General features: G+C 41.9%; 1 protein-coding gene across 1 annotated transcript; it reads left to right on the plus strand.

Moving 5' to 3' along the window:
• The first annotated feature begins 10,155 nt into the window (after nt 1-10,155).
• On the plus strand, nt 10,156-24,052 carry tbl2 (transducin beta like 2). The gene is made up of 7 exons (XM_072243224.1): nt 10,156-10,442; nt 12,439-12,569; nt 17,383-17,567; nt 17,920-18,071; nt 18,570-18,696; nt 18,984-19,136; nt 22,788-24,052. The coding sequence occupies exons 1-7, from the start codon at nt 10,325-10,327 to the stop codon at nt 23,242-23,244; spliced, it is 1,323 nt and encodes a 440-aa protein (XP_072099325.1). The 5' UTR covers nt 10,156-10,324; the 3' UTR covers nt 23,245-24,052.
• The last annotated feature ends 31,583 nt before the right edge of the window (nt 24,053-55,635 follow it).

Raw genomic sequence — 55,635 nt, forward strand, 5'->3', positions numbered from 1 at the left:
AACAGGCTATAATTTCTCTCTGTACCATTCATTGTTGTTTTGTTACATAATCCTAATTTAGTCTAAAGCTATCCTGACATGAAAACTCTTCAACATTTCCTGAATGGTAGGATCTGTGAATGCCACTCAACTGCAAAATGACATGACTTATTAGGTGCCATGGGTAGTAATGACTGTTCCTCAGTGCTAACAAGGTTTAAAGTAAATGTTGGACACCTGGAGAGCCCTCTTATGTTGACGTTCCTTCATTGCTCAAATTTGAACAGATCCGCACATGAAAGGACTCTAACTGAAATATTGCCGGTCCATTCCCCTCCCCACTACTGCCTGACCCGTTGAGTAGCTCCAGCAATTTTTCTATATTCCAGATTCCAACATCTGCAATTTCTTACGTTCACATTTATAAGCTCTTTACTATGCAATTCAAGTAACTATTCTTTATCACTCAATACCCAATGGCTTGGTCTCTACAGCTATGAATTCCACAGATTCACCACCTTCCGGTTAAAAAAAATTTCTCCTCATCTCTGTTGTAAAGCGACATTCTTCTATTCTGAGGCTGTGCCCGCTGGTCCCAGACTTCCCCATTGTAGGAAACATCCTTTCCACACCCACTCTATCTAGGCCTTTCAATATTTGATAGGATTCAATGAGATCCTACTGAAGAGAAGATGGCGGCACGACGCAGCGCGCTGCGGCCACTCCGGAATGAATGTCTGTTATTTGTTAAGTAGGAGGCCGTGCACAATCCTGATTTGATGGAGATGGACGTGAGAAGCACGGAGGAACATCTGTAGAAACTTCTGAAATGCAGGCTTCGCTGCTGCTGCTACTGTGCGATCGAGAATCTCCAGAGGGAAAGGCCCCGAATCCTTGGCTTTGCCTGTTCCTTTGTGGCCAGGGCTGGGGTCGAAGCACTCGGCAGAGATGGTGCTCAATGCTCAGTGTTGGAGGGCTGGTCGGAGGCTCTAAGTTTTTGGATGGACTCAAGAGTCGGCTGTGGTCGGGTGCTTCCAGGGTGCTGCATCGGCAAGTTTGCGGCGCTGGAGGTTCATGGCAGGGAGAGTTTTTCTTCCTTCTACTGTCTGCGTGAGATGATGGGGCTATTGGGACTTTGAGACTTTTTTTTACCATGCCCATGGTCTGCTCTTTATCAAATTATGGTATTGCTTTGCACTGTTGTAACTATATGTCATAATTATGTGGTTTTTGTCAGTTTTAGTCTTGGTCTGTCTTGTGTTTCTGTGATATCATACTGGAGGAACATTGTATGATTTCTTCATGCATGCATTACTAAATGACAATAAACGAGAACTGAGTGTCCCTATAATCTAATCTAATCTAATCCCTCCTCATTCTTCTAAATTCCACTGAGTACAGACCCAGAGCCATTAACAGTCCAAAATTGCTCACAACACTCCAGGTGTGGTCTTACCACTTATAAAGTCTCAGCATTACATCCTTACTTTTATATTCTAATCCTATCAAAATTAATGCTAATATTGTATTTGCTTTCCTTACCACCAGCTCAAATTGCAAGTTAATCTTCAGGGAATCCTGTACTAGGACTCCTAATTCCCTTTGCCTTTCTGATTATTGAACCTTCTCCCCATTTAGAAAATAGCTACCTTCATTCCTTTACCAAAATGCATGACCTTACACTTCCCTACACTGTATTCCATCAGCCACTTCTTTGCCCATTCTCCCAATCTGTCCAAGTCCTTTTGCAGACTCCCTGCTTCCTCAACACTACCTGCCCCTTCACCTATCTTTGTATTGTCTGCAAACTTTGCCACAAAGCCATCAATTCCACCAGCCAAATCATTGACATATAGTATGAGAAGAAGTGGTCCCAACACCAACCCCTGCAGAATACCACTAGTCATCAGCTGAGAAGGTCCCCTCTATTTCCACTCTTTGCCTTCTGCCAGTCAGCCAATCTTCTATCTATGCTAGTATCTTTCTTGTGATAGACTTGGCATTTGTCTTGTTTAACAGCCTCATGTGCAGCAGCTTGTCAAAGGCCTTCTGAAAATCAAATTAAGCAACATCCCCTGATTCTCCTTTGTCTAACCTGCCTGTTATTTCCTCAAAGGATTCCACAAGCTTTGTCAGGCAAGATTTCCTCTTAAGGAATGCTGACTTTGGTCTATTTTATCATGTGTCTTCAAGTGCCCTAAAAGCTCACCCTTAATAATGGACTCCAACATCTTACAAATCACTGAGCTTTGGCCTATAATTTCCTGTCTTTTGCCTCCTCCCTTCTTGAAGAGTGGAGTGACATTTTCCAATCCTCTGAAGCCATTCCAGAATCTAATGGTTCTTGAAATATCACTATTAATCCCTCCACAACTTCATCAGTTACCTTTTTCAGAACCCTGGGGTATAGTCCATCTGGTCCAGGTGACTCATCTACCTTCAGACTTTTCAGTTTCCCAAGCATCTCCTCCTTAGTAACAGCAACTACATTCTCCTCTGTCCCCTGACACTCTTGAATTTCTGGCATACTGCGGGTGTCTTCCACAATGAAAACTGATATAAAATACCTACAGAGTTCATCCACTCTTTCTTTGTTCCCCATTACTACCTCTTCAATGTCATTTCCCAGCAGCCTGATGTCCACTCTCACCTCTCTTTTTACTATATGGGGAAAAAAACTTGTGGTATCCTCTTTTATGTATTGGCTAGCTTGTCATCATATTTCATCTTTTCTCCCCTTATTGCTCTTGTAGTTTCCTCTGTTCATTTTTAAAAGCCTCCCAATCCTATAGCTTTCCACTTTTCTGCCATATTGTATGCACTCTTTTCCTTTTATTCTGTCTTTAATTTTCCTTGTCAGCCATGGTTGCCTCATCGCCTCCTTAGAATACTTCTTCTTTGGCTTGTATCTATTCTGCACCTTCCAAATTGCTCCCAGAAATTCTGATCAGTTTTTTCTGCTGTCATTCCTGCTCGTGTCCCCTTCTGATCAGCTTTGGCCAGATCCTCGCTCATGCCTCTGTAGTTCCCTTAATCCACTGTAATACTGATATATCTGATTTTAGCTTGTCACTCTCAAACTACAGGGTAAATTTTTATCATATTATGATCACTGTCTCCTAAGGGTTCCTTTACCTTAAGCACCCCAATCAAATTTGGTTCATTACTCAACACTTAATCCAGAATTACCCTTTACCCAAACAACAGGAATTCTGCAGATGCTGGAAATTCAAGCAACACACATCAAAGTTGCTGGTTAACGCAGCAGGCCAGGCAGCATCTCCAGGAAGATGTGCAGTCGATGTTTCAGGCTGAGACCCGTCGTCAGGACTAACTGAAGGACTTCAGTTAGTCCTGATGAAGGGTCTTGGCCTGAAACGTCGACTGCGCCTCTTCCTAGAGATGCTGCCTGGCCTGCTGCGTTCACCAGCAACCTTGATGTATGTTGCTTACCCTTTACCCAGTGGGTTCAGCCACAAGATGGTCTAAAAAATCATTGTGTGGGATTTCTACAAATTCCTTCTCCTGGAATCCATCACCAACCTGATTTTCCCAATCTACCTGCGTATTGATATCCGCCATCACTATTGTAACATTGTCCTATTTCCATGCCTTTTCTATCTCCCATTGTAGCTTCTATCCCACGTCCTGGCTGCTATTTGGAGGCCTGCATATAAGTCCTATCGGGACCTTTTTATCCTTGCAGTTTCTTAACTCTGCTCACAAGGATTCTACATCTTCTGATCATGTCATCTTTTGCTGAGGAGTTGACTTAATATTTTACCAAAAGAGCCACCCTGTGCCTACTTGCCTGTCCTTCTGGTTCAACGTGTATTCTTGGATGTTGAGCTCCCAACTGTAATGTTCTTCAGCCACAACTCAGTGAAGCCCACAATGTCATACCTGCAAACCCTCACTGTGCTACAAGATCATCTACTTTATTCTGTATATTGCATGCATTCTAATATAACTCCTTCAGTCCTGTAGTTAACACCCCATGCTAACTAATTTTGCCTCCATGTTACCAGAATTTAAATTCTTCTCCCTTTCTAAACAATACACTGCATCTACTTGTATACCAACTGCCCCATTCTCTGCACTATCACTCCAATTCCCATCCCCCTGTCAAATTAGTTTAAACCCTCCCCGGTAGCTATTCTAAACCAGCCCACAAGGATATTGGTCCCTGAGTTTAGGTGCAACCTGTCTTTTTTGTGCAGGTCATACCTTGCCCAGAAAAGATCCCAGTGATCCAGAAATCAGAAACCCTGCTCCCTACATCAATTCTTCAGCAACACATTCATCTGCCAACTCATCTTGTTCTTACCCTCACTGGCGTATGGCACAGGCAACAATCCAGAGATCAGCACCCTCGATGTCTTGCTTTTCATCTTCCTACCTAGCTCCCTATAGTCTCTCTCTGGGACCTCATCTCTTTTCCTATGTTGTTCAGACCGATATGTACCATGACTTAAGGCTACTCACCCTCCCCTTTTAGAATACTGTAGACCTGATCTGATCCTGGCACCTGGGAGCACTGTTCCCTTTAAATTGCGTGGATGTGCAGCTGCATAGTAACTGAAATGCTTCTGCACACACATCACCATTTTTGCTATGCAGCTGGAATTGGCCGCAGTTAGAAAAGTTCACAAAATGTGAAATGTTTTCTTTTTTTCTATGATATTTCATTATCCCCTTCAATTACTAAATAAAATCAAAAGTATGTGATTTTTCAATTTTCATTCTAAATATTAATAGTATGGATATTACAAAAAAATCATCTAAAGTGCCATGCAGTTTTCAAGCATGTAAAAATTTCCTGCCAAAAAAAAAATTGAGGGAACGTTGCCTGGGAGGCAATTTGCTATCTGGGTTTCTCTTCATGCACACAAAATCTCTTCTCTGCTCCTCTGAATTTGGAATCCCCTATCACTACAGTCATAGAGGTCAAGGTTACAGTCTCCTCCTTGCACCATTCATTGTGGCATGAGTCACATGATCCTAAGAGACACTGATGCAGTCTATGTCTAAACTGGAATTACAGTTCTTCCAAATATCCGAAAATAATGAGGCTTGTCATTCCTAATCAGTTCTGAAATGGCTTGGCTCGTTACACAGCACCAGTCGTAAGACTTAAATGTAGTAAAGGAGACACAAAATACTGCATGTGCTGGAATCTGGAGGGAAAAAAACAATTTGCAGTGGGAATAAAAGCCTATGTGAATGTTGTCAGCCTTGTACTTGCATGCTCACTGAATGTTCAAGAGCATTTTCAACGATGCGCAGGATTGTTATTCAAGTTATTCCTTGGACAGTATTTTTAAGGAAGGGGAAAAAGAAAATAACGTGTTATAATCTTAAAGAACAAGGGTTTTTCTGTTGGATTCCCACGCTGAAGAAAGATTGGATGTTGAGAATCCATTTTGTGTCCTTGGGTTCTGCATGGTAGATTAGAACATAGACAGTACAAACAGCAGCAGGCTATTCAACCTACAGTGTTTGTGCGACTACAATGCTCATTTCATCTGCCTGTACACGGTCCATGTTTCCTCTATGCTCATAGGTCTGTTTAAATGCCTCTTTGACATTGATATTGCCTCTTCTTCTACTTCTTTCTCCAGCAGTCTGTTCCACCACTCTCACTCTGTTTAAAAAAAACTGTCCTGACAAGTCCACTTTTAAGTTCCTCCTCCTCACTTTTAATCTATGCCCTTGAGTATTTGTCGTTCCCACCCTGGAAAAAGACGCTAACCTCCCACCTTATTTATGCTTCTCACAATTTGCTATACTCCTATCAGGTGACTCTGCACCATCTGACACTCCAGAGAGAACAATCTAAGAATGTCTATCTTTTCCTGATATCAAGTCCTCTCCAGTCCGGGCAACATCCTGGTACACCTCTTCTGCACACTCTCTAAATGCCAGAAATGCACATGATAATTAAAAGGTGGCCTAACTAATTATGTCAAATGGCTCAGAATATAATTTCAAATAGTCCGTCCCAAGATGGTCCCATCATCAACCAATGGGTGGCAATGTTATTGACACATTGGCACCTATGAGCTAATCACAAACAAAAGAAAATCTGTAGATGTTGGAAATCCAAGCAGCACACACAAAGTACTGGAGTAACTCATTAGAGTATAGAATAATGAGAGGGGATCTTATAGAAACATTTTGAATGTTGAAAGGGTTGGACAGAGTAGATGTGGAAAGGTTGTTTCCCTTGGTGGGTGAGTCCAGGACAAGAGGCCATAGTCTTAGAATTAGAGGGTACCCAGTTAAAACAGAGATGAGGAGAAATTTTTTAGCCAGAGGGTTGTGGATTTATGGAATTCGTTGCCACATACAGCTGTGGAGGACCGATCATTGAGGATGTTCAAGGAGGAGATTGACAGGTATCTAATTAGTCAGGGTATCAAGGGATATAGGGAAAAAGCCCGAAATTGGAACTAGATGGGTGAATAGTTTAGCTCATGGGGGAGCTGCAGAGCAGACTCGATGGGCCGAATGGCCTACTTCTGCTCCTTTGTCTTGTGATCTTGTGAACTCAGCAGGCCAGGCAGCACAGTATTGTACTGTACTTTTTTCCATAGATGCTGCCTGGCCTGCTGAGTTCCTCCAGCATTTTGTTGTGTTTCTACGATCTAAATTGCTTCTTATTATTTATAATTCACTGAAGGTGGACTTAACTTACAACATTAATACAGGGAATAGAAATAGGCTGAAGGGTGGTACTGGTTTATTCTTGTTAGTGGTTCCTATTAACCTTAAGTGCTCTGTCCCTTGACATTCTAGTGTTTGCTCCACGCTGCCCTCCAGTGTTCACTCAGTGAAATAACAAGCTAGGCCAAAAAAACTCGGGGACTCGGGCTGTATTTGTTCTCTTTGTTAACTGTATGTTTTGCTTCTGAAATCGTGACCACGCACGCTATTTGTGTTATGTGCAGTGTGCTGTTGGCAATGTGTTTTCCACCCTAGCCTCAGAGGAATGCAGTTTCATTTGGCTATATTCAAGTATGGTTGAATGAATTTCGTGTCATATGCTGGTGATCTTAAACCTGATTCTGAAGAAAATTAAATTTGAAACTAGAAACATGTACTTGAAACTTGTTAAGGATTGTTCATTGTAGTGAATATAGTTTTGTAAAATGAAGACAGGTACTGAATAAAATCAAATGCATGATAGCAAAATTGTCAACATTGGACACCCTTACATTGTGCTGCATGTAGGCAGACATCCCACCTCTCCCAGAAGTTCCGGGAGTCTCCCGCATATTGATAGTGGCTCCCTGACGCCCGGAAGTTATATACAATATCCCGGAAATAGATTTTTTTGAGAGGGAGAGGGAGAGCGAGCATCTTGATTGGTCTCTCTTCATGCTAAGACTGGTCCCCAACCACCGGGCCGTGAGGAAATGATTTGAAACGATATGAGTCAGCTGCACCTTTCCTCATTCCCTGTCACACACTGTTGAATTTTAACGTACGCGAGGTCATCAGTGACCCAAGATGTGCAAAGGAATGGGTCCGTGACCCATTTGTGAATGTCCCCGGTGAATCATCCATGTCAGCGTGGGAAAAAGATCAACTCCTCAAGCTTGCAAATGACAGTGGTCTGAGAAGTATGTTTGACATAACATCTCTGCCGGCATTCTGGATCAAAGTCAAGGCTGAATATCCTGAGATAGCCACGAAAGCACTGAAAAACGTTGCTTCCATTTCCAAAATACCTCTGCGAAATAGGCTTTTCTGCAATGAATGCAACGAAAACTAAATTGCGGAATGGACTGGACATAAGGAACCCCCTTTGTGTATCGCTGTCTCTCATCACCCTTCGATAGGACCGTGTTGTTGCAGGGAAACAAGCCCAGGGCTCTCACAGATTCAGCGATATTGGTGTGTTGCAATGATTTTATATGTTCATACGGGGAAAATATGCACTGTGTGATATGGGATTGTGGGGGGCGGGAGTGCTACCTCCCTGAAATGAGTTTTTGCAGGGTGGGATGTCTGTGTAGGCAAAAAGGCTAACATGAAAGGTGTGGTGCAATTCTAGATTTCAAAGTTCAAAGTAAATTTATTATCAAACTACATATATGTCACCATATAGAAACCTGAGATTTGTTTTCTTGTGGCCATACACAGAAAATCCATGAAATACTATAGAATCAATGAAAGATTCAGACAAGCAACCAATATGCAAAAGACAATGGACTGTGCAAATACAAACAAATAAATGAATGAATGAACAGACTAACAAGCAAGTAAGCAATAAATATCCAGAACATGAGGCAAAAAATCATTGAAAGTGAGTCCATAGGTTGTGGCACAAAGACAAAAAAAATGCCTGCAGATGCTGGAAATCCAAGCAACATACACAAAATGCTGGAGGAATAGCAGGCTAGGCATCATCTATGGAGAAGAGTAAACAGGCGAGGTCATGGTCCGGATCAGGGTCTCTTTATATTTACTTTGTTTACGTTATGATCCAGACCGTTGACTCCTTGTCTCCCTTTGGTTCCCTGTTTTCCTGTGTCCCTCGGCCTTGGTGATTAGAGGCAGTTTACTCTCGGCTGAACCGGTAGTTTATAGTCTTCGGCTATCAGCTGTTCGGGGCGAGAGTGTCTGCAAAGTCACCAAAGGTACGGCATGCCAATGTCATCTGGCTGGAGCAAGCCTGGTCTCTGCCCGAAGCCAGTGCCGGTAATTCGCCCTTCCTCACTGGAGCAACCCTGTCAAGTTACCTTGCCAAAGTGAGCCTGCAAAGTTTCCTCACCGAGGTGGGTCCGTCAGTTAACCTGTCAGAGGGAATCATGAACCACTGTCTACTGTTCTCGGGTCAAGTCGAGAGCTCGCCACTACCTGGAGGCTCCAAGTCAAGTCCTGGCTCTGGGGGCATCCACGTACTGAATCAAGTCCCGTCCCTGGCGGCATCCAAGTACTCAGTCAAGTCCTGGCCCTGGCGGTCTGTGATTCTTGTCCTACCACCCTGTCTGAATCCCTTCTCTGCCCCTCCCTCCTGAAGCCTTGCCTCACCTCGTCTGTAGCCCTTGCCTGCATCTTGGTCTAGTTCTATTGCCGGAGCTAGATAGGATCTGTCCGTTGTTGTTTTGTACTGTCCAGTCTCATGTTAGTGTCCTGTTGAATATGAGTCCCACCCAAGGAGGGGTCCCGGCTTTGTGTTCTGTGTATGTGTCCATGGTTCCATGTACATGCTCTCCTGAGACTGAGACTCCGTGTTCCCATGTTCCTCCTCTCCCTAGCCCATGTCATGTCCTTGCCTGGTTCTGGGGTCCGAGCCTGAGGCAAGACCCAGGTACTGGGTCCTTGCCCAGTCTCAGGCTCGGAGTCCATACCCTAGCCTCTTCTTGTCTCCTCTAGTTCTGGGATCCGATTCTGAGTCGAAGCCCAGACCCTTAGTCCCAGTCTAGTCGTAGTCCTGAGTCCTTGTCCAGTTCGCTATTCCTGCTCCTGCCTTGCTCTCCTGGTATCTAACAATCAACTAAATTTAATTAACCTCACAAGATGTGTCTTGCATTTGGGTCCACCCTTGCTCCCTATGCCCCCCCAGTGTGACAGGCGACGTTTCAGGACTGATGAAGGGTCTCAGCCCAAAACGTCGACCTGTTTACCTTTTTTCCATCAATGCTGCCCGGCTTGGTGAGTTCCTCAAGCGCTTAGTGTGAGTTCCATAGGTTGTGGGGACTGATCAGTGAAGGGGTGAGTGAAGTTATCCCTTCTGGTTCAAGAGCCTGATAGTTGAGGGGTAATAACTTTTCCTGAACCTGGCGCTCTGGGCTCCGAGACTCCTCTACCTTCCTTCTGACGACCGTAGCGAGAAGAGAACATTTCATTTTAGTGAGTAGAGGAGCACTGTCAAGTCGAGTTTATTGTCAAATGCACCATGCACAAACACATGAATGAAAAGCTCCTGCACAGCCGACAGCAGCCCGAATCTGCGAACGGCCACCCAGGTGCGGATCACCGGGAAATCCCACTCGCGCTTCTCTGCAGAAGGTGCCCAAAGATCTGCTTCAACCAGAACTTGAGTAGACCGGTGGAGAACGCTGGCTGTGGGTCCAGGTGACGTACCCCACCATCAGGCTGGACAACCTCCTCGGGCGGCAATGGGAGGACTCTGACCGGGAGTGGGAGGGGCGACCACGTCCCGGGTCCCGATCCGTCCCACGGAGGGACAGCCGCGACTCCCTCGGGCTCCAGCGACGTCCACGACGCGCTGACGAAAGCCCCGGTCGCTACCGCCACGTCGCCAGGCGATCGATTCCGCTCCTTCTCTCCGGCGTGCTGACGCCACACTGCCACGCGCAGCCAGTCGCCGCGAATGGAAGAGTTTGCTGCCGTCGCCCTTTCCCTGCTCCTTGGGGCGCTCGTTCTCCTCGTCTCGCTGGCGGTGACCAGGTCGCGAAAGGGCTTGCCGCAGCAGGACGACGGCAGTGACGGTAAGGGGCAGAATGGCTGGCCAGGGCTCGGGGCGTTGCAGGCGGCCGAGGCATTGAATGGAGCGGCCGGTACCGCTCCCTGGTGGCGGGAGGACTGCGCGGCGGCGACCCCAGTCATGCTCCGGGGGCTTCATTCATCTCGTTAGGAGACCCGACCGCCGAGCAAGGCCCAGCCAGATCATCCACAGATTGTACAGCACTGCGAAATCTACCACATCCCGAGGCGCTTACAGACAGAAGGTCTGACACTAACACACGAGAGACTGTAGATAAAACTTTGGAGAGGCTCAGTGGGTCAGGCAGCATCTATTGAAGGAAATGGATAGACACCCCAAACGTCAACTAGCCGTGTCTCTCCATGGACGCTGCCTGGCCCGCTGAATTCCTCCAGCGTTTTTCTTGTTGCTTCAGATTCCAGCATCCTCATTCTCTTTGTGCCTACACAAATGAGACAACTAGAGCATTACACCAAGGAATGGAGACATTTAGAGGTTGGATGGCCCACCCCTTAATTTGAGACTGGTCTTTGGTTCCAGACCCGTCTGCCCGGAGAAACGTTTCTACCCTATAAAGCCCGACCACGATCTTGTACATTTCTACGTGATTACCTCTCGGTTTTCAAAGCTTTTAGAGAGGAGGCCTCACATACTTTTTCTGTGAATGACAGATCTGTAATCCTAGGTAGTCATTAGGTGGATGATGATTAAATAGTCTGTCAGTTTAAAGGGAATGCGGGAATCAGAAGGTTGTAGCTGGGAGCTGTGTGTCATCACTGTAGGTGTGGAAAATAATATGTTTGTGAGTAATAATGTGGTTGCATAGGATAGTGATTATGGGCACATCCTAATAATCAGTCAGTATCTCTTCCTTGAATCCCCCCTACTGCTTTCAGACTCCAGTAATGATTTGCTATATCATATCTCAGCACAGTAAAGTTGGCATTTTCCTAATTGAGAACTTTCACTTCTAGTCTACATTTTCCATAACTATGTTGAACAGAATTATAATGGTTACCATCTCTTTGAAATCCATTCTGGCCAGACTTCTTTCCTTAAACTTTGAAGCATCAGAGTTGCTGATTCTATTACATGCTGCTTATTGATCCAGGGATATTTTCTTCATGTTGTGTGAACAGATAGCAGAAACACTTTCAATTAAAGTGTTCTAGGGGGGGAAATTCCCAGTCCTGACTCTAAGGAAGTGCCAAGGCCCTCGGAAATAATCTTGGTGCCCTCTTTCTTTCGGCTTCGGTACCAATGCTTTATGTTACTGTACTGTGCAAACGTCTTGGGCAGTTATATACACTGTAGCTAGTGTGTCTAAGACTTTAAGTAATTCTATGTGTTGCACTGTACTGTTGCCGCAAAAAAAACATGACATGACAAACGAGAAAATCTGCAGGTGCTGGAAATAACCAAGCAACACACACAAAATGCTGGAGGAACTCAGCAGGCTAGGCAGCATCTATGGAAAAGAGTACAGTCGACATTTCAGGCCCAGACCCTTCAGCAGGACATTGTTGATGAACATGATTATGATATGGGTCATTGTTCTGGCTGAGAGTGGGAAGGGGGCAGGAAAGCGGGATTGTAGTTGAAGAAGAGGGGGAGGGAGCAGAAAGCGTCAGAGAGACATTCTGTAATGATCCAAACCAGTTGTTTGGAATCACATGACCTTGCTCGGAGTCTCAGGGCTGAGTGTGTCTTTGCCACCCCCCCCCCCCCCCGCCTCTGGCACTTCTCCACCACTCATCCTGCATCCCTCCCATGGTGCTCCACCCTCGCCATTCCTAATGCCCTTTGCTTCCGCCAGATTTACAAACTTGCTGTCCACCCCACATTAACAAATACAGTACTGTGCAAAAGTCTTAGGCACCCTTTTAGGGCTCAAACCTTTGCTGCTGTTTATGACACAGATGCACTGATTGTTTAGCTGAACGCTTTGGTTTTAGATAGCTCTTTAGTTGGTTGCTGAACTGAAGTTTTCTTTCATTTAGAAGACAATAAAGTCAGTAATGATGCCAGTGAGAGGAATGTGGCATCAAAGAAGCAGAAGTTGCAACGTTCACGCAAAGACAAGTTACAGCAGCATGTCTTTACCCACCCGTTGCTAGCCTCGTCACTGAAGGTAAGAAGCTTTAAAGGTATGCAGCCATGCAAAATTATCAGCCTCACCAAATGTATGAGCAACAAGCTCAGTATGATCACCAAGAATTAATTAGAAAATAAGTAATTCCTATGGTTCAGTTATATGCTGCTTTTAATGTCGAAAATCAGTTCGAGGTTTACCTTAGACATTGCTGGATTCCACCCTTTTTCATGCAAAAAATGGTTTTAAGACTTATAGACAATGTAACAAATATTGCAAACCAGGGGATTTTGCAGAAATTAATTATCCCCAAAAAAATCTGAGACAAAAACAGAAAATGCTGGAGATACTCATCAAGTCAGACAACAGCTGTGAAGAAAGAAGTAAAGATAATGCTTCAAGAAGATGACATTACATTTTGTTTTTGTTTAATTACCTATGTCTCTGTAGAAGAATTTAAGATCAGGAGTCTGGTTGAGCCTCTGGCTCGTTGGTGTTGCTATGGCAAAAAGAAATAGGGTTTAACCCCGTCAGAAAATACTCCTGTGTGCTGCCAAGGGAGGTGGTGGAAGCAGATACTATAGCAGCATTTAAGACAGACACCATAGGCCGAAGGGCCTATTCTTGTACACGTGTGGTACCATTCCATGTCATGCAGAGTTCTTATTGTTTATCAGGCATGGGTTTGATCTTGACCTCCACTTCTGTCTGTGTGGAGTTGGCATCTTTTTATTGTGACTGCGCAGATTTCTCTTGTATCACCGGTTTCTGCCCACAACCCAGTATCATGCTGGTTGGTAGTTAATTGCCCCTAGTGTGGATGGCTGGAAGGATAGTTGGGGATGTTAATGTGCACAGGAAAGAGAATAATTTAGAGAAATAAGTGGGAAAATGGGGCTGCTGTGATTTCTCTCTGTGCCAGCGTTTGGTCGATGGGCCAAATAGCTTAGTTTCTATGAAAATCATAGTTTTTTCCTTTTCTGCATGTTAATGTTCATCTTTTGAATTTTTCCTAAATCTGTTTTAGTTAGTGTAAGCAAATTGCTAATGTGTGGTGGATTTTTGTCCATTCTTCATCTACTGTGGAGATCTTCTCCAAGTGGTGACCAGACTGTGCCCTTGTGAACATCTTTGGTTTAATTGACAGCTAATATTAGACTGTGCAACTCGTACTTCTGAACAGATCTTCCTCCCAGGATTGTACATATGGGTAAATAAAGATGTAACTCATAATGATCCTGGAGATGTATGTTGCATATTGTTGATAATACACTCTGTGACACCACTAGACAATAAGGCAGGAATTGTACAGTATTACATACTGATGTAACCAAAGTAAGAATTCAACAGCATTTTAACTGTAGCATTATATTTTCACATGATGTTAGAAATCTTAATTTTACTTTCGTTAACTTTGCTTTTTCTCTGTGCTTGATGGTGAAAACTGTGGTTGTTGCATTAACAACCCCTTGAGTTCCGGAACAGATATTCATGTTATTTGCACGTGTAGTATAAATTGCTTTAAACATGAAATGTGATAAAGAAATCAGGCACCATTATCTCTTCAAGGCAGTGACTTCCCAAACCCTGTAGTTGAAACTTCAAAGTTCAAAGTGTATTTATTGTCAAATTATGTATGAAGTATTCAATCCTGAGATTCATCTTCGCACAGACAGCCACGAAACAAAAAACAACTTGGAACCCATTCAAAGAGTACATGACATACCCAACATGCAAACAAATCGCAAACGGCAAAAAAAGCGAGTGAAGAGCACAGAATATAAAACATCAAACCACAGTTCAGTTCAGTTTAATGCTGTGTCGTTCGTTGACTGCAGGCTGCAGAGCCAGACCATCCCAATCAAAATCGCACAAAATAGGAATAAAGAAAGGAGTAACTAGAAACGCATCATAACATGAACTACGGAGTTCAATCCACAAACTATGTCGATTAAACCTTGCCTGAGACCCAAGACTCTGGCAGTATTGAACAAGAAGGACAGAGAGAGAGAAGGAGACCGATTTGATGCAGGCAGACGGTGCTGAACACCTGCTCTCAGCCTCATTGATTTCAATCTTGCTTGATGCTTTAATCAGTGGGGTCGGTGAGAAATGGAGGTGATCATGGGTTCGCAGCCCGTCTCAAGGCTTCTTGGCCTCCAGTCAGCACACTCTGCACCAAACCTCACCAAGCTATCATCACCAGTGAAAATGTTTTCCCCTCAGTCCTCCTACTAATTACTTAGCATTTGCTTTTATTTTCCTTTGCCATGGGAAATGTGCCTTTCTAATCCGCATTTTCCGAGTCTTCTTCATTTTATATACTCAATTCAGTCCCCCTCAGCTTTTCTTTCAAAGTAAGCATTCCTAATTCAGTCACATTTTCCAGTCCTGGCAACATCCCCTTAAATCTCCCCTCCATCCTCTTCAAAGTAAGTGGACATTTCCTGTAATAATTACTCAAAATATATCCAATTAGTAATGTGCATAGTTCTAATTTAAAATACCTATACTTATATTATCTGCTACAGCTAATAAAGAATCCCATGTGTCCTTATCTCCAGTCTGTGACCTGTTTTGAACCTTTGAGAATCTTTGGGCAATTTAAAGCTTTCTTCCTCACCCTTAGTTAATAGCTAATTTTTGTATTATCTACAAATAACATTCTGCTTCCTACATTAGGTCTAATTCATTAATATAGTAAAAAGGCAGGAGGGACCTTACTGATAAGAATCTGCCAGTCACAAAACAGCCATCAATTATTATCCTTTATTTCCTGCCATTGTGTCAGTTTTGAATCCAGTTGGCTGGTCTCCCTCGAATCACATAGACCTTTACATTTTTTGAGCAGTCTTGTGGGATCGTATCTAAAGTCTTTGTGCCAATCATTGTCCCCTCAAAAATTACAATCGAATTACTATCTGGTAAAACAAAAAAAAAAATTAAGTGCTTCATTTCTCTGAGGCTGAAGTACGCAGGTGTTTCCAATGAGTGGACAGTTGCAGAGCTGTGGGACCTGATGGCATCCCAGGGCGGGTACTCAGGAAGTGTGTGGCACAACTGGCAGCTGTGTTTACAGACATTTTTAATCTCTCCCTCTCCCAGTGTAGAGTGCCCTCCTGCTTCAAAACATCCACCATTATTCCAGTACCTAAAAAGATCAAGGTAACATGTCTGAACGACCGGTGTCCTGTCGCATTCACGTCAATAATAAGCAAATGCTTTGAGAAGGTGGTCAAGGACTACGTCTGCAGCACGCTACCTCCCACACTGGACCCCCTAAAACTTGCCTACAGACACAACCGATCTACGGATGACGCAATAGCCACAGCTCGACACACTGTCCTTGCACGTCTGGAGAAGAAGGATGCTTATGCGAGAATGCTGTTCTTGGGCTCCAGTTCAGCGTTCAACGCCATAGTTGCATCCTGGCTTGACAAGAACCTCAGAGACCTCGGCCTTCACCCTGCCTTGTGCAGCTGGATCCTGGACTTCCTGTCAGATTGCCGGCAGGTGGTAAGAGTGGGCTCCCTCACCCCTGACCCTCAACACAGGTACCCCTCAGGGCTGCGTCCTAAGCCCCCTCCTTTATTCTCTGTATATCCATGACTGTGTTGCCGTCCACAGCTCCAATCTGCTAATTAAATTTGCTGACGATACTACGTTGATTGGTCTTTTCTCAAATAATAACGAGGCAGCCTACAGAGAAGAAGTCATCACTCTGACACAGTGGTGTCAAGAAAACAGCGACTCCCTTACTGTCGCAAAAATAAGGAGCTGGTTGTAGACTACAGGAGGAATGGAGATAGGCTAACCCCTATTGACATCAATGGATCTGGGGTTGAGAGGGTGAACAGCTTTTAAGTTCCTCGGCATACACATCACTGAGGACCTCGTGTGGTCAGTACATACCGACTGTGTGGTGAAAAAGCACAACAGTGCCTCTTTCACCTCAGACGGTTGAAGAAGTTTTGCATCACTTCCTGGTATGGGAACTGTACTTCCCTCAATCGTAGGACTATGCAGGGAGTGGTGCGGACAGCCCAGAGAATGTATAAATGTGAACATCCCACTATTCAGAACATTTACACAGACAGTTGTGTAAAAGGGCCCGAAGGATCATTGGGAACCCAAGATACCCCAACCACAAACTGTTTCAGCTGCTGCCATCCGGTAAACGGTACCACAGCATAAAAGCCAGGACCAACAGGCTTTGGGACAGCTTCTTCCACCAGGCCATGAGACTGAATAATTCACACTGATACAATTGTATTTCTGTGCTATATTAACTGTCCCGTCGCACATACTATTTATCACAAATTGCTATAAATTGCACATTTCGACGAAGATGTCACATAAACATTTTTACTCCTCATGTAGGTGAAAGAAGTAAGAAATAAAGTCAATTCAATTCTTACATCTTGCCTCTGATGTAATTCTATATCTGACTGCCTCTGTAGCCTTTCTGATTGAAAAGTTTTGAGTGCTTGCTTCCATTGCTGTTTTAATCCTTGTTGCTCTCAGAGGCATTCAGGCATTCCTTCCTTTATATAATTGCCCAGTCTTAACTTTGCAATATAATGTGTATGGTATTTATTGATGTCCAAGAAAGCTAAGAAATGCTTATGAAATTGAGGAAGCATCACTAATTTTTTAAGAAGGTTAACTGCTGATAATCAGTAGCATTTTTACAATCTTGCACAATGATATTAAAACACTTAGAATGGCATTTTTCTAAATTCTTTTTTATATAAAACTTGTATGCCGATTATTAAAAGTGACACAAGTAATGCATGGCTTTTCAATTACTGATAAATATTTGTTTGAATTGAACTGTGATTTTGTTTTTAAGGGCCACAGTGGAAATATCAGTTGCCTCGATTTTAGTAGCAATGGGAAGTACCTAGCTTCTTGTGCTGATGACCGCACAGTTCGAATTTGGAGTACAAAAGATTTTCTAGAGCGTGACCATCGTTGTATGCGTGCTAACGTTGAACTTGATCATGCCTTGCATGTGTGTTTCAGCCCTGACTCCAGGTAAAATGTGGTGTATTGATGTTTGTTAAGAAGCTATTATTATACTCCTGTTCTTTTTTTTCTCCTTGTATAACTTTAGGTAGGCCTCTTAACTTTAGCAGTTGTCTGCCAAGGAAGAATATAATTTTAACTGGTCCGGATGTATCATGATGATTCACCTGCTTGGGTTCAGTAGAATGGGCACTGCCAAATGTTTTCCCTCCCAATAAATTATGCATGGTGGCAATTGTAGCCAGTTCTGAAGCTACAGTGTTTGACCATTATTATTCTGTGACGATCTGCATATCGATCTTGGGGCACCTGATATAATAGTAGTGTGTTGATGTCATTTTCTTTTTCTCTTTCACTGAAGAGCCTTCATCACATGGCTAGCAAATGAAGAAACAATCCGTGTTTTTAAAATGACAAAAAGGGATGATGGTTCATTCACGTTCACCGCTGCACCTGAAGACTTCCAAAAGAGGCACAAAGCTCCTATTGTGAACATTGGAATTGCTGAAACAGGTAGAATGCAATGATGTTCAAAGTTCACCCATTAGTTTGCTGCTTGGGCTAGGTCCAACCAGCTTTAGATTAACTTGTTGTTTGCTGGAATTAACCAAGTATTTTATTATAGTTATTTAGAAGTATTTTTCTGTTATCAATGATGTTTTGTAAATATTCGTTTCACCCCCAGCCCCACCACTTTAGCACTCACGTCTCGAAATCACTTTGTGCTGAATTCTGAACTGTGTGACAGTGATCTAGGATGACCTGCCATTCTTCTCTCCCCACAATGTCTGAAGGAATATTGTCAGTGCCTGACTAAAATTGTAGACTTGCTAATAAGGAAGTTGTATAAGTAAATCCATACGTTGGAACTCTGCAGCATTAGTGTATTTACAAGTTTCATTACCTATCAGTATGGCAATGCAACTAATAAATTTTTTCATAGTACAGCCACCTTTGTATAGAGTAAATGTACATGAACCAGACTGTAATAACTGTCAATTTCAATCTCAGGGAAGTTCATTATGTCTGCCTCCAGTGATACTACCATCCTAATCTGGGATCTGAAAGGAGAGGTTCTTGCTACAATTAACACTAATCAGATGAACAATGCTTATGCTACTGTGTCTCCATGTGGAAGGTCAGTGTCCGGCATTTTTGCTGATTGCATTTTTCAATTTTAAGTCATGGTAGGCTAGTAAATATGTGTTTCTACTACACGGAGAATAACAGTGACAAAACCTCCAGTGGTCTGATCAAACAACGTTTCAGTGCTAGTGTTCCTTGGCTGTGTTGGAGCAAGCGTTCCATTTTGTGGCATACTCACACTAATGTCACATCCTTGTTGGAATAGCTATGGCGACAGCAAATTTGTACAACTTTTGAAGACACTATTCCATGGCTTATGGTTCATTTACTTTCTTGCAGATTTGTGGCCTCATGTGGCTTTACACCAGACGTGAAAGTTTGGGAAGTATGTTTTACCAAATCGGGAGAGTTCCGAGAAGTAATGAGAGCCTTTGACCTCAAGGGGCACTCAGCTGGGGTTTACTCATTTGCTTTCTCCAATGACTCCAGACGGTGAGAACTACCTTTTGTGACCTGCAGTCTTGGCTTTGGTTTGAAGGCTAGCCTCATTTTGAATCCGTTATACTGGCATATAACCTAGGACTGTATACGTACAATTTGAGTGACCTTTTTCAGATCTTTCTTATGCTGATAATGATTAACCATTCAAGATCATTAATATTTTAAACAGAATATGGTTTAAAACCTTCATTATTTTAAGATTCTCCATTAATTAAGTAAATCAAGATAATATTACATATATTCCAGTTGCAATGAGAAACAAGGGGGAAGATAGCTGATATCTTCTGATTAAGATTTAGTTAGACATTTTTGATTTTTGTTATCCATGGGTGAGGTGCCAGAAGATAGCCCCTTCTTGTTGTTCCTTTATCAGAAGTAAATTGAAAATTCTGTTTCTGCTGTGAAGGGCAACAGGTCAAGCCAGGCAACTACACACTAGTCCCGCCACCCTACCAGGTTCCCCTTGTCCTCTCCTACCACCTCACCAGTCTCCATGTCCAGCACGTAATTCTCCGAAACTTCTGCCACCTCCAATGGGATCCCACCACCAAGCACATCTTCCCCCTCTGCTCTGCTTTCCGCAGGGATTTCTCCCCACGTGACTCCCTTATTCATTTGTCTCTCCCCACTGATCCCCCTCCTGTTGGGGTCAATTACTGTGTTTGGTGCTCCTGGTGTGGCCTCCTTTATATTGGTGAGACCCAATGTAGATTGCGAGGCTGCCAGAAAAAGTGGGACCTCGCAGTGGTCACCCATTTTAATTTCACTTCCCATTTCTATTTCGATATGTCCATCCATGGCATCCTCCACTGTCGTGATGAGGCCACACTCGGAGGAGCAACACCTTATATTCTTGACCGTCCTCTGTGCTCCCCTCCCCCTTTCTTTCTCCTTAGGCCTCCTGTCCCATGAACCTCTCCCTTCTCCAGCCTGGTATCCCTTTTGCCAATCAACTTTCCAGCTCTTAGCTCCATCTCTCCCCCTCCTGTCTTCTCCTATCATTTCGGATCTCCCACTCCCCCTCCCACTTTCAATTCTCTTACTATCTCTTCTTTCAGTTAGTCCTGACTAAGGGTCTCGGCCCGAAACATCGACTGTACCTCTTCCTATAGATGCTGCCTGGTTTGCTGCGTTCAGCAGCAATTTTTGTGTGTGCTGCTTGAATTTCCAGCATCTGCAGATTTCCTCGTGTTTGCGACCTTATATTCTGTTTGGGTTAACTTCCAACCAGCTGGCATGAACATCGATTTCTCAAACTTCCGGTGATGCACCCTACCCCCTTCACCATTTAACCATCCCCTTTTCCCTCGCTCTTCTTCTCCTCCTTGCCTGCCAATCGCCTCCCTCTGGTTCTTCTCCCCGCGTTTCTTTCTTCCATGGCCTTCTGCCTCTTATCAATCAACTTCCCAGCTCTTTCATTCCTCTCCCTCCAGGTTTCACTTACCACCTTGTGTTTCTCTCTCCCCTCCCTTTGCCTTTTAAATCTACTCCTCAGCTTTTTTTCTCCAGTCCTGCTGAAGGGTTTCGTCCCGAAATGTCGACTGCACTCTTTTCCTAGATGCTGCCTGGCCTGCTGAGTTCCTCCAGCATTTTATGTGTGTTGCTCAAATTTCCAGCATCTGCAGATTTTCTCGTGTTAGTGAAGTACATTAATAATGTTTGAGTGGTACTGTTTGAAACTCAGGCTGTTTGTAGAGGGATCACAGGGGAAATGAGAAAGGAAGTAAAAGGCAAAGGGGGAGCATAAGCGTAGACAATAGGTTGTAAGCAGTACAGTGAAACAGAGTGGGGCACAGTAAGTGGCCTTGTGCTTCCATATCTACTTAGAAATGGTGTACCGCCTGCTTACTTCCCATTTCACCACTCGTGTTTAGGGCAGCAATGAAGGTCCTCCATTTCTGTCTGATCTTGGCCAATGGTGTACCAGGGGACTGAAATCTCAGATTGTTAAATTCTTATTGAAAACAAGATGAAGCCCAAGAGTACTCCTCCATTCTATATAAAGAGGTGAAACATGAAGTGCTGAGGATTCCAGCTGTTTCTACTTTTATTTGATGTTCAGTCAGCTTGATTGAGTTTTTTGATGTGGTTTATAAGAGCAATGCAGTTGATGTGTATGTGAATTTTCGAATGGCTTCTGATAAACTGAATTTGATGTTTTAAAAATGGGTTCCAATGTAGTGTTGTTATCAAATTGACATATGAAAGGAAACAGTACTGAAGATTTTTTGGATTGGAGGAAGGCACAGCATGGTGTTTACAAAAATCTGTACTAAAGATGACTTTTTTTCTGTTAATGATTGGACTTGAGTTAGCAGGGCATATTTATACATTTGTGTTGTGCGCAAAAGTTTAGTAAACATTGTAGTGATAGACGTCAGGGAGCACAGAAGCTTAGGAAACAAAATGTGTCATCGTGGCAGATGGAATTTTATGCACAGAAGTGTGAAGTGGTACATTCTTGTAGAATAAATGAGGGAAGGCAATATGATCCAAAGAGAGCAGATACAAACAGGGTGTGAAATAGGGGTGCATGTATCTTTTAAGGTGGCAAGAATGTTAAGAAAGGAGTTATTTTTAAAGTACAAATATTACTAGAGTGCAAATATAATGAATTTTTATAAAGCACAAAGAAGCCACAACTATTGTGTTGTTTCCATTGCTGGATACTGCTCTTTGGGGAAGATGTGAAGGCTTGGGGTGCAGAAAATGGTTACTTGAATTGTTCCAAAGCAGAGGGGATTTATTTAATGGCTGATCTATAGATGCTGGTATTCACTTTGGAACGGAATGATTGAGGGGAAATTTGGTAATACTCACTTTCATCACGACCAAGATAAAGAAAACAAAAGGAAACTGTTCTTATTGGTGGTAGATTTGAAAACCAGAGGGCACAAGTTTAGAAAGGCTGGCAAAAAAATCCAAAGGAGACAGAACACTGATTATTTTTTCTTGCTTTGGATAAGAGAGTCATCCTAACATACTAAGAAGAGCCTTGTTGGGTGAAAGAATCAAAGGAAACAGGACCTTCCCTGGTTGCAAATGCTGGACTTATTTAACAGCCTGAGAATGAGTGTTTCAGAGACTGGTGAGGTGAATTTGCAGGCTGGTGCAGGGCTGCAGGCATCTTCTGCCAGTTGAGAACTTGTTTGGTGCTGCATTTCTGACTTGCAAACCATCTGAATTGCGAACAGTTCACAGGAATGGAACCCTGCCATAACCTGGGAGGTCCTATAATATCAGTTACCTACCTATAGTGTGTCTTCTTCCTGCCACAGCTCTGCATATTTGAACTTTGGGTACATAATGTATTTGGTTGGCTACTTCCATTTATTTTTTGCAGTTGGTTATTGAAACACATTTGAATGGTGCCAAGAGCAGCTTGCTTGCTATCAAATTTTGGTGTTTCAGTTAATGAGATCTCAAAAAGAATATAAACAGTGTACAATTTTAGCTGGTGATTTGGAAGTGAGTGATTAACTGGTTAGAAAAGCAATGAGCTTATGGGCTGGAATTTTTTAAAATGGAAGTTAATATTTCATCAGGATTCTTACTACTATGGAATCAAATCTTAAGTATAATTTAAAAATAATATAGATTATGTTAATTAATTTTAACAATTGTTCATTGTTTCCTGACCAGAATGGCAACAATCTCTAAAGATGGCACCTGGAAGCTGTGGGACACCGATGTTCAGTACAAGCAGCAACAGGACCCGTACTTGTTGTTGACCATGAAATGTGATGTTTCTGATTCCAGCCGAATCGCTCTTTCTCCTGACGCCAGGGTGGTAGCTATATCGAATGGCTTCAATATTACGATGCACAATGCCAAGACAGGCAGTCAAGAAGAAGAATTTCTCAACATGCACGGGGAGGAGATTGCTGACCTGGCTTTTGATATTAACAGTAGGTTTTTGGTTTCTTGTGGTGATCGTGCTATCCGGGTCTTCCACAATGTGGTGGGTTACCGAGCAGTTATTGAAGAAATGGAAGGCAGACTAAAGAAAGCAACAACAGATGCAATGCGGGAGAGGTTGCAGCAGCAGATTGATGATGCAAAGAGCGCATTGGATGTGATTTATGCAAAGAAACAATAACACTAGCAAACTGGGTTGACTTCCATTTCCTGTGCTACTGGGTCTCTAGGCTCAGTTGAATGTTTATGACTTCACTTCAATATTTTTTTGTAACACAATGTGGATGCAATATTCCTTGCCATTAGATTCCAGCTATCAGGTCTCAACAACCATTGGATTTGATGTGTGGATTTAATTTCAACCTGTTTTGGCTGGAGCAGAATATCCATAAATGAGAATATATAAATTTTCAAATTTTGTACTTGGTCTTTTATTGTTTTGTTACACATCAACAACTGTCACTATTGTGCAGTGGTGCTGTATTGAGCCTAGAAAATGCGAAATTCTTTAAGGACTTTTGAATAGTTACAGATTTTAATATTGTGTTGGAGTGATGAAGGTTCAAAATGTAGAATTGTGCAGAAACTACCAGCATTTTTCAATGAATCAAAATTAAAATGCTGCAGATGTGTAAATCCGAAAGAAAAATACTCAATTTCTCAGGCTAATAATTTAAAATTATTAGCCTGGCCAGTTGTGTGTTTAAGTTTGGAATCTAGAAATGTATCTCCGGTTTGCTCTGATAAAGGTACCATGTAGTACCTTTATACAGTAATAGACCAATGTAGTAGCTGCAGGGTATTTCACTCCAGTACTGAAACTTTGTTCCATTTGTTTGGGTTTATGTTAACTTTCATGATCCTGATGTCAGATTCACAATGTTTGTGGTTTGAAATTTTTGGATTTGTTTGGTTCAGTGCTGTTATGTTTAATTTGTATCTCGTGAAGTTCATTATTTTCAATTATTAAAAATGTTAATCAGCAAGAAGCTGCAACTTTTGGTCTCTGAATGCAACTAAATCAAAGTAACCAAGTCCTGGATTTATCTGACTTGTCTGTGATAGGGTGAAGCTTTTCAGTTATTTATGCAGAACACTATGACTTAGACAAAGTGATGAAGGGTAGTCTTCACATAAAAGGATGTAATTGACTTCAATGTTCATGCTGGTACTGTATTTAAACATGCACAGTCATTACAAGAAGCTGCTTTGTAATATTCAGTTTAGCCCCAGAGGTGATTGATCCCTTGCTTTCATGGCTTTGTTTGTTTTCTTCGCTGAGAATGCTGGGGGTTGGACACGTACTGGCAATTCACCAAGTGAATACATTTAATGTAATCACTCATACTTTAAGCTCTTTGTGGTGTTTCCACCTAGCACCTCAAATAAGCAAATTGGAATGATCAATAGTCAATATATATGTGTTGTAAACTACAAGTGCCACTATGAGAGAAATTTGAATTCTGATTGTTGGCTTTTAATGGTGGTTGAATGTTTCAGTAATGAAAACAAGACAAGTGGCTTGAGGTTTTATTTATTGGTTAAAACAAAAAAGCCCTATTTTGCACCACTGAAATATTTAAAAGTGTAATCATTAACAATTTGTACAAAGTAATACTCCCAGAAACAGTAATGTGATATTGTTAAGATGATCTGTTTTATTGATGTAAATTAAAGGGAAAGAATTGGTTTGGGCACCGGGGATGGCTGTTCATCTTCAGAGAAGACTATGGGCTCTTTAACGTTCACATAAGGAGTTGAACAGAACTCAGTTTAATGACTGATCTGAAAGATTGCACCTCTGATAAAGTACAGCACTACTTGGCTTCTGCTTTATATTTTTGTGTTGAAATCTCTGGAGTGGAACTTGAACACACAGCTTTCTTCTTTAAAGATAAAATTTCCAACTAAGTCATATCTGATATGCACATACAATTTTATAACAAGTTAATAATTTATCTTCACTGCTTTTCCATATAGCTTATCTCTGTACACCTGTGATCTGTTTTATAGCTGCCTTCACCTTTTTCCAATGCTTTTCATTGTTTAGTCCTTTGCTGACCAGAATTGGTGCTCAAAATTTGATTTACAGTATTTAGAACAATGTAAAGCATCCTTTAATTTTGATGCTCTTGTATGATAAATTGTAATTGAATCAGGCTTTATTTTACTAGGGACAGTGTTTGTGGTCATGTTTCTTTCTACAGTGTTAATCATTATTTGGGTTAATAGCAGATGGAGACTCAAATAATTTCACATTTCCTTAAATAACAAAGCTACTTCAATGTGACAGATGTCATCAACTGTGTATAGTTAATGAGCATATGATGCCTCCATCTTCAGCCTTCTGCTAGGTCAGAGTTGGAGCAGCCTGGTTTGCAGTAGGGGCCAGAATTCATACTGGCAGCCTGATTTTTATTAAAACAAAAGTGCGTCTTCTTTCCAGCAGGCTGATTGGATTGCAGCCTGCTATCCCAAACAGAAAATGTATTGGGTTTGATCCCACACGTGGCCTGTGCGTTAGTTCAGTAGTGCCTTCAGCGTGGTCCACATGATGGACCCGCTGGAGGTTTCAGCTCTTCGGTCCTTCTGCAAAGTGAAGCAGTCTGTGAGTCAGAACCAGACCTCGGGCAGCAGAACCTGAGGCTTTGAACACAGCTCTGTCCTGATGGGTTTTGGCAGCCACCTGCTGCCAAGTATTTTCATCCTTTGTAGATTTTAGAGATGTTCAGAGAAATTTTAAGAACTGTTTGGATTTAAGGTAAATTAAAATAATTAAATTTGTTTTAATTTAAAGTTTAATGTATTTTGACTATGTGAAATAAAAATAAAGAAAAACTTGATATAAACTTTTTAATGTGTGGCTAGGGTGAATGCCAAATGGGCAGATATTGAAGTGGATTTACCCTCTTGGCTTGGTGTGATCTGGTACTCGAAGTGAGTCCAGTAGTTGAGCAGGAGGTCAGATACAGCATCCTTTCCAGCACCTCCTCTTTGCAATGTACAAATGTAGATGTTGATAAGTGTTGAACATCAGAGGGATCTCCAACTGCCTGTATTGGAATTTGGCCCAGTTCAATGGAACTTGCTGCAAAATGCCAGCTGGAGCAGAAATTTTACAGCCAATCTATAATTGTCATGAATGTAGTGGTTAATTGCAACAGATGATGAAACTTGAATACAGTATCTTAAAACATTTTTGTAAAGTTTAGTATAACTTAGGTGCCAGATTTGAAATCTTGTGAATTCAAGAGATTCCTACCTTCATTAAATGGCAAAGATAATAATTAAGATTATACTTAAAATAGGAAATAGACTGTGTATTTATAATAAACATTAACTGGAATTACAAAATGGTCCAAAATACAATAAATTATGTAATGTGGAGAAGTACCTAAACCAATTGGGGAGTAGTAGGATTCCACGCACCGGAATGAGATAAGTGACCAGAATTTTGTTTTTACTTTGGTTAGGGTTTAACTTATTTAAACTTCTGTTATGAGAAAGCAGGTTCACAGGTTTGGTAAGTGAGACAGAAGACACTGATTATGAATAAGCATATTAACCATTTATTTACAGAAAAACAGTAAAATATTCGACCAAACATATAAGCCACCCTAAGTTACAAAAGCTACAATACTGAACATTCAGTAACACTTCATACTCAACAGGTATCTCATTAAGTCTCCACAAGTTACACAGCTACAAAACTGAACATTCAACGAACAGATATTTAGCTAAGAGTGCGCGTGGGTCCTCCTATATCTGGAGCACACTTTCCCAACGTTCTTCAGCACTGGTCACAACCTCCATGTGAAGGTGAGTAGCACACAAAGCAACCAACAGGAAAGAGCTGTTGCATTTTTCAAACAGGCTGGTTGATGACTGGCACAGCAAAAGTAGCTTTGGACTGACAAGTGAACTAAACTTTCAGATTACAATTTACCATAGTAAAGAGAAATCTCCATTTACTAGCTCTATGCACAATAAAGTTGTATCTTTTGAAACGCAGCAATGAATGACAAAATATTTTCTTGCACAGAGAAACTACAATCAGCAGTGAGTTTTTACTGAATTTCCATGCATTGCATATTGACATGGTAATTGCCAATGAGGGTGAAAAATTAAATGGGATTATTATAGAAGTAATATAGCTTTATTGCAAGATAAACCTTTTGGAAAGCACAATAAAGGGCAAAATACACAACTGGGCAACCTAGTTGGATGCACAGGCTTAAACTCAGAAATTACCTTAGGCTTTTTTTGTATGCTAGTGTGTTATGAAGGAGAGTGCTATCAATGGTCTGGGGGGAGAAAAGACCATATTGGTGTCTGAGAGAGTCATAGAAACAGGGCCTTTGCCACACTGACGATCGTGCTTGTACCCACTAATCCCATTTTACAAATAGCACATAGAACAGAACAACATTGGTCATTTGGTGTGCAAATCTTGATGACAATTTATACAAAATGCCCTACTGTGTATCTTCCATATGCTTACGTTCCCTTCATATCCCCTCTTGTGCTCCACCAAGCTGCCTGATTCCAATACCATTACTGGTAACCTATTCCAGGCACCAACCATTCACTGCTTTCCATACTATAAAAGATATTTTTTAAACTGCCCCTCACATCACCATTAAACTTTCCCTCTCTACCGTGGCCTCTAGCATTTTGACATTTCCACCCTGGGGAAAAAATTCTAACTGTTTACCTACCTTATCTATGCTTCTTGTAAGTAAAAAAAACACCTTTATCAGGTCTCCGCTTTGCCTCAGATGATGACTGTCCAGCCTCATGCTCTCTAATACAGGTAGCAACCTGGTAAATTGCTTCTGCACCTTCTCTGCAGTTTCAATATCCTCCATTTACTGGGGTGACCAGAATAACATGCGTGTACTCTGGCAAGTGTAGTTTGGCTAAGGTTTCCTGCATTAATTCCATATCTCTCTGCCCTGCTGACTTTAAGTATTGTCCATATGCCTGTTAAATGTTGGAACTATTCCCTTGCCACTATCTCTAGGAGGTCATTCCTGATAACCAACTACTCTCAGTGAAAAAAAATTTGCCTCTCCAATCCCCTTCAGACCTCCACCCTCTCACCTTAAACCTAGTCCATCCTGTTTTAGATATTGACTATTTACCCTGTTTATGCTTCCCATAATTAATTAACTATTGAGATATGGCATGGAATAGGTCTTTCTGGCCCTTTTGAGCCATCAATCCCTTGATTTAAACCTAGCCTGACTGCGGGACAATTTACAATGATTAATTAATGTACCAACTGGTATTTCATTAGACTGTGGGAGGAAACCCATGCCATCACAGGGAGAAAGTACAAAGTCTTTTCTGCTGTGTCACCTCTCAGCCTCTTTTGCTCCAGGGAAACAGACTGAGGTTATTCAATCCCTTTGCAATTCAAGCCTTCCAATCCAGGCAGCAGACTTAAAAGTCTTTTCTGCACCAGTTCACCCTTAATCACATCCTTCCTACATTGTGGCATACAGATCTACACATGATACTCCGTGCCCAATCTAACCAACATCCTGTAGTGTAAAATGATGTCCAAGTTCTACTCAGTGCCTTAATTGGGGAAGGCAAGCATGTTATATGACTTCTTCCTCATCCTGCTGATGTTGCCGCTTTTGGAGAACCGAAGTCTCTATGTTGGGCTCTGTTTATGTCCTGCCCTAGTTTAATTTCCCAAATGCATCACTTTGCATTTCATTTGCTATTCCTTTGTCCAATTTTCCTAGTTGATCTAGATTCCATTTAACCTTAGTCTCTCTCCTTCACTGTCCACTCTGGTAGATTTTGGTGTTATCTGTAAACTTCCTAATCATTTCACCTGCATCCTCATCCAAATTATTAATATATATGCAACATCAAGTGACCTAGCACTGATCCCTGCAGCATACCACTGGTTACAGGCTTTCAATCTGAAAAACAATCTTCGCCTATACCTTGGATGACTGTAGCAAATGGATTTTCAAAGCGGATAGCTGTTCCTTCTGCAGGTCAAGCAATGACTTCAAAGCAGAAAATTATCTTTGAGGTTTCCAGAGCTGTTTTTGACTGAAATTTTCACTGGTGTTGAATTTGCGGAATTGCCCAGAGAAAATGGAATCAGGCACGTCGCATAGCTGCAAGTTTTATTGATCTAGAGATGCAGCATGGAACAGGATCTTCTGGTTCATTGAGTTGTGCTGCCCAGCAACCCACTATTCAACACTAGCCTAGTCACGACAAACTACAGTGACCAATTAACCCACTAACCAGTACGTCTATGGATTGTGGGAAGAAACTGAAGCACCTGGAGGAAACACATGTGGTCATGGGGACAGCGTACAAACGCCTTACAGATGGCGCCAGAATTGAACTCCGAACTCTAACACCCTGAGCTGTAATAGCCTGGCACGAACTGCTATGCTGACAAAGTTGATCATTTTCAAACAATTTGTCAGAAAGGGCAGGGCAGGGTAGATTATGGAGATACAAGAAACGGCAGATGCTGGAATCTGTACCAAAAAACAAGGTACTGCAAGAACTCAGTGGGTCAGGCAGCATCTGTGGTAGGAAACAGACAGTTGACAATTCAGAAGCAAACAACAGGAATTCTGCAGATGCTGGAAATTCAAGCAACACACATCAAAGTTGCTGGTGAACGCAGCAGGCCAGGCAGCATCTCTAGGAAGAGGTGCAGTCGACGTTTCAGGCCGAGACCCTTCGGTTAGTCCTGACGAAGGGTCTCAGCCTGAAACGTCGACTGCACCTCTTCCTAGAGATGCTGCCTGGCCTGCTGCATTCACCAGCAACTTTGATGTGTGTTAGTTGACAATTCAGGTTGAGATCCTTCATCTGGACTGAAAGGGCAAGGAGCTTTCAGTCTCCCCTTCACATTTTTTGACCTAATGAAACTAAGAAGGATAAAAGAAGATGAAATTGAGACAAGACTGCACATTTCTAATTCACTAATGGAATGTGCCATGTGCAACTATAGAGCAGACACCAGCAGAGTTATTGATGAGTGGACCAGTAAGAGCACGTTTAGATTGGGTGAACCCAGATGTTCCTCGTAACTGAAGCAATAGGCAGAATTTCAAATCTTTTCATCTTAGTTATTTATTTTTATTGTGATACAGTGCAGAGTCAGCCCTTTAAGCTACTGTATGTCATTCCCTGATTTAATCCTAGCTTTATCGTGGGACAATTTATAATGACCAATTAACCTACCAACCGGTAGGTCTTTGGACTATGGGAGGAAACTGGAACACCTGGAGAATACCCAGGCAGTCACGGGGAGAACGTACAAACTTCTTGCAGGCAGTGGCGGGAATTGAACCCAAGTTGCCTGTACTGTAAAGCATTGTCCTAACCACTACACTATCATTCTGCCCATCTTCTTGTAAATGATCTGTTGCACATACCATGAGGAGGCTCGTCAATTGGCCCCTGGTATTTTAAAGCATCAGCAAACCTATACCAGCTACTGTAAGCCACTGTCACCAAATGAGGATTTGCTGGAACCAGGAGTTTCCTTGCTCGCTATTGAGCCTGATGTCATGGAGAGCAAATTATTTGAATAGTGGTGTTCAAGAACAATCTGAGATGCTGCGTGTGCTATGAGAAAGCTGCAAGATTAAACTTGTAAATATGGAAATTCTACTGACTTGCCATGTGCTAAATTTAACTTGTTTTTAATCCACATTTGCCCATGAAGAGGTGTGATAATCTTATGAGTCTAGCTTCCTTTAGAAATGTGCTTGTATTGCAGTTAAGGCCCTCTAGTGGTCAGATAATGACAAAAAAAATAATATTGTTTGCACAGGGAAAGCAGGCCAACTATTACAAGAATATGAAAGATTTTCACTCAGTTTGTATTTACTTCATAGTGCTGTTCACTTTTAAAGATTTTATTTTGCCAGTATTTAGCAATAACACATATTATGCATGTATATGCCACTGGCATAGTTAATTGCACTAGGCAGCAAAGATTTTGCTTTGTGAATACATTTGGGTGTATCTTATGGATTATGAAAATTGCCATGAAATTTCCCTATCATGCATCATTTTTTTAAAAAATCGCCTATATTTGTTATTTCAATTCATACTTCAGAATAACTGATGCCAAGATTAAGGAAGGCATTTGGTCCACAAATCAAACAGGTCATCAATTACAGGCCATTCGAAGAACTTCTGGTGGGACCAGAGAAAATCACATGGAAGGCATTCAAGGAACTTGTTGAGAATTTTCTTGGCAACTGCAGAGCACCAAACTACATACACTTGGTTGACAACATGCTTCAAGCATACAATCCATGAAGTGCAACAGGTCACTGAAGATTCATTTTCTGCATTCCCATTTAGATTTATTCCCTTCAAATCTTGGTGATGTCAGTGACAAGCATGGTGAAAGGTTTCACCAGGACATTGTGATCATGGAGAAACGGTAACTGGGCAACTGGAATCCATCAATGCTGACTGATAATTGTTGGACACTTAAGTGGGAAGTCTTAGAAACTGATGAAAATCACCAATAGAACATTTTTAGCTTAGTTGAACGATTGCAAAGCATTAGCACCGATATGCAATTAAACACATTATATTCAATAACAGTTAATTTCTTGTTTATCCAAATTCCCACGTGATACAAGTAGTCTGAAATTATATTTGTGTACGGCTTCAAGTGGTCTATCATAAACCAAAAGAAAATTCTAAGGAAGTAATGCTTTAGAAAATATATGTTGTCTAGTGTTGTTTTATTAAAAATCAGAGGATTTCAGCTCTTGATATTCTTTCTGAGTGTAGCACAATATAAATTCCAAATTGATGTAGGTTTCATTTAGTCATTAAGAGTATTGTGTATCAAACTGAACTTCAAAAAAACGATGGTTTCTCATTTTGAATCTCTGTAGTCATAGTCACAAAGGATATTCACCAGCATTCTTTAAAAGGATCCTCATGTATCCAGACAAATATTTGGTTAGTCTTTTGAGACTTCTGAGATGCAGGGCTTAGTTCTGACTGTGAGCTGCTTTAGTTAACTTTTTAAATGTTACAATCCTCTCAATGTCGGTACGTTTCTGAGTTGCTGTGAGAGTTGGATGCTGAGGCGGAGCTGAGCTATGACAGTAGAACTGCAAAGTCTGATTAGACGTATTTCCTGTCACCAAGCAACCTGGACAAGCGCACAGTCTTTTCCTCAGCTGCTATCAGACTATTGCATGGTTCCTGGTATGACAAGATGGACTCTTGACCTGACAATCTACTTTATTATGACCTCGTACCATATTGTTTACCTACCCTGCACTTTCTCTGTAGCTGCTAAACTTCATTCTGCACTCTGTGTTTTTGTTTCATCTTACAATACCTCAATGCACCGTGTTAGATCCGATCTGTATGAACAGAATGCAAGACAAGCTTTTCACTGTACCTTGATACATTTGATAATAATAAACCAATGCTAATTCCACTTTATGAAGAAAATGGGAAAAAAAAACATTCTTTTAAATGGCTCTCCTTTTGGGGTACCCACAATAATATCCAGAAGAATAATTCTTGAAGATTTGAGGATAATCCTGAAGAAGGGCAGATAATATTTAGAAAGTAAGTTAATTGTACAACAAAAAAGCAGACTTCACATATTCACAAAAAATACCAGAAATTTTCAACAAATATGGCCTGAAGTTCTTAATAACAGCAAAATAATTGGCATTTGTTGATAGAACTAACTACCTCTTTTTCTCTTCTGCCAATCAAGACCTTGGAATATTCAGTTCACAAGCTATTCATGCTTTGCATTCATGTTTCCCGACTGTCTATTGGATCATGTTCATTTATTTCTATGTGTACCAGCAATTCTTCTATCTTGTTACTATTGCTTGATGCTTCAATGCTTTATTGGATGAGGTGTACCTGTGGGGTGTCTGAGTTCTTAATGATGTTCTTAATTACTGTTGTCCAATCTGAAAAATGAACTCAGTATGTGGAGTATAATTCCCTTAAAGTAATCATTCCCAAATGCCACAGTTTTAAAAATAATTTAAAATAGATTTTTTAAATCTTTGGTTTGCGATATTTCAGCTACTATGTTAATTTTGTGTGGTTTTCCTCATTGTTGTTCTCTCTGAAAAATTAGATTGAAAGTAAGAACTTTTTACCTACTGTTCTGTGAACTATGGTTGACTACTCAGCCGAAATAATGACATTACTGTTGTTGACTGCCCAGGATTAAGCCGAGAATTAACACTGGGAAAAGTTACCAATTTTCTTTGACTTTGGTGACACATTTTGATACTTCACCCTGACTGCAACTTCTAGGTTAGTGCTTCTGTTTTAGACCTTCAGTTAGAACGAGGAGGTAGTGTGAAATAGAGTAGGAAGAGGTGGAAAAGCAAAACATAAGCTCACAAATCCAGGAACAAAATAATATAATGCTCTGTAATGTGCTGAAGTGTCAACCAGAATGAAATGGTGAAAGTGATGGTGGAACCTATAATGTCAAACATAAAAGAGATGGTATTTTGCTCTCTAAATGTGGACAATGAGGAATAAAAAATTGATGGAAAGGGAAAGGTGAAAAACTGGCATGGTAGTTGTTTTGACCAAGTTTGCTGGGTGAAATTAAGGTTAGTATCAAGAACCCACATCAGGCCATCTTTGGTGTTCTGTTGTGAATTCCCACACCAGATGATAACACATCCCTTTCTCAAAACACTGTAAAAGCACAGACCCATTCTACAAACCCCATTTCCAGAAAAGTTGGGATATTTTCCAAAGTGCAATAAAAACAAAAATCTGTGATATGTTAATTCACGTGAACCTTTATTTAACTGACAAAAGTACAAAGAAAAGATTTTCAATAGTTTTACTGACCAACTTAATTGTATTTTGTAAACATACACACATTTAGAATTTGATGGCTGCAACACACTCAACAAAAGTTGGGACAGAGTTAAAATAAGATTGAAAAGTGCACAGAATATTCAAGTATCAGTTCAAAAGGAACGTTTCTCAATGAAAGATTGCAGAGAATGTAGGTCTTTCAACATCTATTGTACATAATATTGTGAAAAGATTCAGAGAATTCAGAGACATCTCAGTGCGTAAAGGGCAAGGTCGGAAACCACTGTTGAATGCGTGTGATCTTCGAGCCCTCAGGCGGCACTGCCTAAGAAACCGTCATGCTACTGTGACAATTATAGCCACCTGGGCTTGGGGGTACTTTGGAAAACCATTGTCACTCAACACAGCCCGTTGCTGAATCCAGAAATGCAACTTGAAACTATTACGCAAGGAGGAAGCCATACATCAACTCTATGCAGAAACGCCAGCGAGTTCTCTGGGCCCAAGCTCATCTCAGATGGACGGAAAGACTGTGGAACTGTGTGCTGTGGTCAGATGAGTCCACACTTCAGCTAGTTTTCGGAAAAAACGGGCGTCGAGTTCTCCATGCCAAAGATGAAAACGACCATCCAGATTGTTATCAGCGAAAGGTGCAAAAGCCAGTATCTGTGATGGTATGGGGGTGCATCAGTGCCCACGGCATGGGTGAGTTGCATGTATGTGAAGGTACCATTCACTCTGAGGTGTATATTAGGGTTTTAGAGAGACATATGTTGCCATCAAGGCGACGTCTCTTCCCGGGACGTCCATGCTTATTTCAGCAGGACAATGCCAGACCACATTCTGCACGGGCTACAACAGCATGGCTTTGTAGGCACAGAGTACGTGTGCTTGACTGGCCTGCTGCCAGTCCAGATCTATCTCCTATTGAAAATGTATGGCGCATCATGAAGAGGAGAATCAGACAATGGAGACCACAGACTGTTGAGCAGCTGAAGTCTTATATCAAGCAAGAATGGACAAAATTTCCAATTGCAAATCTACTACAATTAGTATCCTCAGTTCCAAAACGATTAAAAAGTGTTATTAAAAGGAAAGGTGATGTAACACAATGGTAAACATGCCTCTGTCCCAACTTTAGTTGAGTGTGTTGCAGCCATCAAATTCTAAATATTTGTATGTTTGCAAAATACAATTAAGTTGGTCAGTAAAACTATTGAAAATCTTTTCTTTGTACTTTTGTCAGTTAAATAAAGGTTCACATGAATTAACATATCACAGATTTTTGTTTTTATTGCATTTTGGAACATATCCCAACTTTTCTGGTAATGGGGTTCGTACATTGCTCTCAATCATGTTGAAGCAATGGAAGTAATGTCCAAGTATCCATCGGGTTCTGGAAGAATTCTCTGCTAGCTAGAGAGAGAGAGAGAGGTGCTGGGAACCACAGATTAAAGAGCAGAGTGAGCAGACTAACTAACACCTAGTTAGTATCAATATCAGAACGTACAGATGTGATGACACACCTCTGTAAGCCTGAGCACAGAACAAGCTGATAAGGAAATATCTCATGAAAGGGACAATGTGATGAAGAGACAAACAGGTATCTTTATAGGTAATTAAAGAAATGATGACTGTTGTAATTGTGGAAAGAGCCAGCAAGAATATGACTCGATAAAAGAAATACATATTTATGTCAATAAGAACTAAATTTATAGCTGTATAATTGGGTATAACGAATTAAGCTAATGTTTGAAAAATATGCAAAGAAACATATAAAAAGGCGCTTGTGAGATCGCCAACAGCAGTGACTTTGGAAACCAACACTGAAGACGACAGCTCTGGGTCAGGGATTTATTTATTTATTTGTGGAGATACATCGGTGAACAGACCCTTCTGGTCCTTCAAGCAGCACCACCCAGCAATCCCCTGATTTAATCAGGAGACAATTTACAATGACCAATTCACCCACCAACCGGTACATTGTTGGACTGTGGGAGGAATCCAGAGCACCCGGAGGAAACTCGTACGGTGACGGGGGAATGTACAAACTCCTCTTGGGTAGCGTCGGGAATCGAACGCGGGTCGCCGGTACCGTAACCACTGTGCTACCAGGATTCAGAGAAGGAGTCCTGCAGTCAAACTTTGGCAGGTTAATCTAGAGCAGGGTTCCCAACCTGAGGTCCACAGACCCCTTGCTAAATAGTATTGGTCCATGGCAAAAAAAGAGGTTGGGAACCCCTGATCTAGAGCATGTCAATGTGGAGCTTTGGCAGTAATGGAGTTATACAGCCTGGGAAATGGCTCTTTAGCCCAGCTCATCCATGCTGAGGTTTTTGCGTCAGCTAGTCCTATTTGCCCGCATTCAGTTGTAAAACTAACTGGGGGGAGGGGAGGGAACATCAACTCAGACCATGAGAGGCCTTACGAGGCGCAGATTGGAAGTCTGTGTGGGGTGCCACTCCTCGCACAGACACTAGAGCAATGAGTGGTTAAGTGCCTTGCTCAAGGACACAAACATGCTGCCACAGCTGAGGCTTGAACTAGCGACCTTCAGTTCACTAGACGAACGCCTTAACCACTTGGCCACTTGCCCAACACTAACTAAAGAGTTGTGTAACTAAAGTGTAACTAAAAAAATCTAAAGAGTTCATGAGTTGTTTGAACTGCTTAGAGAATCTTTGAACCAATTGTGATTAATAAAGAAGTCTAACTATTAGGCAAGGTAATTTTCTCCTGGGTTTTATTGTCTTTTGTACTTAATTGGCAACAATATCACACAGAGAAGCCATAGGGGTTATGGTTGACGTATAAATTGTTGCAGTTTAGTGCTGGAAAGGGACTAGTGAAGTGATGAGTTGTTTCAATGTATAATGAGCGTCACCGTGACTTCCAAACACACAGGTCAGAAAACTAACTGACAAGGGACTGGAAACTTGGAGTCACACATACAGGCAGAAAGGACATATTCAGCAAAATAGTGCCTCACATTAGCCTTTCACCATGGAGGCGTTCAGTACTCATCAATGAAGATTGCATGAGGAAATGTATGTAAACATTTTATTCACCTGGAATGTGGTTGAAACTCTGGAGCAATTCTTGTAAGGGATATCAAATCAATACATAATTATTTTTAAAATTGTGGGGTGGGTGGGGTTGGATGGAAGATGCATTGGGTGCCCCTTATAAAAGAGATAGGCCATAAGATTTGGAGCAGAATTAGGCCATTTGGCTCATCGAGTTTGCTCCGCCATTCCATCATGGATGATTAATTATCCCTCTTTACCCCAGTCTCCTACCTTCTTCCCCTCGCCATTGATACCCTTACAAATCAAGAACCTATCAACTTCCTTGTGTTCTGTGCCTCAGAATGCCCCAGAAGAAAGTATAAATGAAACTGAACCAGAGTGTATGTTGAATGATTACCTTCCATTAGTACATAGAGAAAAGATGGTGATATCCAGTTTATCAAAGAAGATAAATCTCAAACCAGGGACATGAACGGACAAAAATTACCATAAGTAATGTAACAATGATGATTGAATAAGGGCACTAAAGAGTACAAAACAGCAAATAGATTTTACCCTCTGGCTTTATAAGAAATATGTTAACATTATAGATATCCTGACAGTAATTTTCCAAAATTCTCACTATTTGAGAATCACTGGAAAATTCTATATGCCTCTGCTCTACTTTAGGAAGGCAGGTGAGGATTTTTGGACCCTAGAATCCATAGATTCTAGTCTAGTTAGCCATGGACAAATCTGAAAGTCTCTCAGTTGCTCAAGGAGTGAGAGGTAAAGGTTAATAGATTTTTAAAAAATGAGCATGGATTTTCTTTTGTCAGTTATTTATAAAAGCTTAATGAAGTGCCACCTAAGAGGTTGATTGCTGAGGTTAAAGCTCAATTATAGTGTTTCCATTATTGGTCTAGGCTGGAAATTGTCTGAGAGGTAAGAAGCAAAGATTATGAATGATGGGTGGCTACTCTCTGCCACGGCTGCAACTATTCACCATATTTTAGATTTAGGTGATGAGATTGAAAGCCATTCCTCCACTTCTGCCAGTGGTACAATTCTTCCTGTCCTTTCAAGAACCATAGACTAGACAAAGTGTAGTTAATAGATTTCATCATAGGCAAACTTAAGGTTATCCATTTTAAGCCTAGAAGTAAATGAATAGAGATTTAAATGGTGATTATTTTGAAGCAACTTAAGTCCAAATAAACAAGGAAGCTCATATATGTTTGTAGATTAATCATTAAAATGTCATTGTATGCTGCGGAAAAATGCTTTTTGATCTGGGTGATTATAATACAAGAGGAAAGGCGTTATAGTATAGCTCTATAGACCCTGGGTCAGATAACACATGAGATAGTGTGAGCAGGTCTGTGTACCACAGTGTAAGTCTCTCAGTCTGCCACAAAAGTCTAACCATTTAAATTCAATGTTCCAATTCCTGCACGTCTGTCTCAACTGATGTGATGAAGCCGAGGTCAAACTTCAGGGGCAACACCTCATATTCCATCTGAGTAGCCTCCAACTTGAATGTATGTGCATCGATGTCTCTAACCTCTAGTAATTACTCCCCCTCCATCTTCTCTCCTTTCCCACTCTCCATACTAATTTTCTTCTCACCTCTTCGCTTCTCCTCACCTGCCAATCTCCTCTCTCTCATTTCCCTCCTCCTTCCCTTTCTTCCACTGTCTTCTCCTTTTAGATTTCTTTACTTCAGCCCTATAACTCTTCCACCTATCACCTCCCAGCATCTTACTTCATCCCTCCTCCCCACCCACCTACCCCCTCACCTGGTCTCACCTATTACCTGCCAGCTCGAACAGTCGATGTCTTGGGAGAAGAAGGGAGAAAGGGAGAAATCACCTGAAATTTGAGAAATCGATTTAAGATTCAAGGTTATTTATCATGTGTACATCATGATAGTGGTAATTTCTCAACTACACTCAGGTTGGAGGAGCACCCCTATATTCTCTCCCCTCCCACTACTCTCTTTTTCCATTCCCCATTCCCCTCTCACCTCTTCACTCCTGTACTTTTTTCCATAGATGCTTCCTGGTCTGCTGAGTTCCTCTGGCATTTGGTTTTGTTGCTTTGATTTCCAACACCTGCAGTTTTCTCTTGTTTGTGACTCCTTCTCTTCTCCTCACTTTCCCATCATCTCCCTCTGGTGCCCCTCCTTCTTCGCTTTCTTCCATGGCCCACTGTCCTATCCGATTCCTTCTTCTTCAGCCCTTTACTTCTCCACCTATCACCTCCCAGCTTCTTACTCCACCCCCTGCTTCTTCACTCACCCACTTTCTCCCTCACCTGGCGCCACTTTCAGCTTGTACTCCTTCCCTTCACCCTGCCCCCACCTTCTTATTCTGGCTTCTGCCGCCTTCCTTTCCAATCCTGATGAAGGGCCTCAGCCCAAAACATAGGTTGCTTACTCGCCTCCAGACGCTGTCTGACTTGCCGAGTTCCTTCAGCATTTGCTGTGAATTGCTCAAGACATTTAGCATCTGCAGAATTGCTTGTGTCTACAGGATAAGAATGATTGTTGGCCTTAGAGTGAGTATTGCTAAAGCTTTCTAGATAATTGGACTTCAGGTGTTGATTTATGATGTGAGATTCAAGTATGGAGTTGGAATCCTAGCAATTTAGGTTGGGAGATAATTAGATCAGTGTTTCTCATATATTTAAGGGTGATAGTGTAAATTGATGCTATTTCCATTGCAACACACACAGAATGCTCAGCAAGACTTCTTCTGAGGATTTATGGCAGTTGGCAAACAGTTTTAAGCTGTATTACCGCCATCTTCTGAACTGGAATGTGGGTCAGGATGTTTCAATCCTATATATTTAAATTTATATCAGATTCTATAAAAAAAAAACCTGTATTCTTAAGGATCAGCACTATGTATTTAAAACAATTTTAAGCAATAATCCTGTGATCCTTTCTGCAAGATATTGTTAATGTTAAGTTGTATCTTATTCCGTGATAACTTTAAACAACCATCCTCTCTCTTGAACACCTCACTAGGACGTGCTCAACCATTTCTTGTTGATTGCAATACTCACACCTCCCGTTATTATGTTCTTTTGGTTAAAATCAATGCACTATTTAACCCTGTGCACCTGAACCCCAATCTCAATATTATCACCTCCTCCTTCCTGCTTTTTCCTGCATTCCTTGACCATCTCACTTCTTTCTGGATATTATAAAGATGTCTTCCTGTTCTCTCCCTCTTCTTAATTTCACTTTTAATAATGGTTTTTGTTTCTCCTTTACTGTAATTTATTTGAATGCTCGTCTGGTTGCCTCCTGTGGTAATTTATTTGCTTGCTCACTCCCTCTAACAGCAACATGTGCTGGAAGCCTCATTTAACAGAGTCCCACCATTTTAAGTTCAAATGAGCTTTGTATTATCTCACACCTGAAGTCTGGTCTTGCCACTTAATGTAAATCTTTCAAACTCCTGACTGTTGTGCTTCAATCAGACAATATTACAATTCTCATCGATCTCACTCGCTCCATCCACTGCAAAGTGAAAAGTCCAGCTGTCATTTCACCTGTAGACACTGAGAAATCATCACATATGCTCACCTGCTTTTCAATGTTAAAATAAGGCACTACCAACCCTATCCCTAGTCTTGAAGCATCTGTGTACATTTGTAAATATCCATAATAATTATTATTTACATAAGATTCAACTAAACCTTGATTTCAAATCATTACTCTATTTTTCTGTCTCCTTTCGAATATGTAAGATCCACCTCTGGTGCTTCACACAGCCATGGAGGCTCCCCAGGATAAGGCACTGGAGTGCTCACTGTCTTATTACTAATTTCTGTCCTTTCTTCAACCGTCCATGCCAAACTTATGATTTTCTTCCTTTCCTTTCCCCAGAATGGATCCAAAACCTGTTTAGTTGGATGATTTTCTCCATGCCGGTGTAGGTTTACCCGATATGTGTGGTTCTCAGTTCCAGAGGTGTCTCTCCCAGCTCCACCTGCATTGCCACCACTGGTTTGCTCACACTAGAATAGACCAACGAACTGGCGAAGCGTGACAGTGACGCCAGGGTTCTTATCCTCAGGTCGCTGATGGAAAGCAGGTGTGCTGTAATTAATGAAAACTGGGAACAACTGGAAATCAGACCGGGGATTAAGACCTAATCAAGGAGATAATAGCAAGATGGAGCATTGCCGGACAGGACTATGACAGAGAGGGCATAGTTTTAAGGTCTGGTGTGTCCGGTGCTCCCGATGCGGCCTTCTATATATTGGCGAGACCCGACGCAGACTGGGAGACCGTTTCGCTGAACACCTACACTCTGTCCGCCAGAGAAAGCAGGATCTCCCAGTGGCCACACATTTTAATTCCACGTCCCATTTCCATTCTGATATGTCTATCCATGGCCTCCTCTACTGTCAAGATGAAGCCACACTCAGGTTGGAGGAAAACACCTTATATTCCGTCTGGGTAGCCTCCAACCTGATGGTATGAACATTGACTTCTCTAACTTCCGATAATGTCCTCTGGGCTTTCCCCTCCCCCTTTCTTTCTCCCTAGGCCCCCTCATAATCCTCTCATATCCCTTTTGCCAATCAACTGTCCAGCTCTTGGCTCCATCCCTCCCCCTCCTGTCTTCTCCTATCATTTTGGATCTCCCCCTCCCCCTCCCACTTTCAAATCTCTTAATATCTTTTCTTTCAGTTAGTCCTGACGAAGGGTCTTGGCCCGAAATGTCGATTGTACCTCTTCCTATAGATGCTGCCTGGCCTGCTGCGTTCACCAGCAATTTTTGCATGTGTTGCATAGTTTTAAGGTGCTTGGAAGCAGGTACAGAGGAGATGTCAGGGTTGAGTTTTTTACGCAGAGAGTGGTGAGTGCGTGGAATGGGCTGCTGGCGGCAGTGGTGGAGGTGGAAATGATAGGGTCTTTTAAGAGACTTCTGGATGGATACATAGCGCTTAGAAAAATAGAGGGCTATAGGTAAGCCTAGGTAGTTCTAAGGTAAGGACATGTTTGGCACAGCATTGGGGGCCGAAGGGCTTGTATTATGCTGTAGGTTTTCTATGTTTCTACCTATTGTATCCATTGCTCCTGGTGTGGCCTTCTGTATATCGGCAAGACCCAACGTAGAAGTGGCAGATGATTTGAAAGAGGGGACTGACAGTAGCATTTCTAAGTTTGCTGCTGACGCAAAATTGAGTAGGATAGCAAATAGTGCAGAGAATGCAGAGCAATATAGATAGGTTAAGTGAGTGGGCAAGGGTTTGGCAGATGGAATACAACTCTGGTAAATGCAACGTCATTAATCAGATTATTATTCAGATGGTGAAAGATTCTAGCATGCCGTTGCACAGAGGGACTTGGATAATTAAAATGAATTGCAGAAAATTGGTATGTATATGGGTTATCAAGAAGGCAAATAGAATGTTGGCCTTCATTGCAGAAGGGATTGAATCCAAGAGTAGGGAGGTTATGCTGCAACTGTATATGGTACTGGTAAGGCCACTCCTGGAGTACTGCGAGCAGTTCTCGTCTCCTTACTTGAGAGAAGATATACTGGTTTTGGATGATGTGCAGAGGAAGTTCAACTGGTTGACTCCAGGGATGACAAGGTTAGCCTCTGAGGAGAAATTGAGTCAGCTGGGGCAATACTTTCTGGAATTCAGAAGACTGATAGTGGAGCTTATAGAAAGATATTAAAGTATGTAAGGGATAGATAAGATAGAGGCAGGAAAGTTATTTGCACTGGTAGGTGAGACTAGAACTGGGGAAATATAGCCTCAAGATTCAGGAGAAGTAGATTTAGGAAGGAGATGAGGATGAATTGATTTTCTCAGAGAGTGGTGAATCTGTAGAATTCTCTGCTCACAGCAGCAGCAGAGGTTACCTTTTAAATATATTTAAGACACAGATAGATTTTTGCATAGTAGGAGAATTAAGGATTATTGGAAAAAGGCAGGTAGGTGGAACTCAATCCATGACCAGATCAGCTAGAATCTTAATGAATGGTGGAGTAGACTTGACAGGACAGTTGGACCTGCTCCTATTTCTTATATTCTAATTTGCTTTAAATTGAATGCTGACAGATTTTTGATAACCAAATGAATTGAGGGATAGGGATTAAAATGATCTCAGTGAATGATAGTGTGTGCTCAGGTGCTACATAACTATTTTTATTCCCACAGAATACAAACGTGGTAAGTAAGAAAGACTGATGTTTATGAGACAATGGCAGAGATAGTGGAAACAACAGAAAGCCTGTTGAGTGGGGTGGGTTGATGAGAACAGTTGTTTATCTGGTTCAGGCATCTGAGTCGCAAGGCTGATGATTTAAATTCCAGAGGTTTGAACACTTAATCTAAGGCAACCCTTTAGTTTAGTAGTGCTGTCCAGTGAATCTGTTATGTTCTGGGTGAGATCTTAATTTTGCAATTTATGCATATCTACTATTGTACCCAAACCCCAACCTTCATCTGCTACTGGAAAAGCAGGGAATTTTTGTTGCCTTGATCAATGCTTATCATCAATCAAAGACACCTGACACGGATGATTTGATTGACTCGATCATTTATTTTAAGATTATTTATGCCTTGGAAGCCATTGCCTGAGCACTTTGTCTATGTGGGTGCATCAATAACATACTTTAACTATCCAGCATATTGACACACCACAGTGTATATAACGGCGCCTACTTATTCTGTTTGCAGCATTCAGTCCATTTTCCTAATGTTCATCACTTTTAAATTTCCTTGTCTGGATCCAGGCCTTTAAGATCACCCACTCCTATCTATCTCGCGAACTGTGATGCTCGTTTTCTACAAAATTACATTGTGCTCCCTCCTGGCTCTGCTCCTCAATGTACAGGTTTGAAAATTCATGTCCTCCTCTCCGTCCATTTTAGCAAGGCAAAAGCAAGCTTTGGCCATCTCAAACATAAAGAAAAAAATACCAAGCGGGCCAGGTAACATAGAACATGGGAGGAGAATTAGGCCTGTTGGCCCATCGAGTGTGCTCCACCATTCCATCATGACGTGATTTACTATCCCTCTCAACCCCATTCTCCTGCCTTCTCCCCATAAACTTTGAACAGAAGCAAGGGCTGAGCCCCTGGATTGGAATCCTGCTGTAGAGTAACAATAGGGTTGTTGGGGGGGTGAAATTGGCTGAAAGTCACTCTGGGTGGGTGGGACTGTGGGGGCTCTGAAATCACTGTGAGATAGAGAGGTGTGGGTAGATACTGAGTATAGGAAGGAGGCAATGTTCCCTCTAAAGTATGTGTATGTACACACACACATCTTTTGTTATTAGCACACAAAGGAACTTAAACTGCGCACGAAAGCTTTTCACCTTCTACCTTGTTGGCATATTAAGTATATTTCACAATTGTACACAATCACATTTTCCAATTTCTGATGTGGATGATGTTAACAAAGTGGAGTTTGCGATGATTTGTTTGCAGATTTTAGAACTGGCTTATTTATGCTGTTTTTCTTGAAGAAATTATTGATTCACTATGTTGAATTCCAAATAAACAAAGGGCATGAAGTGCGAAAAAAAACTGCTTGTTAGTTTAAAGCGGAAAGGCTTAATGAAACTGCAGGGGGACTGCTGCACTGAAAGCACGTGAGGTCAGGAATGCGTAGCTACGGGAAATATTTATGCACATTACAGAAATTTGTGTTACCTACATGTACTGTTGCGATGCAAAAGTTTCTGGAGAATTTGCAAATGGGAAGAAGTGGCATGATATTTGGAAACTTGATTTTTTAAAGCATCATTTAGCAAGCAATTCATGTGGAAGGTGTGCAAAAGCTCTGGCAAGAAAATCCTTCATTACCCGCTACAGGCCCGCTACATATGTTTTGTGAGACTGCAGAAGAAGGAGAGTGAAAACAATCAGTCCAGAGGAGATCAAAGTTCTTATTGACAGTGCTTTGCTAGCTGTTAAATGAATACCTCTACATAGAAAATTCAGTGCACCCACTTTGTTGTCACTGGGCAAAAAATTGCACAGCACAAGATTTTTGTGCACACTGGTTATTACAAATGAGAGGGAGCATTGCTTGACATTCTTACTAGTCAAGAACCTATTTACTCAATGACTTGGTCTCCCCAGCATTCTGTGGTAATGAATTCCACAGGTTCACCATTCTTTGGCTAAGGAAATTCCTCGTCATCTCTGTTCAAAAGGGATGCCCTTCTATTCTGAGGCTGTACCCCCTGGTCTTTGACTCCTCCGATATAGAAAGCATCTTCTCCACGTTCATTCTGTCAAGGCCTTTCTAAATTCAATAGGTTTCAATGAGACTCCCACCAACCCTCCCCCACTCCCTGACAGCCTATTCTTTTAAATTCCAGTGAGTATAGGCTCAGATCTACCAAATGCTCCTCATACATTAACCATTTCATTCCCAGGATCATTCTTGTGAACCTCCTCTGGATTTTCTCCAATGCAAGCACATACTTTCTTAAATAAGGGGCCCAAAATTGCTCACAATATTCCAAGTGCATTCTTACCAATGGAAAAGGAAACAAGTTAAGGTTTCAAGTTGATCCTTAGCTTATCAATTATGATCCAATTTGTGTCAAGATTGGGCCAGTGAGCAACAATGATATCTGGCAGACAGATTACAAAACTGCTGGATATTCTACTTCTTCTAAATAAACTTCTTCTGAACTACGATTGATTGCAGCCTGTAAATTCTCTTTAAAGGGTGTATTTTTGGGCCAACTGAACGACCTGGCGCTTCTGCGATCTTCTGTGGGATAAGGCATGGATGAGATTCGGTGTCAATTCCTAATGGCAGAACTCAAACCAAAGATCGGTTCCATTACCCTACACTGATTAAAGCATTGAGCAAGATTAAAATTGTCGAACGTGAGAGGGGAAGACTTTTTACTTTATACTTTATTGTCGCCAAACAATTGATACTAGAACGTACAATCATCACAGCGATATTTGATTCTGCGCTTCCTGCTCCCTGGATTACAAATCGATAGTAAATATTAAAAATTTAAATTATAAATCATAAATAGAAAATAGAAAAATGGAAAGTAAGGTAGTGCAAAAAAACTGAGAGGCAGGTCTATATATTTAGAGGGTACGGCCCAGATCCGGGTCAGGATCCGTTCAGCAGTCTTATCACAGTTGGAAAGAAGCTGTTCCCAAATCTGGCCGTACAAGTCTTCAAGCTCCTGGGCCTTCTCCCTGAGGGAAGAGGGACGAAAAATGTGTTGGCTGGGTGGGTCGTGTCCTTGATTATCCTGGCAGCACTGCTCCGACAGCGTGCGGTGTAAAGTGAGTGCGAGGACGGAAGATTGGTTTGTGTGATGTGCTGCGCCGTGTTCACGATCTTCTGCAGCTCCTTCCAGTCTTGGACAGGACGACTTCCATACCAGGTTATGATGCACCCTAGAAGAATGCTTTCTACGGTGCATCTATAAAAATTAGTGAGGGTTTTTGGGGACAGGCCAAATTTCTTTAGTTTTCTCAGGAAGTAAAGGTGCTGGTGGGCCTTCTTGGCAGTGGACTGTGCTTGGTTGGACCAAGTCAGGTCATTTGTGATATTGACCCCGAGGAACTTAAAGCTTTTGACCTGTTCCACTTGCGCACCACCTATGTGAATTAGGTCGTGCGGTCCGCTATTCCTTCTGAAGTCAACAACCAATTCCTTCGTCTTGCTGACATTGAGGGATAGGTTATCATCTTCGCACCATGCCACCAGGTTCTTAATTTCCTCTCTGTACTCAAACTCATCATTACCCGAGATACGGCCTACAATTGTTGTGTCATCAGCAAACTTATATATTGAGTTCAATGGAAACTTGGCTACACAATCATGGGTGTACAGTGAGTACAGCAGGGGGCTGAGTACACAGCCTTGTGGGGCACCGGTGCTCAGAGTGATTGTAGAGGAGAGCTTGTTCCCTATTTTTACAAACAGATGTTTAGTACTGTCTGACTGGTCTCTCTTGCTGCTGCTGGCCAGCGGGTGGAAATTGCAGCACCCTTGGGTCCCATGCCACTGGGTTCGGGAGCACTGTTGCCCAGCAACCATTGGGCTTCTGACGGGATCTCTTCAGCACTGAACATGCTCCACAGTTGTGGACTCGCTTCAGGGATTCTGGTTTACTTTTCTACTGTTAGTGCGATGTGATCAGCACGCCTCAGTGCTGAACTAACTGCAGCTGTGGCCTGCGGTGACTGGCACAGCACTGAGGACCCACTTTTGGGAACTCTGCAGGTAATGTTACTTGTTTACTTTTTATTGTTTACAAGATTTGTTTTTTTCACGCATTGGTGTTTCATGGTCTGGTGTGGCCGTTCTTTGAATGGGTTCTATTTTGTTTCTTTGTTTTGTGGCTGTCTGCAAGAACACAAATCTCAAGGTTGTATGCTGTATACATACTATGATAATAAATGTACTTTGAACTTTGATGTCCTTTCATCAGATCTGGGAGCTAAAATGAGCATTCATGCTTGGAGAAGAGAGAAAGGTGGAAAGGACCAAAAGGTCTGTGGTTGGGTAGATCACAGAGATTAAGGAACAATAGGATCATAGTTGAAGCTGGACAATGTCTTATCAGGAGGTGTTAATCCTGTGGAAAACAGAGTGAGTGCTAGGAATCTGTAAAAAGAAACGCTGTAATTATTGATATTTGGAAATTTACAGTTGACTCTAGAAGGCTGTAATATCGCCTGTCAGAAGATGAAGTACCTTTTCTTGAGCTTTGCTGAAACGGTACAAGGATAGTGAAGCAGAGAATTGAAATTTGCAGTCACACTTGTGAACTGAATGTAGGTATTATCAAAAGCAGACTCTATCTGCATTTAGGATTCCTGGTGTGGAATGAACCACAGCATAAACACTAAAGGCTCTGGCCTATACCTCTTTGCCATGCCATTATGATGTTGGAATTCAAAATACACGTGTATAAAAAATACTGGTCATACTCAAACAACATTCATGAATTTTATCATGGGCTGATGTTTGGATTTTGTAGAGATGCCGTCTAATGTGGAAGGAGGAGAAGATGGCGACACAACGCAGTGCGCACATCCTCTCCGGTGAATATCTGTATTTGTTAAGTAGGGGACTGTGCACAATTCTGATTTGATGGAGGCAGACATGAGAAGCACGGAGGAACATCGGGAGAGACTTCTGAAATGCCCGCTTCGCTGCCGCTGCTACTGTGCGACCGAGAATCTTCGGAGGAAAAGGCCCCAAATCCTCGGCTTTACCTGTTGCTAGTGGCCGGGGCTGGGGTTGAAGTGCTCGGCAGAGATGGTGCTCGGTGTCAGAGGGTTGGTCGAAGGCTCGAAGTTTTCGAACGGACTCAGAGTCAGACTGTGGTCGGGTGCTTCCAGGGAGCCGTATCAGCAAGTTTGCGGCGCTGGAGGTTCATGACAGGGAGAGTTTTCTTCCTTCTACCGTCTGCGTGAGATGATGGGACTTTCGAGAGACTTTGAGACTTTTTTTACCGTGCCCATGGTCTGTTCTTTATCAAATTACGGTATTGCTTGCACTGTTGTAACTATATGTTATAATTATGTGTTTTTTGTCAGTTTTTCAGTCCTGGTCTGTCTTGTGTTTCTGTGGTATCACACTGGAGGAACATTGTATCATTTCTTAATGCATGCATTACTAAATGACAATAAAAGAGGACTGTGTGTCCTCATAATCTAATCTAATCTAATTTGTTCAACGTTTTCCGATTTTAAATATTTCTTTGAATATCACTCACATTCTTGGCTTGACTTTGCTCAGCAGTCAGTTAATTTTTTTTCCCTTTTACTTTTATACCAAAGAAGCTGTTAGAATCCAAGTTGCAATCCTGTTCTAGCATGTCAAAAGTTGTTGTTAATAGTAAATTAACACATTTCATCACGGTAAAATTTCACCACTGTAAAACTAATTTTATCTGTCCATCTATTGATCTAAGGCCATGTGCCTTTGTGTAATGGCCATTATTTATTGTCCTTGATAAAGCAGTGTGGAGTCACTATTGGAAGTCTTTGAGGAGATAAGAAGCAGGTTTCAGGTTGCTAAGCAACATAAGAGACCATGATGTTAGAGGCGAGGTGTTGGCATAGGTAGAATTTTGGCTGACTGGCGGAAGGCAGAGAGTGGATGTTAAGGAGTCCTTTACAGGATGGCTGCTGGTGACTAGTGGAGTTCTGCAGGGCTCAATGGTGCAACCACAACTTTTCACTTTATACCTAATGTTCTGGACGAAGGTGCTGATGGCAGTGTGGCCAAGTTTGCAGTTGATCCCTAAATAGATGGAGGGACATGTAGTGTTGTGTGTTGTGAAGACAAGGAGTCTGCAGTAGGACTTGGGACAGTGGTCAAAGAAGTGGCAGATGCAATAGAGTGTAGGGAAGTGTGGGGTTAGGTACTTTTTGGTAGGAAGTACATAAAATGTAGATTATTTTCTAAATGGTGAGATAATTCAAAAATTGGAGCCACAAAGGAATTTGGGAGTCCTAGTTCAGGAGTCCCTTAAGGTGAATTTGCAGCTTGAGTTGCTAGTAGGGAAGCCAAATGCAATGTTAACATTCATGTCAAGAGGACTAGAATAGAAAAGCTTGGACGTACTGCTGAGCTGCTGGCGGACCACTTTTGGAACCTTGCAATCAATTTTGGGTCCTGTATCTGAGGAAAGATGTGCTGGACCTGGAAAGAGTCCAGAGGAGGGTTCACAAACATCATCCCAGAAACGAAAGATTTAACATATGAGGAGAATTTGATGCTTCTGCGCTTGTTCTTGATGAAGTTCAAAAGGCAGAGAGGGGATCTCATTAAAACCTACCAAATACTGAAAGGCTTGGATAGAGTTTTTTTTAGTTAAAGTCTGTCCCGAGGCTTATGGCCCATCAGGCCGGTGCTTATGCCGGTTTCTGTAGCGTGAAGCGACTGAGAGTACGAGACTCCCCCCCCGGATAGGACACCAGTCTATTGCGAGGTTAATCCTCAGCATTTGCCGGTACCCATTTTTCAGCTGGGTGGACTGGAGCAGTGTGGGGTTAAGTGCCTTGCTCAAAGGCACAACATGCTGCCCTGGCTGAGACTCAAACCCAGGACCTTGTGATCGTGAGCACAATGCCCTAACCACTTGGCCACGTGCCACTTGGATAGAGTAGATATGGACAATTTATGTGTTGAAGTTAGTGTGAGGTTTTAGGGTCTGATGGCAGAGTTGCAGAATAACAGGAAGTCCTTTAGAACTGAGAAGAAGAGGAATTTTTGAATCTTTGTAATTCATTGCCACAGAGGGGTATAAAGGCCAAGTCTTTGGGTGTATTTAATGCAGAGATTGCTTGGTTCTTGATTGGTAAAGGGCTTAAGAATTACATGGAGAAAAGTTAAAAATTTAAACTAAATGTATTATCAATGTAGGCATATGTCACCATATGCTACCTTGAGATTGATTTTCTTCCAGATGTTCTCAGTCGAATGGAGAAATACAATAGAATCCATGAAAGAGTATACACTAACACCGAAAAACAACCAATGTTCAAAAGAGGACCAACTGCGCAATAAAAAAATAACACTGAGAGCGAGAGTTGGAGAGTCCTTGACGGTGAGAATATAGGTAGTGGAATCAGTTCAGAGATGAGGCGAGTGAAGTTATCCACACTGGTTCAGGAGCCTGGTGGCTGAAAGGTAATAACTTCCTGAACCTGGTGGTGCAGGACCTGAGGCTCCTTCCCGATGGCAGCAGTAAGAATGCTGGAGAATTGGCTTGAGAATAAAATAATCAGTCATGATTGAATAGTGGAGCTTACTCAATGGGCTAGAAGGGTCCTTTTGAGCTTATGGAGTTGCTGTAATCCTTATGGTGAAGAGACTCTCATAGTACTGCTCGTGAAACCCAAATGGGGCATATGTGAATAAATTATTGGAGCTTATTTCAATGGACACTATTTAGATGTAAAAACTTGATATCATAGTTGACAATACTTTCCATCTATTATAGGTGAATAACTTGTGGTAATTTGCCAGGTTGTGTTTATTTTTATGAACAAGATTTGCCAAGCAATTTTCCACATTGTCAAGTACTGTATATGCCAGTCTTGTGGCTGTATTGCAATCCACCGTGTTGCCTGTATAATTCTGGAGTGCAAGTCCTCAGCATCATGGCTGGAATACTGTCTGTGGTATAGCATTTGCTGTATCATGTGCTCTCAGCTATTTCTTGAAAAGTTATATGGAATGGATCAACCTGGCTGAAACCTAGCTCCTGCAATGGTAGGAATTTCTGGAGAAAGCTGCTAGGAATCGCCCACTCAGCATTTTTAACCGAACATATGAATGCAGATACTAAAGACTGCAGATGTTGGAATCAGCAAACATCAAATCTCCTGGAAGAACGCAGCTACTGTATGGCAATGTGGTGGTGGGGGGGTGGTGGGGGGGAAGAAATTGTCATTTTGGATCAAAGCCCAGTGTCAGGTCTAAGAGGGGAGAGAGCCTGTATAAAGAGGAAGGGCCAGTGATGAAACAACTTTAACCACTGATGAAACAATTGCTGAATATGCAGTTGTTTTTCCTCCCTTTTGATTATTTAAATGTTTATCACAATTCAAAATGAGATGTGGCTGATCTGCAGTTTTGATCACATCCATTGGGTGTGGGATCACATACTGTAGTTTTGGCTTCCAGTTTAAGAAGGCATTGGTGAAGGTCAGTAATTATTTATCAGTGGCAAATGGGAAACAAAACCATATAAATACTTTATCAATAACACTTTTTCTAGTGAACCACAAATAATAGCTTGTGGCTTCCCTTTGGACCAGGAGGAGATTTGAAGCAGCAGAACTGAGGTGAGGTAAGTGGATGCAAGTCAGGGCAGGGGCCTGTCACCAATAGTGAGGAATGTCCCAAGCTTTGATCAATTTAGGCAGCGAGCTGAATTGGAAAGATCAGGTCCAGGCCAAATTGAGGCGGTGGGGTCCAGGCCCCAGAGTGTATCGAAGTGACAGAACCTAAATGTTTGTGTGACAATGAAAGCGCCAGTCCAGATTGAAAAAATCAGGGTGTTGGGGCTAGGGGCGAGGGGTGGGCTGGTGCAACTCGGCACTCCACGATGTTTACTTGGCTCAGCACTGAACTGAGGCTGTTGCTTCGTGCCTGTGGTCGGACTCTCTTCCGTGGATTTTTGTTCTGAATGCTATTTGCTTGCTTTTATTGTTTACGTGATTTGTTTTTTTTTCTCTGCACTTTGGGTGTTTGACTGTCTTTTTTTAGCTATAAGGAGGCAAATCTCAAGATTCTATATGGTATACATACTTTGATAATAAATATACTTTGAACTTTGTAACATGCTGCATTTGGCCACATAATGCACATACTATATAGTCCTGTTTTACTGCTTCACATTACTGGTTATGTCTGGTGGTGCCCCCAGCACGGTCTTTATTGAACCAGAGCCAGTTCCACGGTTTGACTACAATGATAGAATGATGGATATGTTAAGCCATAAGGTTACAGATTGTGGCAATGCATATTTTTTGCTGCCGCCTATGGTCTAAAGTGCCTCATGGATTCCCACTTATGAGGTCTGGGTACATCCCATTTTGCACAATTATAGTACACCACAGTGGAGGATCAGAACATTACCTCCATAAGACATAGGGGCAGAATTAGGCCATTTACCCATCAAGCCATTCCATTATAGCTAATTTCTTATTCCTCTCAACACCCACTGTGTGGTAGTCAATTCTACCCACATTATCATGGACAGATGTATCTGCACACAGTAGATTGCTGAGGTTGAGATTAACTAAGTGTATCTCTCGTGCTGGTTCACTCATTACCTGTTGCTGATCCGGACTAGATCCATGTCCTTCAGTACACAGCCAAGCTGGTTGAGTTCTGGTGTTACCAAACCACACTGAAGTTCCTTACCTGCTGTTTATTATGTGCCTTTACCTCCTCTAGGTGTCAACCAACAAGGAGGAGCATCAAATAGCTGAGGTACAGTACTGTGCAAAAGTATAAAGCCACATATAAATAGCTAAGACTTTTGCATAGTAATGTAGTAATTTTATGTATTGCACTGTACTACTGCCACAAAAAAAACATATTTCATGACAAATGTGAGTGATGATAAACCCTGATCCTTATATGGGTCTCTATTGTGAACTGAGAGTGGGAAGGGTGCAGGGAGAAGGGAATCATGGTTGGGAAAAGTGGAAGGAAGAGGGGAGGAAGTGGGAAGAGGGGAGAGATGTTCTGTAATAATCAATAAACCAATTGTTTGGAATCAAATATCCTTGCCTGGTGTCTCTGGACTGGGTGTGTCTGCACCTGCCCCACACTGCTCCCATGGCGCTCCAACGTCGCCATTCCCACTATCCTTTGCTCCCGCCAGATTTACAAACTCGCTCTCCGTTCCACCTTGACAAATACAGTACTGTACAAAAGTCTTAGGCACCCTAGCTATATATCTGTGCCTAAGAATTAGAAGGAGGCTGTCCTGCTCCTGTTTGACCTGATGTCACGAGACTTGATGTCTGGAGCCAACTGAGGACTCCTCGGGCTTTTCCATGGGAATGAAAGGGTTAATCAATCAGGAGTGTTTGGTGACACTCGGCATGTACTCACTGGAGTTTAATAAAATGGGGGGGGGGAGATCTCATTGAACCTAACAACTTTTGAATGGCCTGGATAGAGTGGACATGCAGAGGATGTATCTAATAGTGAAAGAGTCTTGGACCAGAGGGCACAGCCTCAGAATAGAAGAACGTTGCTTAGGACAGAGATGAGGAGTAATTTCTTCAGCCAGAGGGTGATGAATCTGTGAAATTCATTGTCACAGACAGCTGTGGAGGCCAAGTTGTTAGGCATCTTTAAAGTGGAGATTGATTTTTTTTCTCTTGATTAGTAAGGAAGTCAAAGGTTACTGGGAGAAGGCAGAAGAATGCGGCCAAGACGGAAAATAAACCAGCCATGAATGAATGGTGGGAGAGGAGGCTGAGAACGCACACTCAGTGTTTAGGATTTGCTTCTTCCCGTCCACCGTCAGATTTCTGAATGGTCCATGAACCCAAAAATACTACCTCTGTGTTGCTGTCTTTTTGCACTATTTTCTTTATATATATTTCATATTGTAACTTTTTATGCATTACATTGTACTGTTGTTGCTAAACAACAAATTTCATGGCATACATTATGTCAGTGAAAATAAACCTGATTCTAGGGGTTTAGACCCAAAGTATCAACTGTCCATCTCCCCCCACAGTTGTTGCCTGACCTGCTGAAATCCTTCAGCGTCTTATTTACTGTTCCAGGTTCCAGCATCTGCTGTCTCTTGTGTTTCCAGGAAATTAACTTTATTGTACTTTCTATCCAGGAACAGAAAATTAGGAACGGGCGGTAGACTATTTGGCCCTTCCAGTATGTACGACCTCTCAGATTGATCATAGCTGATCCACTTCATGCTATATTCCCACCCTCTCCTCACAGTCCTGAATACTTAATGTTTAGAATTTGATACTTTTCCTTAAACGTATTCAGGCATTTGGCCATCACACCCCTTTTGTTCATCACGTAGCAAGTGAAGAAATTTCCCCTATTTCTGTCCTAAGCATTTTATCCTGTGTTCTAGCCTCCGTCTCTATGCTCTGCTCCGCTCCACTGCCGCCAAGGGAGCCATCCTCTCTGCTTCCAATCTTTCTAGCCCTGTTAAAATTGATAAGTTTCAATTAAATCCTTCCTCGTTCTTCTTAACAGAACCTGGCTCCCTTGTTCCGCAAGTATCTTCTGTAAAGTCCTACTGTACAATGTTCTGGGAAAATATGGACTGAGGAACACCCCCACTGTCAATTTGACATTTCTGTCTCTTCAGAGAGGTACTGTGTATAGAAACACCTAAATGCTTGTAGCAGTTAAATGAACAAGGATTTGCCCTACCGATCATAACATAAAGCCAACCAGACGATGTCATTGATCAGAATTGTTTATTTTGTGTAAGAATTCACAACGCAGGAAGCCATTTGCAACCAAAGCATGAACATACTTTACAAGAAGGCGATGGTTGGGAGAGCAGACGGGAGACAGCACTGTCCCTCATTTCTGCAACGAACTGCAACACATAAACCAGCACGATCAGCTCTACAGCACAGTTACAAATCAGGGCAATCCTCGCAGTGAGGGCAGAACTGACAACAATGACAGCCATCCACATCTTTACAATATCAAGCACTGCTGGTGAGGAGCAGTGGATTAAACAACAAGTCCAATGAGAGTTTCAGACACAGAAAGGAAACATTTCACATTTTTAAAAAATCCTGTATCATGCAGCATTAATTCAATGAATAAGAAGGACCTGGGGTAGTATGTCCACTTTATTGCACTGTAATAGAAATGCTTATACCCAGAGATTTATTTAAATGAGGCAACACTGATCTTTGATGCAGCCTCTGATCTCCTTTCTGTTTGCCCCAGCTAAAGTGCCCCCTTTGTCTGACCTGCATGAGCCATGTTTAACATGAGAGTTAGTTCATTTTCCCCCTTCCCTCTCCTATAGATGATCTTCCCTATCTAGTGCGGTCACCAGACTGGGAGAGGGTAAATGATGGAACTTTATAGTGAAGGACAGTGCTGCTACTGGACCCCTACTCTCTACATGAGAATTCATCTTGATTGAGAAATTATAAACAGCATTTCCAGAGCTGGTGCTACCAGCTTGAAACGTGCAATAAGGA

The sequence above is a fragment of the Mobula birostris genome, chromosome 25 (assembly GCF_030028105.1).
Source record: "Mobula birostris isolate sMobBir1 chromosome 25, sMobBir1.hap1, whole genome shotgun sequence".
Lineage (NCBI taxonomy): Eukaryota > Metazoa > Chordata > Chondrichthyes > Myliobatiformes > Myliobatidae > Mobula > Mobula birostris.

Coding starts and splice junctions, on each gene's coding strand:
- tbl2 (XM_072243224.1), top strand. CDS start 10,325: ATGGAAGAGTTTGCTGCCGTCGCCCTTTCCCTGCTCCTTGGGGCGCTC. Junction 12,570..17,382: donor TGCTAGCCTCGTCACTGAAG/GTAAGAAGCTTT, acceptor TTTGTTTTTAAG/GGCCACAGTGGAAATATCAG. Junction 18,697..18,983: donor ACTGTGTCTCCATGTGGAAG/GTCAGTGTCCGG, acceptor ACTTTCTTGCAG/ATTTGTGGCCTCATGTGGCT.